Below are 72,089 nucleotides of genomic sequence, written 5' to 3'. Positions count from 1 at the left end.
GCGGAGCTAGTTGGCATAAAAACTTGTACTACTGTAGTAGGCTTTGGCTTCGTGTCTCTCTTGGCCACAATAATACGTTCACTATGCTGTTTGTAGTAGCTTACCCGCACTCCTATTTTTTTATTCATTATTAAACCTATTCCTGCATTACCCCTATTTGATTTTGTATTTATAACCCTGTATTCACCTGACCAAAAGTCTTGTTCCTCCTGTCACCGAACTTCACTAATTCGCACTATATCTAACTTTAACCTATCCATTTCCTTTTTTAAAATTTCAAACTTACCTGCCCGATTAAGGGATCTGACATCCCACACTCCAATCCGTAGAACGCCAGTTTTCTTTCTCCTGATAACGACGTCCTCTTGAGTCGTCCCCACCCGGAGATCCGAATGGGTGACTATATTACCTCCGGAATATTTTACCCAAGAGGACACCTTCATCATTTAACCATACAGGAAAGCTGCATGCCCTCGGGAAAAATTAAGGCTGTAGTTTCCCCTAGCTTTCAGCCGTTCGCAGAACCAGCACAGCAAGGCGGTTTTGGTTATTGTTACAAGGCCAGATCAGTCAGTCGTCCAGACTGTTGTCCCTGCAACTACTGAAAAGGCTGCTGCCCCTCTTCAGGAACCATATGTTTGTCTCGCCTTTCAACAGATACCTCTCCATTGTGGTTGCACCTACGGTACGGCTATCTGTATCGCTGAGGCACGCAAGCCTCCCCACCAAAGGCAAGGTCCATGGTTCATGGGGGGAGGGGGGGGGGGGGAATTAAAACTGTGTGCTGAACCGAGACTCAAACCTGGGACCTTTGCCTTACGTGGGCAAGTGCTGTACCATCTGAGCTACCCAAACAATATAAATATTAAAAATAATTTTACACAAAAAGAATCTGTCATAATGAACACAAGCATAGTATGTACAGCACAATAAATTGCAATTATTTTGTGAGAAATGGTATGGTGCTATACACAAATCCTCGCCAAAATGAGTTCACAAGAAAGTCTTAAGTTTCACTGGATGACAAAATAATTCTAAACAACAAAAAGATCACTTATTTTAAGAACTGAATAAATGCTCAGGAATTGATTGAGACTTGAAATTAAAGCTTACTATAAGCATTGGCAAATAACACTGTAAAAAAATTATTTACTTCTCGTGAAAGAACAGACAAACAAACTACAAATCATGACTCATTTACAACCAGTAGAAAAGTAATGTAGCACAAGTAGAAATAATAAGGTAACACATTTAAATTGTTTGCACAAAAATGTATGAAAAACTGTAACTGCATAGTTTGTCACATATGGTAGCAAATATTTTGTTTCTGCAACATTCCAGTAAGAATCCTTTTCATCTGTTATCTTTACTTTTTGGTTTGTATGGCTTCAGTGAGACATCATTTTATTGCCGTGGGTATCTCTTCAGCATCATAACCACTTCTACACATTTCCTTACTAATACCTGATGCCTCCAATTCTTCTATGAAACAAACAATATACTTTTCTTCCTCATTAGTATACTTATATGGGATTTGTTATATTCAATAATACCACAGACATCATCAATATCACCACACACATTACCAACATTATCATTCTACATCTACATGACTACTCTGCAATTCACATTTAAGTGCTTGGCAGAGGGTTCATCGAACCACAATCATACTATCTCTCTACCATTCCACTCCCGAACAGCGCGCAGGAAAAACAAACACCTAAACCTTTCTGTTCGAGCTCTGATTTCTCTTATTTTATTTTGATGATCATTCCTACCCATGTAGGTTGGGCTCAACAAAATATTTTCGCATTCGGAAGAGAAAGTTGGTGACTGAAATTTCTTAAATAGATCTCGCCGCGACGCGAAACGTCATTAAAGCAATGACTTCCATCCCAACTCGCGTATCACATCTGCCACACACACTCTCCCCTATTACGTGATAATACAAAATGAGCTGCCCTTTTTTGCACCCTTCGATGTCCTCCATCAATCCCACCTGGTAAGGATCCCACACTGCGCAGCAATATTCTAACAGAGGACGAATGAGTGTAGTGTAAGCTGTCTCTTTAGTGGACTTCTTGCATCTTCTAAGTGTCCTGCGAATGAAACGCAACCTTTGGCTCGCCTTCCCCACAATATTATCTATGTGGTCTTTCCTAATTTTAACACCCAGGTACTTAGTTGAATTGACAGCCTTGAGAACTGTACTACTTATCGAGTAATCGAATTCCAGCGGATTTCTTTCGGAACTCATGTGGATCACATCACACTTTTCGTTATTTAGCGTCGACTTCCACCTGCCACACCATACAGTAGTCTTTTCTAAATTGCTTTGCAACTGATACTGGTCTTTGGATGACCTTACTAGACGGTAAATTACAGAATCATCTGCGAACAACCTAAGAGAACTGCTCAGATTGCCACCCAGGTCATTTATATAGATCAGGAACAGCAGAGGTCCCAGGACGCTTCCCTGTGGAACACCTGATATCACTTCAATTTTACTTGATGATTTGCTGTCTATTGCTATGAACTGCGACTTTTCTGACACGAATCCAGTTGCACAACTGAGACGATACCCCATAGGCCCGCAGCTTGATTAGAAGTTGCTTGTGAGGAACAGTGTCAAAAGCTTTCCAGAAATCTAGAAATATGGAATCAACTCGAGATCCCCTGTCGATTGCGGCCATTACTTCATGCGAATAAAGAGCTAGCTGCATTTCACAAGAACAATGTTTTCTGAAACCATGCTGATTACGTATCAATAGATCGTTCCCTTCAAGGTGATTCATAATGTTTGAATACTTCATCGCTGTTTAAATACCAAGTTTTCACTTAAGTTGCTGTTCATTAATACAATATTCACCTTTTTCTTACTTGGTTCATCAATTAGTTTCTGAATTACAAAATCATCACAAAACTAAGTTATTTCAGTATTTAACAAATGTCAAGTCTCCACCCAGATACAGAATTCTATTAAATTAATTTCTTCTGTATCCTCTTTTCCAATTTCTGTGTGCTACTTTACCTTTTTTATATTTTGTCTTACCTGGTGAACATATTTCTTTCTCAACAGGTATCATATTGACAGGATAGTACACATCTTTAAGATAGCTGCTGACTGCTTCACTTTTGCTTGTCTATGTGAGTAAGTTTTGGTCCATTTGTTATGTTTCATGAGCCCCTAACTTGATGATCGACAATGGGGCCCAAGCTAGTTTTCTATTTCCTGAATTAATACCCCATCCTGTTTCCTTGTGTTTATATTTTCATCTCCATTCTAATTTCTGGTCCGGCTATTGCCATGTTGCTCTCCAAACTGAAAATTGTTACCATTTACTCTAATATGTTCACACTGATTATAATTGCCACCATTGTGATTACTGAGTTCCCTCCTGTTATGATAATTACTATGCCAATTTTGGTTAAACTACCTCTTTTAAAACATCTGCCTATTGTAGTTGTATTTCCCTGTTTTTTTCCTAAACTCTATCTAATTTATGTATATATTTCAAAAACTGGTCTATTATGTCATCTGGCCCATAGACTAGGTTCCAGTGTACCTCAACTGGTAACCATCTTTTAAAAGCATCAGTCCGGGTGAGTTCATCAAAATGGTTTGCAAAACTGTTATATGCTAATATGTCCTTCCCTGTAATTTGGTCCTCTGAAAAATTCACTGTTTATTCTAGTTTGTTCAGTCTCTGACCAAAATTTATCTAAAAATTCTACCTCAAAATCTATATAGGTTGGATCACCATTGGTAAACTGATTAGCCCAACTTAATGCTTGACCAACCAGAAACTTCTTAACAAACTTGATTTTAATATCAGTCATATTAGACACAGAGTTCCCTCTCAGGGTTTCCACAAGTTCTGGAAATCAGAGAATACCAGGGAATTTCAAACATGTCAAGGAAATCAGCGAAGTGTCAAGGAAGTCTCGTTTTTATCTCATAGATGAAATTGTTTATCTTCCGAGATGTCATTCATCATTACAGGCTGAGTGCAACTGAATACATGCACTGCTTCCTACTCCCTCATTCTTACTGCTTCTCACCTTGCTACCATTCCTCTCAGCTTGCAGTCAGTGCTGTCACCACTTCTTGCCACTAGCCTAGCAGCTGTCAATGAGAGGTAGGGAGGTGTGAGGAGTGGTTTGTTTGGATCTGATTCTCGGAGACTGGATGTAGTGGCCAGAGATGGTGGTTATGTTTGCATGAATTGTTTGAATAATTCTGTGAATGTGTGTGTGCTCTCGTTTTCTGGCAAAGGCTATGGCCAGAAATTTAGTTGTGAGAGTGTGATTGTCTTTTCTATGTGCCTTTCTGTGGCTGAGCCACTATCTTCATGGTGAGTTGCAATCTATCCTTATTAGTATTGATTCCCAGAGTATTTGTACAAGTTATCCGCTGCTTGGATTGATCACTGTGGTCTCATTACATCAACATGGTGTCTGTGACATGTGAACAGCTGGCCACACGAGTGGACTTAAATGATGGACCAAAACTGTAGGCCATTTCTGTGGGTATCTCTAACAGATCAGACCTGCCGATCTGATGCCCTCGATTTCCCATTAATATGCAGGCCGTGCCCGTCGCATCTAGTCTCACCAATGTGCCTGCCAGATGGGTCTTGTTGTGTGTGGCATGATGCGGCAGATTTTTGTCGTGGTCCCAAGGCTGCGATGCACCTCAGCAGGCCAGAGGCCACAGGTGATGGATTTCGGTCTAAAAGTTCAATTTCTTTCATTTTAGACTCAACAGACCATCTAACCTCTCAATTTTTTGACTGATATCATTTAGCTGAGCTGTATTTTTACTGATACAGTCAAATAGTGCTCCAGTTGAATGACCAAATTCTGTGAGCTGTTTCTTATTTTCTTGTTTATGATTTTCAAGTTGATTATTGGCTTTTGCAAACTGACCCTTATCATTACTCATTTTTATTATCAATGACACCATGGTACTTTTTTTTACAACCAGTTTGACCAACTAGGATCATATTAACAACTTCAGTTCCTCTTCTTCCTTTGTTGTTGTTTCCTATTTTTACAGTATTCTCTCATTTTCTCCCCATGAAATCTCTTCCTTTCTTCTGTCCATGTTGTTCCCGATATGTTCTTTCTTCTGCTTTGAAAGCCTTCCAAGTCTAGTATTTTACTTTTTAAAATGATTTCTTTCCACTGGTACTTATTATCATCATCTTATTTTAATCCACCAGTTTGTTTTTCCTGTTTACAGGTTCATCACTAAGGTTTTCCTGTTCTTGTTTCACTACAGTATCTAAGTCTCCCGTATCTGTATTACGCCCTACTGTTCCAGATTTTTCAATTATTGTCATTGTTAATACCTGTACGACAAAACAGTTCACCAAAAAACAAAAAATTAAAGAAAATATTTCCGGTGCTTACTTTGTTGTTGTATGTCAATGTTGTTAATTGTTCGCTCCACGTTTTATTTTTCATCCTTTTCTTCTTCTTGTTTACGAACTCCTTTTTGCTGCTGTTATTGATGTTTCGTAGATTTGGTTCATATCTGGCTGATCATTCACATGAAATTTTCACATCATCTTTTAATCTGCAACAAGAAAAATAGTTGTGCGCGTGTGCGCGCGCACGCGGTCTTCAGTCCTGAGACTGGTTTGATGCAGCTCTCCATGCTGCTCTATCCTGTGGAAGCTTCTTCATCTCCCAGTACCTACTGCAACCTACATCCTTCTGAATCTGCTTAGTGTATTCATCTCTTGCCCTCCAATACTAAATTGGTGATCCCTTGATGTCTCAGAACATGTCCTACCAACCGATCCCGTCTTCTAGTCAAGTTGTGCCACAAACTGCTCTTCTCCCCAATCCTATTCAGTACCGCCTCGTTAGTTATGTGATCTACCCATCTAATCTTCAGCATTCTTCTGTCGCACCACATTTCGAAAGCTTCTATTCTCTTCTTGCCCAAACTATTTATCGTCCATGTTTCGTTTCCGTACATGGCTACACTCCATACAAATACTTTCAGTCCAACACAGTATTCATATTTCACTTTCAGAACATCCCAGATGATGTCACCATATTCTGACTGTCACTACACTCTTGTTGCCCAAAGTTGATTTATTAATTTTTGAAGTTAGTAATTTGTATGGCCGATCACATTTTCACAGCATTTGCCACGGTGAGATTGTGACACACTGCAGTGAGAGATAGTGACTGTTGAATTTAAATAACCAGTTTTATTACAATAATACTCATCTTTTTTGTTGTTCCTCTTTGCTGTGAGTTGAAGGCTCAATATCTATTTCCGTTCCTGCATTTAACCTTTTTTTTTACAATCGTGCAGATGATGACTGTGTTGCTTCTATGAAAATTACGTGAAAACTGGTGAACTTTCTGGGGAATATATATTTTCAATCATTTCAGTCCACAATACAAATCAATAAAACACACACAACTTGTTCTCCATCTTTGTACAGCCAACTAACTGAACAAGGAATGAAGCATTACTTCTAACAATATGTAGCGTAGGCAATGCAATCATGTAGTGATCTATTTATGCTAAATAAAACATAAATAATGGTTTATCTTTTTAGAAGTCCATAATCATCGTTCTAATTACATTAAATGTTTATAGAACTATCAGTCATATTGCCTCTTTAATGACCTTGATGTTAGTGGGATTTTAAATCCTAATCTTCCTTCCTTCCTTTTTGTCAAATTGCACTAGTCTCCCCTAAATCGTGTAGAGTATGAAGTTACTTCCCATGCTTGAATGTCCCTTTATATACTGAGGTGATAAGTTGCAAGATTCCTTCTAGTACTGTGTCAGACCACAAGTCGTTGGAAGTCCCCCGCAGAAATATCAAGACGTGCTGCCTTTACAGCCATTCATAATTGTGAACTACGCAGGATTTTATTACTTGAAAGGCTCTTCAGCACCTTAAAATCAACTCAGGATGTTTCTGTGATCCAACTGTTTGCCATGTTCAGAAGAATGCTGCTTCTGCTGATGAGACCCACTAAGAACTGACGCCAGGGTGCAAATCGACATCCTATATATTTCGGCAATCCAACTGTTCTCCATCTTCAGGATAATGCTGCTTCTACTGATGAGTCGATTTGCAGGACAGAGACTTTAAAGTAATAAGGTGGTTCATATTTGGGACTATCATTATTATAAGTGGGACCAGGCAAGAGTTCCCACAGAGCAGAGGGCCTCTAAATTCCAGAGCAATTATGAACACAACAGTAATGATTTTATCAGCAGATGTGGAATTTAAACACACATTACAAAACTAGGCTTCCATGGTTTGGACTTACAAAAAACACGTTTTTCCTCCTTAATATTACACAGGCATGTTTTGGTATCTGGCATTTTATTTTGGCCTTGCCTTATTTCTGTAAATTTGTTTCACAAGTTAATGAGATTTCTTATTGTATTATTTTAAGCCTAACTTGTAACATCTATTCAGCCCATATTTTTTGCTGCTCTTGTAATTAATTTTACCTCTTCAGAACTTTTGTATGACAATTTAAATGTTCAATTCCATATAAATTATGGCCTGACCTGAGTTAATTTTCATACTTAAAGTTTATTGTCGATGGCACAATTGACCGTTTACAGTTGCAGGAAGATGATATTTTGCATATTGTCAAAATTTCCATCTTTGTTATTAACTATTAGGTGCACAAATATTCGTGCAAATAATTATTTCAAGAAAAAATTACATAAGTTAAATCTGAAAAGCAATTTCAGTTGAAACACTCAAAATAAAACTAAGTTGACTACTTCCTGTTCTAGGAGGTACTGGAGCTATGTTTGTAATGCTTACAACGTTTTTGAATGCCAAGCACCTCAGAGTTGCTTTAATATTAGAAGAGTGCGGCTTCAGTAGCTATCAAGGCTGATACATTAACTATCAGAGGATTTAAATTCTTTGTCTTGTGAAAAACAATTGAACGACAGTGAAGCCTAACATTGTCAGAAAGGAGATGGCACAAAAAAATTTTTATGCCTAGGCCACAATTTCCCTATCATAATTAAAGTATGATGAGTAGTTTCAGTTGCTATCTGCAACCATCTTCAGATCATTAAAATATGAAGAAGTGAATATGCATTGGTAGTGTCATTAGCAGTAGTCATGCAATAACATGCATTTGTAAAAACAAAGATGATAACAGTACATAGTTTAAAAACATCACTGTGAGCAAGCCAGATTGTAGACTGTAATCTTGCAGGATGACAGTAATTAAGGAAAATGTACACTGCATAGTAAAAGATTTACATAAAGCTCATTATTTGCGTTAGTATAGCAGGTATTATTGTGCGAATAGTATGTGTAGGGGTTCCAAAAACTGTCAGCTGCTCCATAGCCTGGTTTAAAAAATAATGGTACTGCAAGGCATATGAAGTACTCATCCTTATAAAATATCCACAGGTTCAAGAGTAATAGTAAAACGAAGCAAATCCACGAACCTGACAAGACACATCAAAGCTAAGTTTATTCAAGCAAATAATTTGGCCACCCAGATGGCATGACATGAATCTCACTGAACATGTATCAGACATAATTGAGAGGTTGGTGGGTGCACAAAATCCTGCATAGGCAATACTTTCACAATTACGAATGGCTGTAAAGGCAGCGTGGCTTGATATTTCTGTGGGGGACTTCCAACAACTTGAGTCCATGCCATGTTGTGTTGCTGCAACACACTGGGCAAGAGGTGGTCTGACACAGTACTAGATGGAATCTCGTGACTTATCACCTCAGTATACTTCATACTCTAGGCATAGTAAGCATGGCTGCAGTGGTGATGATTATTTTCCTCTGATTTCCTGTGATCTTAACCAGCCAGTTACAGAGATACCCACTAGTTTAACATAGAATGTGAACCATAGAATGCCAAATATCAAATAAGCAGAAAACTCCTGGGAGTGATGTGAGATCAAATCTTGGACCTCTGAGCTGAAATTCTGACATTTAAGCGCCAAGCCACCAATTCTCATACTTCCTTCTAGTCTATAGCACAAGAATCTTTTGGTAGTTATGACATATTCACATGCATGGAACAGAAACATATTAGACACAATGCTACACACATCTCACTAAAATTTGCATTAGGCACACTACTTTCAACTCTCATTCCATAGTCCACTTGATCTCATGGTGCGTCTCATCCGTAAAGCTACTTTCAGTTATTATCAGTTGATGCCACACTTCATATAGGAACCATACATTGCAGGACACTTAGAAATGAAGGTAAACTATTAGAACTGGAAATAGAATGAAGCAGTATCAAGTGTAGAAGTAAAGGAAGAATATAAGATAGAGCTTCAGTCAGGAAATCTCTATATTAAGAGTTACAGACAACAGCTGATACTAAGGAGTGATTTTATCATTCACAAAAATCTGCCATAGTTTGAAGTGCTCATTGAAAAAACTGGAGTTGACGTAGTACTAGGTACAGAAAGCAAACTTAAACCCAAAACTGACAGCAATGACATTTTTAGGGTAAAACTGAATGACTATCAAAAGAAGAGGCTAATAGGAAATTGAGATTGTGTATTCCATGCATCAGACAAGAAACTCTAATCCACTGCAATAGAAATTGAAGCTGCGTATGAGATTGCTTGACCAAGACTCAGTATCAACAGTGAATATAAATTTACAGTAGGATACTTCTTTCAACCACAAGACTCACCTCAGATGTAACTAAAAACTGTCAGGTAAACTTCAGCTCAATAATAAATACATATATCAAAAAAGTTTTGCATCACCTTGGTACCAAGAGTTCCAGAACCTGTACAAAAAATTGAAATAGAGATCAACGTAAACATAATTTCCGCCCTTTTTATTGTTAATGAAAACCTCACATTGCATGTCCTCTTGCATTGGTGCATACCTGTATTTGTCATGGCATACTATCAACAAGTTCCTCAAGGCACTGTTGGTCCACTCCTCAATGGCGATTCGGCATAGATCCCTCAGAGTGGTTGCAGTGTCTCATCGTCCATAAACAGCTCTTTTCAATCTATCCCAGGCATGTTTGATAGGGTTGATATCTGGAGAACATGTTGGCCACTCTAGTTGAGCAATGTTATTATCTTGAAGGAATTCATTCACTAGATGTGCACGATGGGGGTGCGAATTGTTGTCCATGAAGACAAATGCCTCGCCAATATGGTTGTGCTATCAGAGGATGGCATTCAAATATTGTACAGTCGTTATGGTGCCTCCCATGACCACCAGTGCTGTACATCGGCCCCACACATAATGTCACCCCAAAACAGCAGGGAATCTCCACATTGCTTCATTCGTTGGACAGTGCGTCTAAGGCGTTCAGCCTCGCCAGGTTGCCTGCAAATACGACTCCGACGATTGTCTGGTGCGACGCTCATCGGTGAAGAGACCATGTAGCCAATCCTGAGTGGTCCATTCAGCATGTTGTTGAGCCCATCTGTACCACTCTGCAGTAATACCCCGTGGGTGGCCTGAGTGAGGCATGTCATCGACTGTTCCTGTCTCTGTATCTCCTCCATGTCCAAACATCGCTTTGGTTCACTCTGAGATGCCTGGACACTTCCCTTATTGAGAGCCCTTCCTGGCACAAAGTAAAAATTTGGATGCAATTGAGCCGCGGCATTGACAGTAAAGGCATGGTTGAACTACAGACAACACGAGCCGTGTACCTCCTTCCTGGTGGAATGACTACCCCCCCGCCCCCCGGTCTAATGGGAGCTGCTCATTTGTGGTTGTTTACATCTTTGGGTGGGTTTAGTAACATCTCTGAACAGCCAAAGGGACTGTGTCTGTGATACAATATCCACAATCAACATCTATCTTCAGGAGTTCTGAGAACCAGGGTGATTCAAAACTTTTTTTTGATGTGTGTATATTCCCCATTGATACTGTCATCATTGGAGGAATTCTCAAGGCACCCTGTAAAACACTAAAGACGCTACTAAATGCTTCCTGTGAAATGATAGTTTGGAAACCCACTTTTGAATACAATGTATTAAATCAGCTGGTGACAAATAGACTTGATCTCTTCAAGATTCTGTTGGAACTGACATTAGTGACCATGGGACAGATGTAATAACTAAGTACAAAGTGCAGCTGAAACAAGTAGAAAGATTTACATGTTGAGTTAAGTAGATAAAAAGACATTAGTGTCATATCACAACGCAGAAGTAACAAACATTTGACTCTCAGCAGGAGTGTGTACTAAGTACTGGATGTATATGTACAAAGTATAACAGTTCATAATGAGAGGGGCCATTAGTGTGTAAGTTTGAACACCTGACTGAAATATGCCTCCCAAGTCTTTTTCTTTATCCAAAGTCAAATAGTTGATTGCTGGGAGCTTTGAGTAAATTTTAAATAACTTCATGCAATACCACGGAAACAGATTTTCATTTTATACGTATATTGGGTAAATTTCAATAACTTCATGCAATACCATTGTAACAGATTTTCATTTTACATGTATTTATTTTCACACTCCAGTCTTACAGTGAACTGCCCTTACAAGGAACCCCTTGAGTGTGAGATTTAGTAAGGCTCATTTGAAAGTTTTGTGTTGACAATTACTATGGGAAAAATATTAGCTGCTAATTTCTTACCATGAGCATCAAGAGGGCAACAGAAAATGTCTGGGAGCTGCAGAAATCAACTTTCAATGGAAGGTATGTATTACATTTCACAAAATGGATATCGTTGACATTCAAGAAATGTTCAAAAACTGTTAACTTGCACCACAAACACCAAATGAAAAATCAGAGGTTGACACCTCTAAGATTGAAGGCAACCTCCTTGGGAGATACAAACCATGCAGGCCATTGAGGTAGGTATCCACTATTAAGGAATGCATATAGAATTATATTGGTGTAATAAGGTGATGAGAACTGATGAAATGTGATGACATGTAACCAAATTCTAAACATTCTGTCATGGAGCTTATTGTGAAACTGGCCATCCTTAAAGGTATAGCTGCAGATTCTGTGATATCTTATATAGGCACAGAAAAAAACAAACATCCACAGGAGGATTTTTCCAGTGGTTCCAGGTGGTATGAAATGCAATGTCATATGGTATGAATTGCAATGTTGCACACTTTTCAGGAGGTATAGTTTGCTCTAAAAGAGTATGATTTTCATAACTAGATCAGGAACCAAGTAAAAACAATTTATTCTGGCCAGTTATTGGCCAAATGCAGTTCTCATACCATAGTTGTAATTCTCTTACACTAATTGTCCCACTATTGCTTGCTGTGAAAAAAATATTTTACTCCATTGCAAGATTACGCACATGAGGAAGAATCGTAGGGGGCAGAGTATCTCCAACCTCTTGCAGCATAATTTACCAACCAGATTAACTGTCGGCATAATTGTACACAAATGTGTTAAGGCATTGATGTTAGTTGATCTTGATACAACTGTTGTGGCACCTCTAATTTCCATGGTTTTTTTCATATACATTTCCTCTTCAAACCCCAACTGGCTGGAGTTGAAAACAAATTCCTTGCTAAATGATAAGTTTATGTATAAATTGTTGGGCCAATACCACAGTTTGCTGTGCATTGTCAAATTGAGGCTTTGTTTGAAACTTTGTAATCTTACATCTTCCAGTTCTGTAGAATTTTTTAAAGTTATGCAACCATCCACAGTTCCCCTTGAAATCACTGTAACCTATGTTGTGTGCAGTTTGATGTGGGTAATGTAGTAGATCACTATCACACATATCCTGCAAATTGTATTGAGCATCCCTGAAATGCTCAAACACCAGTTTTTGTAAAAAGTGTGCCTTGTCCTTCCTTGAATATCCTAGTTTTTTTTTCTAGTGCTGCAGCAGATGATCTTCACTGTACATGCTTATGTTTAAAAGTACATGCTCCTTGGACAGTGATTGTCCTTTACTATGTTTCTCTGCAGACACAATTACTGGCACCCTGTCCAAAAGAATGATGAACTACACAGCTCGCTCAACAGCTGTTTCAGTATCATTTTCACTTTTTAAGCACATATCATCAGTATTGTACTTCTCACGTGCATTGTCCACAAAGCCAGGTGTATATGATACACACACTCCACTGACTCATCTTGTAGGAATACAAATATTTCATCTGCCACTTCTCTCTGTCTGTGAAATTCATGGAGTTTCTTCCTGATAAAATGCCAATTTCACCAATTGTTGTTGTAGATATAATGCAATGTTTGCTGCATTTATTGTTCCATTGCTCTATTTTGTATCAATATCACTATCACCATAGCACTGTTGTGAGCTACTCATCGACTAATCAGTTTAACTACACTCAATAGTGACATGCTGTGCTCACCGTTGGATAACTCCAGTCCCACCCACCGCCTGTTGCCATTAGCAGCCAATACTGTGGTAGCATGGTAGACAATATGTGGACCGTTTAATGTTGTAATCATCATTGGTATTTGGCAACCTTGCACTCAAGGGGTTCATCATTAGCATCACACTTGTAGCACCACTGGTCAGTAAGTTACATAGACATCAATGAGTCTAACATAAGTTAACTATAACCTGATGATGTTCATTGAATGAAATCAATTGTGACATAATAACTGCACTTTAATATAGCTGTCATGATTCTTAGTAATATTAACAGCTGTGGAGCTAAAGATGATCAAGATAATTAAACAAATGTAAACACTGTGTTTCATGACTGACTAAGAAAATTTGTCAGTCTCTACAAAAATAAATATTGGTACATTAGATGACATGCATAGCATGTATTTACCAATCACATACATTCTGTACACTCTATTATAGTATATCATGTGCTATATTTATTTAAACAACGTAAAATCCAGGCTGGAACAACTAGAATATTATGAAAAGGATAGATTGTTACCATTCAGAAGAAGGCCTTCTGGCTAAAAGCTTGTGTGTTTAGTAGTCTTTTTGTTGTGTCTGTCCGCTACTTATCTTCTCTGCTATATGGTGAGCAGCAATATTGTCACTATATTCAATAATTATTATTCTTATGTGTACATGGACCCTGTCACATCACTAAGATATTTGAAGTGTTGAACTCGTTTGATGTGTCCGTATTGTATGTTCAGTTCCAGAATGTTGAATTTAGTGCAAATGAACTTGGTCTTCTCAAATGAAATTTTTTGTCCAGTTTTCTCAGCGCATACCTTGAGGACTTCAATCTGTTTGATCACTGTATTTTTGCAGGCCGCTAGTATAGCTAGGTTGTCTGCGAAAGGTAAACGACTGACCTTGATGTCATCATTCTTTCGTCCAAGTTCAATGGCTTTCCAGTGTCCCTGGGTTTTCAGTTCTTTCTCCCATTCTTGGATGACTTTATCCAGAACTAGGTTGAAGAGCAGTGGTGACAATCCATCACCTTGTCACACACCGGTCTTTATCTCATCTAATTTAGTCAAAATTTAATTTATAATCCTTAGATAAATGCCCAACACCAAACCAAGATTTCCTTAATGTAAACTGAATGAGATAAAAAAAATGGTTAATAAAAATTTGATGTCCACATGTAATTCACACACTCATCTTCATCTTTTCACAATTTTACATTTTCACCATTTTACTTCTGCAGTGTGCACCATGCACTCAAAATCTTCACTATCATACACTCTGGCAGCCTCACTTGGAGCAACATGTCTGTCCAAGACACCTATAATGATAAAAAGGCGAAAGCAGCAGCAGGATCATTCTTATTTAACAAGAAGGTACACATAATTTATATATGTGCTTCCTGGTTTATGGATATAAAGATATTTTATCCTGTCCTTCTTTTTTGAAGGAAATCTTTTCTACTGGTTAGCCAGTTAACTTATAGGGATTCTTTTAGGCTCTACAGAGATAAAGACTAAATAACCACTTGATTTATTTCTGAAAACTGATGTCTTTTCAGTGCCTTAATTCCATGTGGTAATTTACTGCACAAAATACACCCAACACTTATGTGATCTAAAATGGTTAAGACAACCACTCAGAATAAGCAGGAGATTGAGGTTTGAGTCCCGGTCTGGCATATATTTTCATACTTCAACAATAGGTAGTATTTCTATACCTAATACAGTTTATGTCAAGAAATTCACAATTAGAGAATAAATGTCATTGATCTTTCATTTGCCCTTAGGCTCTGGAATAATAAAAACTTGTGGTGTCTCAGTTGCCAGAAAAATTTCTAACCTATCAAGTTTCTTTGACAGATACTGAACATATTGGTGTAAAATATGTATTGTGCAATTATCTATGCTACTTTTCTCCCCACCTGTGATGACTTCTTTTGGTGGACTGACTGCAGTTTTGTGCACAAACTTTCAAACTCAAGCTCTAGAAAAGTCCAACATGATATCTGGAAACTTACCTGATAAAAGTATGATCATCCACTAAAATTATACATTTTTGGAAACCCAAATATTAGGGCTACATAACATCCTTCTGTTGAAAAGATTGTATTTCAAGATTCAATTATTCTCAAATTTTTTAAATTGTGCAGTTTACAGAAAAGATAAGAGTTTTTGAGTAAGGTATGTCAGTTATAGAATAAATAACTCTTACCAGGATTGAATTTTCAAGTGAAAATCCTAAATTTTGAATATACCTTTAAATAAAATGTTTTACCTGAACTTCATATTAATAAAATCGATACTATATAAATTATGCTCTGAACAGTAAGGTTTTGAAGCATACAGCTAGGATAAAGATTATGATATTTCAGATATTCCCAGTGTGTGCATAACATGTGGAAAAGAAAACAGAAAAGAAAAACCTGACTGACCACCAAGTCACCCTCTGTTAGTGGTGTCACTGGATGCTGTATGAAAGGGCATGTGTTCAGCACACCACTATCCCAGTCAGTGTAGTGTTTCCTGTCCTGGAACTGCTACAGCTCCGTCAAGTAGCTCCTCAGGTGACCTCATAAGGCTGAGTGCATCCTGTTCCAGTCCCCCCCATTAGGGAAAAATCCTTGACAGTACACCTACACCTACACCTACACCTACACCTACATCTGTACTCTTCAAATCACCTTGAGGTGCATGGCAGAGGGTATCTCCCATTGCACCAGTTGTTAGGGTTTCTTCCTCACGTACAGAGTGTGGAAAGAATGATTGAATGCCTCTGTGCATGCAGTAATTATTCTAATCCTAACCCCATACTCCCTCTATGAGCAATCTGTAAGGGTTTGTAATATATTTCTAGAGTAATCATTTAAAGCTGGCTCTTGAAACTTTGTTAATTGACTTTCTCAGGACAGTTGATGCCTGTCTCTGTGACACTCTCCCACTGATTAAACAAACCTGTGACAATTCGTGCTGCCCTTCTCTGTATACACTAGTATCCCCTGTTAGCCCATCTACTATCCTTCTTATAGATGGGTGTGACCTGTGTCTTTTTCCAAGAACTGTGCACAGTTTTTTGTTCGAGGGATCTACAGTAGATTTTAATTACAAGAGGAGCTAACTAAGTCACAAATTCAGTAAAGGATCTGATAGGGATTCCATCGGGTCCTGGAGCTTTTTTCAATTTTAATGATTTCAGCTGTTACTCAACACCTCTGACACAAGTACTTATTTTATTCATTTTTTCAGTGGTATGGGGATTAATTTGGGACAATTCTCCTGGGTTTTACTTTGTAAAGGAATGTTGGAAAATGGTGTTCAGTATTTCAGCTTTTGCTTTGTTACTCTCAATTTCAGTTCCTGTCTATTAACTGGGGAATGGACACTAACATTGGTGCCATTAACAGCCATTACATATGACTAGAATTTCTTTGGATTTTGTAAAATATCATTTGACAATATTCCATCATTGAAGGCATCACACATTGCTCTCTTGACAGCTAAATGTGTTTCCTTCAGCGTTTCTCTATCTGTGGCAACAAGCCAAAGCTGTTATTCAGGAAATTTTAGATAATAAGACTATTTACCCTTCTTCTAGTTGTTCGTCACCCATTCATTTGGTGCCCAAGAAAGATGACAATTTCCGCCTCTGCGGTGATTATCGGGCACTTAACACCAGAATAATTCTCGATAATTATCCCATCCCAAATATTCAAGACTTTGCTTTCCAACTGCATGGGGTATGAATTTTCAGTGTAATTGACTGTCACAAGGTGTATCACCAACTGCCAATGGCACTGGAGGACGTTGGAAAAAAAGGCTATCATCAACCCATTCAGGTTGTTCAAGTATTTGTTTATGCCATTTGGACTTAAAAATGCTGCAAAGATGAGGCAACGGTTCATTGGCTCGTTGGTTGGAAAACTGGACTTTGCATATGCCTACCTGGACAACTTGTTAATTGTTTCTTCCTCCCTCGAGAAACATGGACTCCATTTAAATACAGTGTTCCAACTATTAAAAGCAAACGGTGTCACAGTGAATGATGCTAAGTCGCAACTCTGCTGCACTAATGTCACTTTTCTGGGCCACGGGGTTTCTGCCGATGGGGGCTAATGTGGCTACCGTCAACCAAGTCGCGTGTAATATCTTTGTCTTGCCAAGCTCTTTGCGGCAGTCTGGGGCTGTGTGCAAAAGATTACACACGTGGAGAGATCAAGATGGTATTTAACTGTATATGTGTGCTTCCAAGTAATAAACTAGTGTTTATTACATGTGGTATAGTGTGCATCATTGGATTTGACAGTCCAACACTAAAATCCATAAGTCCTACGCTTTATTTTACACCTATTATGGAGTAATCTCTATTTCTTTAGAAGTTTCTTTATAGTGACTGTATACCATGGAGGTTCCCTCCCATTATGAACTGTTCTACTGGGTACGTATCTGTCCAGTGCATGGTGCATGCACTATTCTTTTAAACTTAAGCCATAGTTACTATTCATACTCCTGCCCTGTGATGGAAGTTTCAAGTTCCTCATTGAGACATGACACTTCTGCAATTTTTATCCAGTTTACTGAACATTTATGTGTTTCTGATCATTTTAGTTGTCCTTTGTACCTTGGTAATCGTTGCTGCCCAAACCGTATCATGGTCACTGATACCAGTTTTGATGTGGACATCCTCGAAGAGGTCAGGACTGTTTATTGGCATTAGGTCCAATATATTTCCTTCATAAATGGGATTCCTAACTATCTGTCGTAGGTAGTCTTCAGAAAAAGTATTTAGTAACGTTTTATAGGATGTCTTATCACACCCACCACTAACAAAACTCTTAAGTTTTCCCAATTAATCGTATGATTAAAGTCTTCACCAATGATTACTATATGATTGGGAAACTTAAGTACAAGTGAACTGAGGTTTTCTCTAAAGTTTTTGGCTACATCAGGAGATGAGTCTGGTGGGTGATAGAAGGGTCCAATAATCATTTTATGCCCACCTCTGCTATTGAGTCTTGTGCAAATAATCTCACAAGTAGCTTCAATTTTTATCTTGGTGCAGCTGAGTTTATTGTCTCCTGTGACAAATACACCACATCTATTTCCCATTTGCCTATCCTTTGGAAATGCATTTAAATTTTCACTGAAAATATCATTGCTGTCAATTTCAGGTTTCAACCAGCTTTCTGTACTTAGTTTTATGTGAGCTTCATTGCTTTTCCTGAACACTTCAAACTCTGGCACTTTGTTGCGAATGCCTATGGGATGCTTTTCTTTTGATCTTAACACTGATACTTCTGGGTTTCCTACAGCTATTGTCATCTGGATTGGGTGGAGAGTTATCTAATCTAAAAAACTTTTGTGTGCATGCTATACACAGTCAGTTACTTGAGTAGCAGCCTCTGATGTGTAGTGCACACCTGACACATGTATGGGGACACTACAGTTCTCAACCCTATGGCACAAGTCCAGCAAGTCACAGCCTAGCTTATCACAGAACTTTTGAAGTCTCTGGTTGAGTCTTTCCACAGGACCCGGAACCAAAGGGCCACGATCAGTTCTGGGGACAATGGTGAAAATTTAAGCCTTCATTAAAACTCCATGCACAAGGCTGGTCTTCTCAACCTGCTCTGCCAGTTGCTGTAATGACCCAAGAATGACCTCAGAGCCCAGATAACATGCATCATTTGTTCCAATGTGTGCTAAAATCTGCAGCTGGTTGCACTCTGTTCCCACAATGGCTGCTGCATTATCCTCTTCAACATGTTGAATGAGGCCCCCAGGCATACACACTGAGTGCACCTGGTGTCCTCTCCTATTCCTTGCTGCCATTTCCCTAAGGGATACAATCATTGGCTGTACATTTGAACTGCCGACGATTAATAGAACCCTACCCTTTTGCCTTCTCCTGATACTGGACAAAACAGGTCTTCTCAAAACAAGAGAAGTGAGCCCCACTGGCTCAGTTTCAATTTCAGTGAAAGACAGCATCTCCGACTTGTTGATTAAGAGGATCAGTGAAACTCCCTAAGTCATCCCTGGCCCCTGTCCACCCTGTACAGGGTGCCTAGATCTTCCATTGATACGCCACTCGCAGTCAAGTAGATGAGTAATGTCAGATCCTGTACTTTCTGCGGAGGCGACAGGCCCCACAGGAGAGGATAATACTGGTGATAGCTGTACCAGAGGTACTCTCGGGAGCTCTTTAAACATGCCAATTCACAGAAGCTGCCAATCACTTGACAATAGTCAGAGTGATTTCAGTTGCTAATAAACATCAAGCAACTCATCCCATATTTGAGAACATCATTCACAGAGGGGCTGCATTTTGGCTGATGCAATGTATTACAAGGCAGTGAACAAACAGAATCACGAATTGAGCCCAGGTCCCCCTCATGGCAGTCAATCATGCTGACCAGTCAGCCATGGAGGTAGAAGTTTAGGTAAGGAGTGATATTGTATAGTAAGTGAAGTTATTCCATCTTGGTATATTCCATATGGTGTACAGCACCTGTAAAGAAACTTCTAAAGACTCTGCTACGCACAGTAGGTCTGATGCGTAGCACAGTGTTACTGATAGAGTGATGATAAAGGAATGTGTTTGGCAGTCAAAAGGGCAGTCCGTGAAGACTTCAATGACAACCATACCAGAATCTTATTGAAAGACCTCTCACAAAATCCAAAGAGGATTATACCAAATAATTGGAACAATACTGTGATCCACAAGAAAGGCAGCACAGAATGTGTAAAGAATTATATACTCATTAGTCTTTTCATGGTATATGAGATTTTATAAAATTCCTCACTAATCACCTAGAAAAAACTTTAGACGCTAACAGAGTAAAGAACAAGCAGGGTTTATAATTGTGTGTATCACAGTGGACAGCACAGACTGTCAGCATAATTATAGAAAGGAGCAATGAATATCAGTCATCTCTTTTTATTCGTTTTATAGACTAGCAGCTCTTGAGATACCAAATCAGATTCTTGAGGAGCACAGATTCAATTTAGTTAAATCAATGGTTGATTGTGGAAAGCAGTTCATTTTAGATTATTCAAAATATACACTCCGATAATGCTGAACTGTGAAATTGCATCATATAAATACTAATTTGAGATTATTTCACTGTGATCTAGGATCAGCTTCAACTAGCATAAATTTGTGGATGAGTTCAAGCTCAATTGCAGTGACTGTCCACAACCCAGTGACACTACAATGTATGGATTTGATTTTGCACAAAAACAAGTCAAAAAGACGTAAATAATAAAGAAGTTGTTGATTCCACAGTGCTATAATTTGAATTCTTTAAAAAAAATCTAGAAGATTAGGTTAAGGAAAATATCAGAAATTTGAATACCGAGGGTAGATGTTCTTGGAGATGACCCATAATTCATTTGCAAATATTTAAAGGCATTTCATAGGCACTTAGCAACAGAGTGAGAAAGGGAAATTTGAATTATTTGCAGTGAACATTTAGGAACACAGTGTTTGACAGCAGTTAATAATGATTAAATTTTAGTTATAAAAATACTGTCAAGGGTTTATAGCACTAACTGCACAATACGTGTTAAATTTTTTACTGCCAAATGCCCACCTGTGCTTAAATTATTAGGATAACTGCATGCACATTGGTGAATAGAAATAGTAAGCAACTGTAAGTCAACCATAAAACTCATTTATGCTACAATAACTAAATATTATCATAAAGTACTGTCCTGGAGGTTCTGTGTGTGTGGGGTGGCTGATGGTCTTGTGATCAATCTCCAGTCAGCATTTTTTTTTCTTTTTTTTTTCATTTTTCACTTTTTTTCATGTGTGGCAATGTTTGTTAATGTAAAGAAAGCCAAGTTGCACCATGGTTCAGAGTCCATGTAAAATTTAGATTCCACATATATGGGTGGCTAAATGTGTTGAATGATCTGTGGAAGGCAAGGGTAAGACACCTCAGAAATGACTAAGGTGGTCAAACTAACCTCTGGGTTGATGACTCAACTGGAGCATACAGTGGTACTCTCTTCATTGATTTTTTTCTCTAGTGTTGAATAATTATGGAAATTATTGGAATTTTCATCATCACAGAAAGTGGCATAAGTCCACAGCCAACAAAGTGGAGTGAGTGTGTATTCATCATGCTCAGAAATCAGATGAAAAATTGATGTGATGTCATGGTTGGTCACAGTTTGTGTTCATAGTGGAATCAGCCATTGTGCCTATTGGTCAACACCAGGTGGTTGTAAATTATCAGCTTCCAAATGATGTGTTCTCTATTATGGCAATGGTTATAAAGTTATTTATGACAGCGTTTTGAAACCATACTGACTGAATATGCCACATGCTGTTTTTCTACTACTGGAGGCCACTCTTTTGGGCAGCAGAGCATTAAGTTGTGACAATTTTATTGTTCCTTTGTGATTGCCTTATGAATCTTTTTTCAATGATTTCTGACTGTGGGGGGGGGGGGCGGGAGTGGGGGGCTGTGGCTGGGGCATGGGGGTGTGGGGGGGGGGGGTGAGAGAGAGAGAGAGAGAGAGAGAGAGAGAGAGAGAGAGAGAGAGAGAGAGAGAGAGAGAGAGAGAAAGATCTGAACTGAGAGTTGTGCACTTTTCTGTCCCAAGCAGACACATACTTACCCCTTTGCTCTTCATTTTATATACAGACTGCATGCCAAACACAGTTAAGTGTGGAAATACTTACACATATGACACAATTTTGCTATTCAAAGGTAATGATACAAAAAAATCTGGAAATGCAAGCCAACATGGAAAAAATACTGCTACCCAAAGGTTTGCTGAATTAAATTTGTATAATAATACTGCTAAAATGCTTTCTTAACTTTCAGACTAAAAAATCAACACAATGAAGGTACCAACAATTGTGTTGAGTGCATAGCAGAAAATTCCTCAAACAAAATTCCTTGCAGTAATAATTGCTGAAAATGTAAATTAGAATAAGCATATTCGAACGGTATCAGAAGTGAGTGATCGTTCAACTCAAAAATTAGTCTACTTTGCTTATTTTCATTCACTTATGTCATATGGTATTATGTTCTGGGGTAACTCTACCCATTCTGAGAGGATGTTTTTGGCTGAGAAACGGGCGGCTCGGGCAATAAGTGGTGTAAGTTCACGATCCTCTTGTCGATCCCTGTTCATGAGTCTGGGTGTTATGACATTGGCCTCTCAATATATATACTCCTTACTGTCATTTCTTGTTAACAATATTAGCTTATTCCCAAGAATAAGCAGCTTTAACTCGGTTAATACTTGGCAGAAATCAAACCTGCATTTGGATCAGACTTCCTTAACTCTCGTGCAAAAAGGTGTGCAGTATACTGCTGCATCCATTTTCAATAAGCTACCACTTGAATTCAAAAATCTTTGCAGTAATCTATGTGCTTTCAAATCGAAACTGAATAGTTTCCCCATGGGTCACTCCTTCTATTGTGTCGAGGAGTTGCTTGAAAAATTAAGCTGATTCTTATTGTATTGTTGAGTGATGTATACATATATATGATGTGAGCAAAACTGTAATTTAATACGGTATAGGCCCAGAATATTGATGTGCATAATTATAATACAGTAGGTAGTAGTTGTCACACTTATATATACTTTCCTATGCTTATGATACGAATTTAAGTTAATCCATACGGTATACATTGTCTATGGATCCAGTAGCATTACAATCCAAATTCTCACTCAGCTTTAAAGAAGAAGTATGGAGAAGTCAAGAAGAGGCCTATATCCAGCAGTGGATAAGAAATGGTTGATGGTGGTGGTGATCTAGCCAAAACTCTGAATTGAGCATGTTCTCAGTGGCAGCATGGAGTATGTTCATGAGTATTTCAGTCATTCTTGCTGCTGCTAATATTTATTGACTCCTATTACATGTTGACAAACTTTATAATGATAATGAGTTTTGTCACTCATTAGGGAAACACTTGATAACTAAATGAAGGGAACTTTAGATGCATAATCATCCATAAAATAAAGTAAACTTACAGTAAAAAGGAGAAAGGAGTATATGTAGGCAGGATGAAATTGTATGGTGATTACAGTAAAAAGGAGAAGGTGAATACAAAGTGAAACTACTTGCAAAAACAGAACGAGAAAGTAAGATGACAGAAAAGATTTCAAAATGCAACAGTGACAATAACAAATGTAATTGTTGGGTTCAAATTGATGATATGAATATAATAGAGGGAAACACTCCACATTGGCAAAATATATCTAAAAACAAAGATTATGTAATTTACCAGACGAAAGCATTGGTATGTTGATAGATACACAAATAAACACTAACACACACACAAAATTCAATCTTTCGCAACCAATGGTTGCTTCATCAGGAAAGAGGGAAGGAGAGGGAAAGACTAAAGGATGTGGGTTTTAAGGGAGAGGGTAAGGAGTCATTCCAATCCCGGGAGTGGAAAGACTTACCTTAGGGGGAAAAAAAGGACAGGTATACACGCACGCATGCACGCACGCGCGCGCACGCACACAATCTTTCCAGCAATCCTCAACCTCCTCTCATTGCACACAGACCCAGTCTCTCCCATCTACTCAATCTCCCAGCTCCACTCCCCCCAAAACCTCAAAATTCTAATCATCACAATCTGGAACCACAACACCCCAATTCAGTAGTTAACCTTTCCTCCAAACCTCTCTCCCAATCCGAAACCTCTGTCCTATCCAAAGGCCTCACCTTCAGCCCAACTCCTAGATTCAACCAAACAGCCTCGTCCAAGATTTACTGTCCTACACTCGTACACTCTGCTGGAAATATCACTTTGCCACAAACAAAAATAATCCTAATCCTACTCCTAATGATCCAACTCCCCAAGACACTATCCAAATTGAACCCTGCCTGGAACACTTCCGTCCTCCATCACAGTGGGACCCACCTCCTCTTCCTCAAAATCACCCTCACCAAACCATGAATTTCTCACTTCCAGCCTTGCCTCTCAATCCTTCTTAAAAAAACCTTAATCCTACTCTCAACATCGCCACTGCTGAAGCCCAGGCTATCCGTGATCTGAAGGCTGACCAATCCATCGTCATTCTTCCGGTGGATAAGGGTTCCACGACCGTGGTACTTGATCGTCGGGAGTATGTGGCTGAGGGACTGCGTCAGCTTTCAGACAACACTACATACAAAGTTTGCCAAGGTAATCCCATTCCTGATGTCCAGGCAGAGCTTCAAGGAATCCTCAGAACCTTAGGCCCCCTACAAAACCTTTCACCTGACTCCATCAACCTCCTGACACCACCGACACCCCGCACCCCTACCTTCTACCTACTTCCTAAAATTCACAAACCCAATCATCCCGGCCGCCCCATTGTAGCTGGTTACCAAGCCCCCACAGAACGTATCTCTGCCTACGTAGATCAACACCTTCAACCCATTACATGCAGTCTCCCATCCTTCATCAGAGACACCAACCACTTTCTCGAACGCCTGGAATCCTTACCCAATATGTTACCCCCGGAAACCATCCTTGTAACCATTGATGCCACTTCCTTATACACAAATATTCCGCACATCCAGGGCCTCATTGCGATGGAGCACTCACTTTCACGCCGGTCACCTGCCACCCTACTTAAAACCTCTTTCCTCATTACCTCAGCCAGCTTCATCCTGACTCACAACTTCTTCACTTTCGAAGGCCAGACATACCAACAATTAAAGGGAACAGCCATGGGTACCAGGATGGCCCTCTCGTACGCCATCCTATTTATGGGTCACTTAGAGGAAGACTTCTTGGTTACCCAGGCCTGCCAACCCAAAGTTTGGTACAGATTTATTGATGACATCTTCATGATCTGGACTCACAGTGAAGAAGAACTCCAGAATTTCCTCTCCAACCTCAACTCCTTTGGTTCCATCAGATTCACCTGGTCCTACTCCAAATCCCATGCCACTTTCCTTGACGTTGACCTCCATCTGTCCAATGGCCAGCTTCACACATCCGTCCACATCAAACCCACCAATAAGCAACAGTACCTCCATTATAACAGCTGCAACCCATTCCATATCAAACGGTCCCTTCCCTACAGCCTAGGTTTTCGTGGCAAACGAATCTGCTCCAGTCCGGAATCCCCGAACCATTACACCAACAACCTGAAAACAGCTTTCGCATCCCGCAACTACCCTCCTGACCTGGTACAGAAGCAAATAACCAGAGCCACTTCCTCATCCCCTCAAACCCAGAACCTCCCACAGAAGAACCCCAAAAGTGCCCCACTTGTGACAGGATACTTTCCGGGACTGGATCAGACTCTGAATGTGGCTCTCCAGCAGGGATACGACTTCCTCAAATCCTACCCTGAAATGAGATCCATCCTTCATGAAATCCTCTCCACTCCACCAAGAGTGTCTTTCCGCCGTCCATCTAACCTTCGCAACCTCTTGGCTCATCCCTATGAAATCCCCAAACCACATTCCCTACCCTCTGGTTCAAGATTTATGTCTGAAATTTATAAAATAGACACTACTAACAATGTATGGTCACAGGTTTTGATGAAGGAAATAACTACTTTTTAATAAGAATTGTTTACGTTTTGTATATTAATATCATTATGTATGTTCATCTTCTGTAACTAACTTCATTACAAATTAGTTGTGGATGGAAAAAGTGATAGTACTTAAGTGACTTACAGCATAAATTGTTATAAATCAGATAAAAATTATTACATTATATTTCATGTCTTGATGGCAAATTTATAAGTATTTAACACAAATGAATAAGTGTATCCATGACAGTGATCATTTGTGTAGTGAGAGAAAAAATAGGTAGGATATAAACTGTATGTGGTAAGTTACTTCAATATAATACCTCTTGGTCTGCCACATTATGGTACAAGTTCAATCTTGGAAATCACTCGCATACCCTTTAGCCATTTCTTGAGCTTTTGCATGTTGTTGAACATGTGTGTATCACTTTATCAGACTTCTTTCTGTGCTAAAGTTAAACCTGTGAAGTCTTCAAAGTTATTGGTTTGGTTATTTTCTGAAAGCTCAGTGAAGAACTCTGCAAACTGTTTGTGCCCTTTATATGGGCTGTGTTCTGTTAGTGGCTTATTCAGACAGTACCATAGATCCACAGAAACCTGCAGCAAATAAAATCATGAGCCTGTACAAGAAACATCACTGCTTTAGGGGCTATTCCAAAAATTCTGAGTACCGGCTTTCACAGAGGTTACTACATCTACATCCACATCCACATCCACATCTACATCTACATCTACATCTACATAAATACTTTGCAAGCCACCTTATGGTGCCTGGCGGAGGGTGCCCTGTACAATTACTAGTCATTTTCTCCTGTTCCACTCACAAACAAAATGATTGTCTATAGGCTCCGTACAAGTCCTCATCTCTAATCTTATTTTTGTGACCCTTATGCAAAATGTGCTTTGGTGGCAGTAGAATCATTCTGCAGTCAGCCTCAAATGCCAGTTCTCTAAATTTTCTCAATAGTGTTCCTCAAAAAGGAACACCTTTCCTCCAGTGATTCTGATTTGAGACCGCAAAGCATCTCTGTAGTACTTATGTATTGCCTAAACCTACCAATAACAAATCTACCAGCCCACCTCTGAATTTATTCAACGTCTGTCTCTAATCGAACCTGGTGCAGATCCCAAACACTTAGACAGTCCTCAAAAATGAGTCGAAGTAGTATCCTCTCTGGTCTCCTTTACAAATGAACCACACTTTCCTAAAATTTTTCCAATAAACTTAGTCGACTACTTGCCTTCCCTCAGATGCTCATTCCATTTCATAATGCTTTGCAACATTAAGGGGCTCCGGAAAGGCTCAAAATCATGAAAAGTTCAATTTTTTACTTTTTTGCGTTTTCTGAATCTGCAGACTATTACCTTTTAATAGATATATAATTTATTCAATTCTGAAGACTACAACTATTTTTAAATTTTTTTTTTAAATGTGTTCTACATGGGCGTGACCCACTGTGGCACTGTTAAACTGCTGTCAAATGGTGTTATTATTAACGTCCGTGTTCATCAGGTACGTTTTAGTGATGTGAGATCAAGTATGTGTTGTGGCTAACCTGTGATGGTTCAATATATATCACTGGTGTGATTGTCGATTTTTTCATGTTTATTTACCCTGTCGTTATCTCGAAAATATTCGTAATTAATTCTGTTTCTTGAGTCTCTGTTTTGTTGAAGTATAATAATGAGTAAAAGTAAAGTTATTAGAAATCCTCTGAAGGCTTTTAAGAAAAGGAGAAATGTTGGAAAGCCAAAGGTATGTGTTATTACTGTAAACAATAAAGACGATGAAAATCCCCAACATAGCTTGTGTCCCAAAGAAGAAGACAGTTGGTGTAAATATAACAAAGGATTGCTAACTGGTGAAGTGTACACTCATAAGCATAGTCTGCCTCATGCAATAATGGAGGTGATAAAACCTATTTTCAGAGACTTAGCAGCACCTGAACTGTTGAAAAAGTGTATTCACGGAAAAACTCAAAACCCCAATGAAAGCGTAAATAGTGTTATATGGTCGAGAATCCCCAAGACTGAATTTGTTGGAATAGAAACACTTCACTTTGGTGTGTATGATGCTGTTGCGACTTTCAATGATGGCAACATTGTAAGGTGCAAGGTATTTAGAAATATGGGAATGAAGATAGGTTCTAACATGGTACGAGCGATGCTTGCTTTAGACAAGGAACACCTTCGGGCTGCAGACAGGGCTGTAAAGAGTCTAGAAATACAAGCAAGAGTAAACAGGAGGAGGAACAAGAGGAAGCTGGAGGAGGAGTTTGCAGAGGATGAAGATAATCCATCCTATGGACCTGGAATGCACTAAAAAGTTAATCCAATCTTTGTCGCTCGATTCGCAAAACTTTTATTTTCTCATACTAATTACATGTTTTCTAAGGATCTTCCAAACATATTTGTTTCAAACTTTCAGTAAATGTTACACAGTACCTTCTGCATAATTTAACACAGCCTTTTTCCAAAAAACTGTATATTTTTAAATATATAAATAAAAAATTGCAAAAAAATGTTGTGAATTTTCATTACAATTGAAAAAAAAATCATCTTTAATAACTGAACTAAAATTTTGTAAAATCCCTGTGTTAAGTTGTAGCCCATATTCCAATAAATAATCTGTAAAAAGTTCAACTTCCTACCTCAAATACTTTGTGAGGAAAGATGTAATTTATAAGCGTTATTTTAACATTGCAAGTATAGGGCGTTCCGGAGCCCCTTAAGCCCTAGATATACAGGGTGATTAAAAAAAAGTTTACAAACTAACATGGCACATTAGCCATATAACAAGGCTCACATAAGAACTGGAGGTGCAAATAACACAAGAGGGCACTATGGTCATGAAAGGCATTGCTCTACACACACGGCTGGAGTGTACGGAGACCATCACCGTTCATGCTGTGGAAGTGCTGGGAGTAACATGGCTATCTACATGTAACATGAAATGTCATAGATGTACTTGATTTATGATCGTGCCAGATGCAATGGACAAGAGGCCATGCAAATACATCATGTGAAAGATCCTGATAGAATGGTAGTGTGCCACACATTACTCATCACCCTGCATTGTCACTTGAGCAAAACTGGCTCATTCCACGTGCATGAACTAGTTGCTGGTTTCCAACAAACAACATGGACAGTTGTGGCGGAAGAAAGCATTCTCAAAAGTGTGCAGCATACACTGTCAAGTGCACAAGGTACGTCCTGCATTACTGACATCCCCAAACTCTCTTTCTGGCACATTCTGCATGACAAAGGACTGCATCTGTTTCATTTACCATGTGTCCACATGTTGCAACTTGGGGCTACAACAAGTGCATGGAATTTGTGTGGTGATTTCTGCAGCAATCTGCACAGATCAAAGCTTCACTGATGAGGTTGCTTCTCACTTGAGGGCATGCCAAACTGTCTAAACCTGCATATGTGGATGGATGTGAACTCGCATGCTACTCATATGCATGCTTCACAATGCAAATTAGCCTTAACATGCAGCCGGGCATCATCAGTGATTGTTTAATTGGTCCATACATTCTCCCAGATCAACTTTATGGTTGCATGTATCGTGTGTTCCAGTGAGAGATTCTGCTGGGCATGCTGAATGATGTTCCATTCCTGTTCATTGTCACATTCAGTTTCAGCATGATGAAGCCCTTGCAGGTTTCAGTTGACAAGTGAGGGCACATCTGCAGGCAATCTTTCCTGGCCACTGGATTGTTCGTAGTTGGCCAGTTGCGTGGTGGTAGGCAGAATTCTTGTTACAGCTGGATGTCTTTGAGATATGCCACCTATGTTTGAGAGGGTGATCCACTCACTGCAGTATCAATGTCAGGCATGTCTCTATGCATCTGGAGAAAACTTTGAGCCCCTCCTGTAGTGGACATTTATTTGTAGCAAGTGACTAAACAACTGCAACACCATTTAGTAGCCGCAGATAGACGTTGCAACCCCTGGTTCCTATGTGATCACTGATCCTTATTGTATGCCTGATGTGCTATGTCAGTTTCTAAATGTTTTTTTTTTTTTTTCCCCACCCTGTATAATCAATCTGACTGTGTCAAGTATTACTCTACTAATGCTGTATTCGAACATTATGGGTTTTATTACCTAGTCATCTGCATTGGCTTACAGTTTTCTACATTTGAAACTAATTGCTATTCATCACACCGACTAGGAATTTTGTAAGTCATCTTGTCTCCTCGTACAGTCACTCGACGATGACACCTTCCTTTACACCACGGCATCACCAGCAAAGAGCCTCAGACTGCTGCTTACCCTGTCAGCCACATCATTTATGTATAGAGAAAATAAAAGCAATCCTATCACATATTCTTGGGGAACTACTGATGACACCCTAATCTCCAATGAACACTTGCCATTGAGGACAACAAACTGGGTTCTCTTACTTAAAAAGTCTTTGAGCACTCACATATCTGGGAACCTATTCTTTATGCTTGTACCTTATTTAACAATCAACAGTGTGGCACCATGTCAAATGCTTAACAGAAATCTAGGGATATAGAATATGCCTGTTGCCCTTCATCCATCGTTCTCAGGATATCGGGTGGAAAAAGGACAACCTGAGTGCTAAGACATATGACCTATTACACTTTCCTGTAGTTGTTCTTTGCTTATACATTGCACTAAATTCAGATTACTCTACGAAAACACAGAATAGTACAGCCATCTTGTTTGTTTTGTGCAGCGTGGTGAATACACAATATAAATGTATATTGATTAAAGCTCTAACTTTAGGCATATGATGGCCAACTTTGTAAATAAAAATGTATAAAAGTTGACATTTCACTTTTCATTCAGTAATGTGCTAGAGCATCATATCTAGGGGCATTTCTTAATTGGAAAAGATTGTTTCTTGCACAGAACCAGGTACTAAGGTGTCTACTCTGGAACCTCTTTCAAACTGTTCTTTAAACTAACCATAAGAAAAGCAGGTGATGCTGATACCAGATAGCAAGGGTGCCCACACCCAGGGTAAGAGGGACCTGTGACCCCCTCCCAGCCCCAGATCTCAAGGAGAGGAAAACATATTGTGTAGTCAGTTTTTTCTTTCAAGAAAATGATTTAACATTTGATATTATGCAGATTTGTAACAGGGATGGAACTGGAACTTTTTTACAGCTACGTACAAATTGCCATTCATCTTCCAAAATATTAAAAATACTCTATACCCTTAGTTCTAGATCCCCCCCCGCCCGCACCCCCCTCCCTTCCCCCCCCCCCCCGCAAGAAACCATCGTATGGGCACTATTGTTGGGTACAAAATGCTGATCACTGGTGACAATGATTGTATGACATTGATGGTGAAGAGTCACCCCCCCCCCCCCCCCCACACACACACAGGGAAGTTCAGCCACTGAGATGCAAGTCATTTCAGCTGACGCCCCATTGGGCGACTTGTGTGTCGATGATGATGACATTCCAACACATAGTCCCAGAGCTGAGAAAATATCTGACCTGGTTGGGAATCGAACCTGGGCCAGCTGCATGGCAGACAGACAAGCTGACCTCTCAGCTAAGGGGGTCGACACCAAACACTTTTTGGTGGCCTCAAGAGAACAGATGTAACAATCATTTATTACCTTATGAAGTTTATTCTCAAGAACCAATAGCAATTCAAAAACAACAGTAACATTCATAAATGTGATTGTAGAAAGAGAAATGACTACTTAGACAGTTTCTTCACTCAGACTTGGTGGGGCACTTTTCCATTGATATAATAAGTACAATAAATGATTAGTGGTAAATTATCTTCAAACGTTAACCTGAAATTACAACTCCAACTCCTTACCCTCCTAATGCAAGGAAAAGATAGATAGATAGATAGATAGAGAGAGAGAGAGAGAGAGAGAGAGAGAGAGAGTGTGTGTGTGTGTGTGTGTGTGTGTGTGTGTGTGTGTGTGTGTGTTTTTTTTAAAAAAAGTCAGTCCATAAATTTAAGTAAACGCTATCAGCAATACAACAAAAATCAGCTTAATTTTTCAAGGAACTCCTCGACAGAATAGCAGTAGTGACCCATGAGGAAACTCTTCAGTTTCGATTTGAATGCGCATGGATTACTGCTAAGATTTTTGAATTTGAGTGGCAGCTTATTGAAAATGGATGCAGCAGTATATTGCACACCTTTTTGCACAAGAGTTACGGAAATCCGATCCAGATGCAGGTTTGATGTCTGCTGAGTATTAACCGAGTGAAAGCTGCTTATTCTTGGAAATAAACTAATATTAACAAGAAATGACAGTGAGAGATATACGTATTGAGAGACCAATGTCAAAATACCCAGACTCGTGAATAGAGATCGACAAGAGGTTCGTGAACTAACACCACTTATTGCCTGACCCGCCCATTTCTAAGCCAAAAATATCCTTTTACAATGAGAAGAGTTACCCCAAAATACACTCCTGGAAATTGAAATAAGAACACCGTGAATTCATTGTCCCAGGAAGGGGAAACTTTATTGACACATTCCTGGGGTCAGATACATCACATGATCACACTGACAGAACCACAGGCACATAGACACAGGCAACAGAGCATGCACAATGTCGGCACTAGTACAGTGTATATCCACCTTTCGCAGCAATGCAGGCTTCTATTCTCCCATGGAGACGATCGTAGAGATGCTGGATGTAGTCTTGTGGAACGGCTTGCCATGCCATTTCCACCTGGCGCCTCAGTTGGACCAGCGTTCGAGCTGGACGTGCAGACCGCGTGAGACGACGCTTCATCCAGTCCCAAACATGCTCAATGGGGGACAGATCCGGAGATCTTGCTGGCCAGGGTAGTTGACTTACACCTTCTAGAGCACGTTGGGTGGCACGGGATACATGCGGACGTGCATTGTCCTGTTGGAACTGCAAGTTCCCTTGCCGGTCTAGGAATGGTAGAACGATGGGTTCGATGACGGTTTGGATGTACCGTCCACTATTCAGTGTCCCCTCGACGATCACCAGTGGTGTACGGCCAGTGTAGGAGATCGCTCCCCACACCATGATGCCGGGTGTTGGCCCTGTGTGCCTCGGTCGTATGCAGTCCTGATTGTGGCGCTCACCTGCACGGCGCCAAACACGCATATGACCATCATTGGCACCAAGGCAGAAGCGACTCTCATCGCTGAAGACGGCACGTCTCCATTCGTCCCTCCATTCACGCCTGTCGCGACACCACTGGAGGCGGGCTGCACGATGTTGGGGCGTGAGCGGAAGATGGCCTAACGGTGTGCGGGACCGTAGCCCAGCTTCATGGAGACGGTTGCGAATGGTCCTCGCCGATACCCCAGGAGCAACAGTGTCCCTAATTTGCTGGGAAGTGGCGGTGCGGTCCCCTACGGCACTGCGTAGGATCCTATGGTCTTGGCGTGCATCCGTGCGTCACTGCGGTCCGGTCCCAGGTCGACGGGCACGTGCACCTTCCGCCGACCACTGGCGACAACATCGATGTACTGTGGAGACCTCACGCCCCACGTGTTGAGCAATTCGGCGGTACGTCCACCCGGCCTCCCGCATGCCCACTATACGCCCTCGCTCAAAGTCCGTAAACTGCACATACGGTTCACGTCCACGCTGTCGCGGCATGCTACCAGTGTTAAAGACTGCGATGGAGCTCCGTATGCCACGGCAAACTGGCTGACACTGACGGCGGCGGTGCACAAATGCTGCGCAGCTAGCGCCATTCGACAGCCAACACCGCGGTTCCTGGTGTGTCCGCTGTGCCGTGCGTGTGATCATTGCTTGTACAGCCTTCTCGCAGTGTCCGGAGCAAGTATGGTGGGTCTGACACACCGGTGTCAATGTGTTCTTTTTTCCATTTCCAGGAGTGTATAATACCATATGACAATAGCAAATGAAAATAAGAAAAGTAGACTAATTTTCGTGTCGAACGATCACTCACTTCTGATACCGTTCGAATAGTGAAAATGGCAGTATTAAGTCTTTGAACAAGATCCTGAATGTGAGCCTTCCACGACACCTAGAAATTTGAACTGTTCAGTTTCACTAATCATATGCCCATTCTGTAAAATTAAAACATCAGGTTTTGTTGAATTGTGTGTTAGAAACTGTAAAAACTGAGTCTTACTGTGCTTTAGCGTTAGTTTATTTTCTACAAGCCATGAACTTAAGTCATGAACTGCACTATTTGAAACCAAGCCAATGTTGCACACAACATCCTTTACTACCAAGCTAGTGTCATCAGCAAACAGAAATATTTTAGAGTTACCCGTAATACTAGAGGGCATATTATTTATGTAAATAAGGAATGGGAGTGGCCCCAACACTGATCCCTGGGGCACTCGCCACTTGACAGTACCCCACTCAGACCCCACAACACAGCCATTATCAACATTGTGAATGATAACCTTTTGTTTCCTGTTGCTAAAGTAAGAGTTGAACCAATTGTGAGCTACTCCCCGTATTCCGTAATGGTCCAACTTCTGGAGCAATATTTTGTGATCAACACAATCAAATGTCTTAGTTAAATCAAAAAATATGCCAAGTGTTCGAAACCTTTTGTTTAACCCCTCCAGTACCTCACAGAGAAAAGAGAATATAGCATTTGCAGTTATTAAATGACTTCTAAAGCCGAACTGTACATTTGATAGCAAATCATGTGATATAAAATGATCAATTATCCTTACATACATAGCCTTTTCAATAACTTTTGCAAACACTGATGGCATAGAAATAGGACTCAAATTATCTACATTACCCCTTTCTCCATTTTTATAAAGCGGCTTTACTACTGAGTACTTTAATCGTTCAGGAAACTGACCATTCCTAAAGGAAAAATTACAAATATGGTTAAATACAGGGCTAACATGTGCAGCAAAGTACTTTAATATTCTACTAGACACTCCATCATAACCATGAGAGTCCTTAGTCTTCAGTGATTTAATTATTGACTCAATCTCCCTCTTGTCTGTATCACAGAGGAGTATTTCAGACATCAATCTCGGAAAGGCATTTGCCAAGAAAGTTATATGGTTTCCTGTAGAAACTAAATTTTTATTTAATTCACCAGCAATGCTCAGAAAATGATTGTTAAATACTGTACATATATCTGATTTATCAGCAAGAGAAGTATTTTTACTGTGAACTGACTTTATATCATCGTCCATGTGCTGCTGACCATATGGTTTTAATTTTATCCTGTGAATTAGCTATTCTATTTGCATACCACATACTCTTTGCCTTCCTGATAACATTTTTAAGCACCTTACAATACTGTTTGTAATGGGCTAGTGTAGCTTGATTGTGACTACTTCTAACATTTTGATATAATTCCTGCTTTGTTGTACATGATATCCTTATCCTACTAGTCAGCCACCTGGGCTGCCCATTACTGCTAGTACCCAATTTAGAATGTTCTAATGGAAATCAACTCTCAAAGAGCATGAGAAATGTGTTAAGGAAAGCATTGTATTTTATCATTTATGTTATCGGCACTATAAACATCCTGCCACTCTTGTTCTTTGACAAGGTTTAAAAAACTCTCTATTGCTGTTGAATTAACTTTCCTACATAGTTTGTACTTAAACATGACATTGGTTTGAGTACAAAAGCCTTTTAGTGTTAAAATTTGTGCATCATGGTCTGAAAGGCCATTCACGCTTTAACTAACAGAATGCCCATCTAGTTATGAAGAATGAATAAAAATATTGTCTATGGCTGTGCTACTGTTCCCCTACACCCTAGTTGGATAAACACAGTTTTCATCAGATCATGTGAATTTAAGAGATCTACCAACATCCTTTTTCTTGCACCATCATATACAAAATTTGTATTGAAGTCACCACATGTAACTAGTTTCTGGTACTTCCTACAAAGTGAGTCAAGAACCCTCTCTAGCTTGAGCAGAAATGCTCTGAAGTTGGAGTTAGGGGACCTATAAACAACAACAATTAGAAGTTTAGTTTCACTAATTTCAACTACCGCTACACAACATTCAAATATCTGCTCAGTGCAGTGTCATGATACGTCTATGGACTCAAATGGAATACTGTTTTTTACATTCAGAGCCACTCCCCACCCCACCCCACAAGGAACTCCTTGAGAAACAGCCAGCTAATCTGTAGCCTGGTAAAGGAAGCCTCTGAATTGTTGGATTACTTAAGTGGTGCTCTGATATACCAATAATTTCATAGTCAACATCTATAGGCAATTCAGTGTGTGTGTGTGTGTGTGTGTGTGTGTGTGAGAGAGAGAGAGAGAGAGAGAGAGAGAGAGAGAGAGACCAAACATAATTAAATATAGGTCAATTTATTACCAGAGTGCACTTTAATTTTAAATTGACTCATTCCACATCACAAGGGGAGATCACAATTGTGATCCATGGAATGCACACACATCAAAAAAAGTTTTGCATCACCTAGGTTCTGAGAATTCTGTAACCTGTACTGAAAATTGGAATACAGATCTACATAAACATCATTTCTGACCTTTTTATTGCTCATGAAAACCACACATTGCATATTGTACCACCGTATAGTGCGACCTTCAGAGGTGGTGGTCCAGATTGCTGTACACATTAGTACCTCTAATACCCAGTAGCACATCCTCTCGCATTGATGAATGCCTGTACTCGTCATGGCATACTATCCACAAGTTCGTCAAGGCACTGCTGGTCCAGATTGTCCCACTCCTCAACAGCGATTGAGCGTAGATCCCTCGTTGTTTGCAAAAGTCTTTTTGGGTTCTTACCATTCAAATGAGAATCACTGATCATTTTTAGAAATTATGTGGTTTTAAGCAGTGCATAAAGATCCAAACAGTGTTCAGAATTAAACTTATGGCAAATGTTTAACGCAACTTTAGTGCATATTGACCACTTATAAACATACTTGATGGTTCAGTTTGCTTTCTCTGCAATACGTTATGTTGTTTTCTCAGTGACAGTAAAGTTGCCGTCATCAGAAAAGAGGTTTTTTCCCGAGGTCTTAATACTACTGGGACAGTCATTGACCATTGATACATCTCAGGAACAGAACTGGCTCGCGGTTCTGGCGCTCAGTCCGGAACCGCGAGACTGCTACGGTCGCAGGTTCGAATCCTGCCTCGGGCATGGATGTGTGTGATGTCCTTAGGTTAGTTAGGTTTAAGTAGTTCTAAGTTCTAGGGGACTGATGACCACAGATGTTAAGTCCCATAGTGCTCAGAGCCATTTGAACCATTTTGAACACAACTGGCCATATTATTCTACCCTGAAGAACTCCTGCGACTAGTAAGTCTGATGCCATAAGACATCAGGGTGAATCTTTAACTATTCAAAACATTTTGTCTTGTAATAAATGTCCTTTGTTAAGTATTGTCTATGTTATCCTTCTCTATACTTTATCGTATCTGTTCAAGTTACTTAGATGTATTAAGTGACATGACATGGAAAAAGGAGATATATGGATCACAAGTGAACAAAAATATGGGATAAAGAGAGAAAACTAAGTGAACAGTACATATCAAATAAACGAGGATATCATTTATTTCAAATCTGCATACCAGACGTTTTTGAAATTTAACAATTCATTATTTGCGTTCACCAATGTTGGACTAACTAATGATTGATCAAAAAACAAAACTTCTTCATTCATCCAGGAACGTCTGTATATGCCGAAAACTTTGGTCTCTTCATAAATGCACAGGAACCAGAACTGCAGCGTTAAGCTTGCCAGCCAGCACCTGTAAGAAAGAGGAATATGTGGAATGTTTCGTAAACACTAAATAACTGCGAAAGTGGGCAGTCGAAACTCTGCTACTGCAGTAATTATGATACTGTTATCTTGACTGCTGCACACAACATAAAACGGTATATGTGGTGGAATTCGATATATTTATGCGTAACGTAAAATTTATACAGGTTGTACATAAAATCCGGGAATACTTTCAGTTATTTATTGCACAAGAATCAAACATTTTACAGATATCATACATATGTCATTTTGAAGAGAAACCGTAATTTGGTAATTTGCCGATAGTCAGCGCTAGTCGCAAACGTGGCAAGTCAGGTGCGGAGTGAGATTTTTGTGCTGGAGTTCCACAAAAACCAGTGTGCTACAGCTGTTCAACGGATGTTTAGAACCACGTACAGTAAGAAGCCACCAGTAAGGAAGGCCATTTACCACTGGCACAACAAATTCGTTGCAACGCGTTGCTTGTGCCTGACAAAGAGAAGCGGACGTCCCAGTGTGAGTGAAGTGAATGTAGAGCGCGTACGAGAGACATTCATAAAGAGTCCAAAGAAATTGGTACATTGTACATCCCGTGAACTCGAAAAGGCTCCAGTGACAGTGTGGAAAGTCCTGCGACAGAAGCTGTGTATGAAACCACTCAAATTGGAGTACCTGAACACGGAGCTGCGGTATCGATGGATCGGCAGTACTATAGAAGGGGACAGCTGTTTCATGAAATGGACTCCCCGATCACCAGACCTCACTCGGTGTGACTTTTTTTCTGTGGGGACACATTAAAGATCTGGTATATGTACTGTCTCTACCACATGATGTAACAGAGCTGCGGGAGAGAATACGTGAAGTGACTGCCACAGTCACGATGCCATGCTGGGACGGGTATGGCAAGAATTCGATAACCGTCGTAACCTCTGCCAGGTCACTCATGGTTCGGATATCGAATGTTTGTAACAAATAATTGAAACTGTTCCCGGACTTTATGTACACCCCGTATAATTTAAAAATAAATATAATTTAACAGTTTGGTTTATTACTGAAACTGTTATATTATTGGAAGACTGTGGACGAAACTGTATGATATTCCTCCAAGAAATTATCCCAAGAATTCCGGCTTATCGTAATTCCACAAAGATCACTATTGTTAACAATGGCTGAACAGATGCTATTACCACAGTCTAACATAACAGTCGCGACACTCACTGCTGTAAAAGTTGTTGCCGTTTGACAGATGGAGCGACACTAGCGCTCGGAGCGGCAGGTAAGGTGAACGTCAGACGCGTCGTAAGCATAATGTTTGTTTGCATCCATTTCGTACGTAATTTCCGAATTATTCGAGTTAGTTTCTTGCCTCCAAGAGTTTGTGTAGTATCAGAAGGCATAAACGTTTCTAAAAATGATTCTAATATAAGCACAAGTATGGACAAAAACCATGAATAGAGTGGCAAACTATAACACATTCGTGAAGAAACACTTGTGACATTGGACAGAATTACAGCTTACCACGTTGATATCAAAAGAATATAAACATACAGATTCACATGTAAGAAGCACACACAAGTACCTCTACATGCAAAAGCGATGGACAGCTCGTTTATCGTTCTGTAGGCGTGCTGTGTTTGTCATTGTCACTTGTTGCCACGACCTTCATCTTTATATTATTCTAAGTGGGACAAGCAACTGACAAACAGTGGGAGAAATATGCTGAAAACATAATGAACTGATTACATTACATTTCACGAAAAACCAAATATTTGAATAATTTTCAAACAATCTGTCTGTATTCACTTTCCTTGTCCCATAATAGTTTCGCTCGAAGTCTAGCGATCTGCAATTCTGACACTTTACATGCTTTTGTAAGACACGAACAGCTGCACTTAATCTAACCACTTCATCGTCAAAGCAGGTCTTGTGTTAATGATTCTCACGAATCTGGCACCAATACATAGAGAGTTGAACTGGCTGCTTTTGTGTCATAGGACTGTTTTACAGCTTTAGATTGACTGTCGTATCTTTGTGGCAGTTTCTTCTTCATCGTCAGTTGATGTGGCTTATTTGGAATGTCAAACAGTGTGGGTCCTGCATTCCACACGAGTTTGTTATTGTCTGCGTACATGAACTGGTTTTGTTCGAAATGTAGCGAACAAAACCTAATATTATTATACAGGTAAACCGGGTCTTTGTTCATAAGGTCTTCTCGTCTGCTATTAACTAGCCATTTTTTTGCTCCTAAAACGGAACATTCATGATTTATACACATACATTTGCAAATGAATCCTGACGATACAGTTTAGTAACATAATGGTATATACCTCTCAGGATCCTTAGGAAACCTAAAAAAGACAGCTTTGGTGTCTTCTTCCTATTGCTGCTGCAATATATTGCGCTACAAACGCTCCCGATGGTAAAAACCATTGTATAAATCAAAATAAACAATCACTATTCGATTTCGCGATCGCGCCGAACTCACAGTTCAACCTACCGGCCGCTTGGAGCGCTGCTGGCGCTGAAGGCAACAAAATCGAGGCGAAGTGTCGCGACTGTTATATTAGACTGTGCTATTACTGTATTTAAGGGGACCAGTACCCCTCAGTGGTTATACTTTATTCCTCTTTTTTCTAACAAATTTTATTTACTGCCTGGAGATAAATGCTACACTTCCTGTCAAGATGTAGAGTCTAAAACGTAAGGAATGACGGCAGTGTATTTATAAGACTAAATCTATGCAGTATGTCATGGTTTTAGCTTCTCTTTGACTTCATTCCTCAGTGTACAGATGTATACACATATTCACCACTCATTATGCTTGATGAACGGAAGTTCTTAATAAAGCTTTACTTTTCAAACATTTGATGTTAAGGATATGATTAATATAATACTACACATATTAACATCAGTCATGTAAAACTTCCATATCCAGTTTTCTGGTATCATATACTTAGTTCTTAATGCCAACGATACTGAATTTTGTTATACATTGCATAGCGACTTCTTTTATACATTCACTGTAACGAACTAATTGTTTAATAATTTGAAGTCTTGGATAAAATTGCAGTGGAAAAAAAGCCCTCTCCTAATGTGTATAAGCAGAATTTAAGGAAACTCAGGATGAGTACATCTCTTAGCGTAGAACACACTTTTGACTTCAGTTTTATTCGAAAGATAAAAGTAAATAACTCACAAGCAAACTATTGATTATGCTATAGTCAATAATTTCTTGCTATGTTCAAGTAAAAGATTCTGCTTACCGCTTTGAGTTGTAGTTGTATCTGCGCCAAAATATCTTGTGCCTGAATGAGAGTAAGCTGCTTCCGGGCGACCAACTGAAAAAGAATTTTAAAGTCCCATTTGATGCTATTTACGCACAAACATAATTAACACTGTTTATAAATATAGAGTATCCCTGTGTATACGTCTGTGAAAACCTGTCGGCTTTTCAGGCGTGTCGCAGGTTTGAAGTCCATGACATTCGACGAGTGTCATATACATACATTTTTTGGAAACCCTTGGGCTCTTCATCATAATTATTACCATATTCAAGTTCTAGTGGAATTTTATTTCAACCAGAAAAGAAAACAGAGAATGTCCATCATCTTCCATTTTCTTTTTCCTCAATAATGTTACGCAACATATTGTCAACAAAACACGGAACTTACTAAACGAACACAATGATTAAAAAATAGAAACAAAGAAAAACCGCTCCTAAAGGCTCTCACCCGCCGAATCACGAAGCAGAAACATACACTCACTTTTTATTCTACAGCACATTTGGTTAATTCTGGTCTGTTTCCAGTAGTGCATATGTGATTTTGAACCATAGTTGAGTAGATTAGATTAGATTAATACTAGTTCCATGGATCATGAATACGATATTTCGTAATGATGTGGAACGAGTCGAATTTTCCAATACATGACATAATTAGGTTAATTTGACAACATATATAAGTTAATATAACAACTTTATTTTATTGTGTTTTTTTTTGTTTTTATTTATTTTTTTTAATTTTATTTTATTTTTTTTCTTAATTTATATCTAAAAATTCCTCTATGGAGTAGAAGGAGTTGTCATTCAGAAATTCTTTTAATTTCTTCTTAAATACTTGTTGGTTATCTGTCAGACTTTTGATACTATTTGGTAAGTGACCAAAGACTTTAGTGCCAGTATAATTCACCCCTTTCTGTGCCAAAGTTAGATTTAATCTTGAATAGTGAAGATCATCCTTTCTCCTAGTATTGTAGTTATGCACACTGCTATTACTTTTGAATTGGGTTTGGTTGTTAATAACAAATTTCATAAGAGAGTATATATACTGAGAAGCTACTGTGAATATCCCTAGATCCTTAAATAAATGTCTGCAGGATGATCTTGGGTGGACTCCAGCTATTATTCTGATTACACGCTTTTGTGCAATAAATACTTTATTCCTCCGTGATGAATTACCCCAAAATATGATGCCATATGAAAGCAATGAGTGAAAATAGGCGTAGTAAGCTAATTTACTAAGATGTTTATCACCAAAATTTGCAATGACCCTTATTGCATAAGTAGCTGAACTCAAACGTTCCAGCAGATCATCAATGTGTTTCTTCCAATTTAATCTCTCATCAATGGACACACCTAAAAATTTGCAATATTCTACCTTAGCTATATGTTTCTGATTAAGGTCTATATTTATTAATGGCGTCATACCATTCACTGTACGGAACTGTATGTACTGTGTCTTATCAAAATTCAGTGAGAGTCCGTTTACAAGGAACCACTTAGTAATTTTCTGAAAGACAGTATTGACAATTTCATCAGTTAATTCTTGTTTGTCAGGTGTGATTACTATACTTGTATCATCAGCAAAGAGAACTAACTTTGCCTCTTCATGAATATAGAATGGCAAGTCATTAATATATAATAAGAACAACAAAGGACCCAAGACTGACCCTTGTGGAACCCCATTCTTGATAGTTCCCCAGTTTGAGGAATGTGCTGATCTTTGCATGTTACGAGAACTACTTATTTCAACTTTCTGCACTCTTCCAGTTAGGTACGAATTAAACCATTTGTGCACTGTCCCACTCATGCCACAATACTTGAGCTTGTCTAGCAGAATTTCATGATTTACACAATCAAAAGCCTTTGAGAGATCACAAAAAATCCCAATGGGTGGTGTTCGGTTATTCAGATCATTCAAAATTTGACTGGTGAAAGCATATATGGCATTTTCTGTTGAAAAACCTTTCTGGAAACCGAACTGACATTTTGTTAGTACTTCATTTTTACAGATATGTGAAGCTACTCTTGAATACATTACTTTCTCAAAAATTTTGGATAAAGCTGTTAGAAGGGAGATTGGACGGTAATTGTTGACATCAGATCTATCCCCCTTTTTATGCAAAGGTATAACAATAGCATATTTCAGTCTATCAGGGAAAATGCCCTGTTCCAGAGAGCTATTACACAGGTGGCTGAGAATCTTACTTATCTGTTGAGAACAAGCTTTTAGTATTTTGCTGGAAATGTCATCAATTCCATGTGAGTTTTTGCTTTTAAGCAAGTTTATTATTTTCCTAATTTCAGAGGGAGAAGTGGGTGAGATTTCAATTGTATCAAATTGCATAGGTATGGCCTCTTCCATTAACAGCCTAGCATCTTCTAATGAACACCTGGATCCTACTATATCCACAACATTTAGAAAATGATTATTAAAAATATTTTCAACTTCTGACTTTTTGTTCGTAAAGTTTTCATTCAATTTGATGGTAATACTGTCTTCCTCTGCTCTTGGTTGACCTGCTTCTCTTTTAATAATATTCCAAATTGTTTTAATTTTATTATCAGAGTTGCTGATTTCAGACATGATACACATACTCCTGGATTTTTTAATAACTTTTCTTAATATAACACAGTAGTTTTTATAATTTTTGATAGTTTCTGGGTCACTACTCTTTCTTGCTGTCAGATACATTTCCCTTTTCCGGTTACAAGATATTTTTATACCCTTAGTAAGCCATGGTTTGTTACAAGGTTTCTTACGAGTATATTTAACTATTTTCTTGGGGAAGCAGTTTTCAAATGCATTTACAAAAATGTCATGAAATAAATTATATTTTAAATTGGCATCAGGTTCACGGTACACCTCATCCCAGTCTAACTGCTGTAGGCTTTCCCTGAAATTTGCAATTGTTAAATCGTTGACTGGACGTACTACTTTGGAGGACTGTTTAGTATTGCTGAATGGAGCTATGTCATATATTGTAACTAGCTGTGCACCATGATCAGAAAGACCATTCTCAACAGGCTGAGCATTTATCTGGTTAAACTTATCTTGGTCTATAAAGAAGTTATCTATCAGTGAGCTGCTATCCTTTACCATCCGAGTAGGAAAATCAATAACGGGTGTCAAATTGAAAGAACCGAGTAATACTTCAAGGTCATTTTTCCTATTACCCTCTTTCAGAGAATCTACATTGAAGTCCCCACAAATAATAATTTGCTTCCCCCTGTCTGACAGATAGCACAACAAGGAGTCCAAATTTTTCAGAAATAGATGAAAATTTCCTGATGGGGACCTATATACAGTTACAATTATAAATGTGCCTTTATTTAATTTAAGCTCACAGGCACATGCTTCTATATGTTTCTCTACACAAAACTTTTTTGTTTCTATACTTTTTGCACAATGATAACTTTTGACATATATGGCAACTCCTCCTTTCTCCATATTTTCTCTCATTACATGTGCAGAGAGCTTATATCCACTTACATTTACCTTATCCATATCAGTAACAATGTGATGCTCAGACAGGCATAGTATATCTATTTCATTCTCAGCTTCTAAATCTTCTAAACAAACCAGAAGCTCATCTACTTTATTCTTTAAACTCCCAATATTTTGATGAAATATACTTACATTATTTTTAATTATACTTTTATGAGAACCTTTCCTTATTCTAACATTTGCAGTACTCTCCTGTCTGAGTTTCTCATTGTGCTTAGGCCTAGTTCCTATACCAGTGGTCACACGGTGTTCAGAGAGGCAGATTATGTCAACTGGGTTGGGTGACTTTAATTCATCAATGCAATTACCTAGGACTGAGATACAACTTGGTGGAGATAAAATTTCTGGTGATTGGTGAAAATTTATAATTGATAGCTGTGATTGGTGATCCTATGTGCTAGAATTGTTCTGTTTAATTTCTTTCCTAAACTGAAGATTTGTTTCAATCCTGACCTCTCGTAGAACTTGACATCTTTCTGTCTTACCTATCCTAAAAAAGGTGCTGCTCCAACACCTGTAACCACTGGTATTTTACCATTCATGGCAGTGCCTCCCCCCCTTAAATTTCCTGCTATTACCCCAGCCAGTTTCCCCTTCCCTTTCCTGTTGAGATGTAGGCCGTGCCTGGTATAGTCCCACCTACTGAGATAATCAACAGGAACCACACCAATATGAGCCCCCGCACCCGACCCAAGCAGCCGTTCCAACTCCAAATTAACTCTCCCAACAGAAGAGTTCAAATGAGGCCGGTCATGGCGTCTCAGGACAGATACAAATTCAACATTGGTGTGTCTCGATGCCGACGCAATCTTTACCAGATCACACTCTATACTGTACCCAGGATCTCTGTCGATGCTGTTCCCTGGCCCTCCCACAATAACCACGGTGTCTTCCCTGGTAAATCCTTTACAGAGTGAACCTAAATCCTCTGTCACCTGATCCAGACTAGCACTTGGTTTGAAAAAATTTGTGACCTGGTATTCTGGTCCTAATTCCTCCTGCAGAAGTTGGCCTACACCTCTGGCATGAGAACTGCCTAACAACAAAACTTTCTTCCTTTTCGATGACTTTCCTACATTCTTTTTCAATTTCCTATTGAAAGTTTGTTGTGTCCTGTCTACACCTACCTCTGCTTGAGGCTCATCAGTTTCTAACTGAAGCAACAGGTCAAACTGATTTTTGACATTCACCACAAAACTGTCAGACTTAGTTCTAGGCCTGTTCCTTCTGCTACCTGTTGCCACTTCCCACCTCTCTTTGCCCTTCTCCCTCCTTAACCTGTCCAGATCTTCCCTAGCCTGATCTAGCTCAGCCTGAAGGGCAGCAATTTTCCCCTCCTGTTCCACTATCTTCCTATCTCTGCTGCAAATCCTACATAACCACTGATGAGCCTGATCCACTTTCCCAACACCCACGCCACTGCAATCCCCCCAGTGAAAAAAACTACTACATCCATCACACCAAACCCCCGGAACTAACAATTCTACGGCAAGTCAGGCACTTCTCACTCATGGCAAAAATAATACTTTAGCTAGAATAAATCAATTAAATTACCGAAAATCAAAAAAGACGTTACAAGAATTAAGCCTATTCACAAATGTATATAAGCAAGTTTCTGATTTAAAATTCCGCTGTTTTTCTGAGATCTGTATTAAAACAATGAAGGTATACGCTATTTATTATATATTTCACTCGATTGAATGAAAAAAAGGACAATTAAACGAGGTACTTTAACTTTGATTCTCCAAAAACGTTACGAGAATTAGGCCTATAAACAAATGTATATAGGCAAGTTTCTGATATAAAGTTACGCTGTTTTTCTGAAATCTGTATTAAAACAATGAAGTTATACGCTATTTACGGTAGTTTACTTATTTGTTACCGAGAAACTAGTTTATGTAATTAAATACACTTTTAATTTACAGCACATTTGCAAACCAATGTGCTGTCGTATGAAAAGTGAATACGTGTACATTAATATGTTTACTTATACTGTGCTTCAGAATCATGTATCCACTACTGGAAATAAACCAGAAATCAACTAAAACTGGAAAAAAAAAAACCCATGCGTATTGTCATGCGCCTGAAGATGAACTCCCAGAGTTTGAAATGCATCGTGTATTGAAATAAAATCACGATTGTGACTTTTAGTAGTTGTTCTTCATGTTACGAAAGGTGCAAATCTGTATATTGGTACTCTATTATTTATGCGCACCAAAGAAAATTATTTATGTGTCAGTTTCGATCGACTGTCATTGTTATTTATACGAGTATTTCAATTCTTTAGTCATTTAACAATCATTTGTCCATAGAGATGGTAAAATCGAATTGCGAGGAAAAACAGTACTTTCAGTCACCTAAAATTATCCGTCCATATCTCTAATGTTACAGAATTTAACCTTATTCTTGGGGGGAGAGAGAGCAATCAATATCCGAGTCGCAAAAAGAATGGAACCTTACATCTTGCTTCAGGGGAAAGCAATACGTAGAAATTCAATTTCCATTACCTCCACAGCCGTGTTTCGTTTCTTTGATTGCCATAGAAAGGGAATATCCACTATTATGGTAAGAGTTAACCACGCCTATTTTCCTACCCATCTGCTGAGTATTCATTTGTCGGAGTCTCCCAATTGCGACTGCGACAGTAATTTGTCGGGAGATGTTAACTGCATTACGTTCGCTTACTCAGAGCATACTGAAAAGCGTTTCCTCATAAAAATGTGCAGTGTTCTTTTAAGGGGTGTTTTTACATCGAAAGTTCAGTCGTGACTGTATAATGTTAGTGTGTTTTATTTATTTATTTGGATAAAATAATTTTGGGTATTGGGCTGCGTCTTTGTAAATTACTAAAACAACTAAATTGGCGAATTTTCTACCGACTTGCTGCGGTCGTTTTCAAGGCGTTTGTTAATATCTATTTGTCGCGGAAGTTTCCCTGGTGGTCTGGCGGATAAGAGCAGTAGACTCCCAGTCTGAGCGTCCGGGGTTCAGTTCCGGGTGGGAAGATGGAATTTCCTCGTAACATTAAGTACAGAACGACCCCAAATCCACTCGGCCTGCTATCAGGTGAGTACCGAGCTTTCCCGAGGGTAAAACGCGACTAAGGCGATGAGCTCGTCACCCTCCCCTCCTAGTGCCACGGCGAAGGCAAGGCTGCACTCTATCAGCAGTCAGGATAGAAGCCCGTTCACGGATTGAGCGCGAAAGATGCGGAAAAAGCCACAGCTTATGAAAAGAATCTGAGAACTTTGAAACTCTGCGCGGAGTCAGCAATAAAATCTTACCGCAACTGGCCCTTGTGTTGCGAGGAGAGTCCAGTGGTTGGACAAAATTTTTGCCTTTCTTTTTGTTCATTGTTGGTTCACTGACTGAACTGTTGTACACGTAATGTGAAATGTATGCCTAGTTGGTCCCTCAAATTTCACTAAACTCTCATTGCACTTCTTACTGTCCGCAACAAAGAAAACCAAGTGAGTGAAATATTTTTCAGTACAAGTTCCAACTATTGGACAGTAAACTGGTAATATACAGATCATAGCATTAGCTTTGTTTACCATATAAATAGTCGGAAAGGTGAGATGTTCAATTTGTAAATATATTCTTGACCGCATGATAGAGACCTCGTTGGGTGATGGGGGAGAGGGGATGGTAGTGCGTTTGGGGCTGATTATTTTTGTTTGCATTTTGAAAGAACTAAAACCGAAACGTAGATTCCTAAACGCGGATAATGTATTTGTTTCTGACCTGTTATCCCTATTGCAACTGCAAAAATGAAGATTACCTGTTTTCTTCGAATTTTAGGTTTAGCAAGCAAGATATAGCTGAAAAGAAGGACGTTTCGAAGACTTCGGAACTACAATGCTGATAGTTTCATGCAATTAGAAACTGGCCATTCACTCAGCATTTGTCATCAATTTAGGGAAAAGTTTGTTTTAGCGAGTGTTTACGTTATTTGGAAAATTAAGAAGTGGAAATTCGTATTCTAAGACTATTTCCGTTGAACGAAAGCACATACGAGGGTTATTCGGAAAATAAGGAACGGTCGGTCGTGGAAAGGAAACCATAGTGAAAATCCGATGAAGCTTTTCACAGATATGTTGGGCAGTGTCTCCAGCATGCCTGTAGATAGCGTGACGTCGCTCTTCTCAGTTCCGAGTGCACAAGGACCGCGTAAAGTTGCGGAGACGATAGTGTCTCCTGCCAAGGATGGGTGCCTGCTGAGAGATTTCGCCTGATTTCATACAGCCTCACATAACGTAAATGCCAAGCAGTTCCCTCTTCACGGCAGTTCTAGGCCGCTCACTATAGGGGTAATGAGGACGATCCTGCATTGTTTTCGATAGGAAGTGTTTGATTACTCACCATACAGCCCAGACTTGGCTCCCTGTGGTTTTCATCTTTGCTCAAACGAAGTGTCAGGAAGTCGTTTCTGATAGTATTTGTATGGAGTGTAGCCATGTATGGAAGTGAAACATGGACGATAAATAGTTTAGACAAGAAGAGAATAGAAGCTTTCGAAATGTGGTGCTACAGAAAAATGTTGAAGATTAGGTGGGTAGATCACATAACTAATGAGTAGGTATTGAATAGGAATGGGGAGAAGTTTGTGGCACAACTTGACTAGAAGAAGGGATCGGTTGGTAGGACATGTCCTGAGGCATCAAGGGATCACAAATTTAGCATTGGAGGGCAGTGTGGAGGGTAAAAATCGTAGAGGGAGACAAAGAGATGAATACACTAAGCAGATTCAGAAGGATATAGGTTGCAGTAGGTACTGGGAGATGAAGGAGCTTGCACAGGATAGATTAGCATGGAGAGCTGCATCAAACCAGTCTCTGGACTGAAGACCACAACAACAACAAGTTCATTTTACGGTGTTTCTTAAAACAACTCTCCATAATGGCATCTCGTATAAAAGTTAATCGCACAAAAAAAAAACTTCTTCCCGCTTCATTACGTAAAACATAGACAGTGTTATAGCACTTTCAGAATCCAAAGGCGCTGCTACGCTCTGAAAGGATACATAAAACTACGAGAACGTCTCCACGTAACAAGCAGGAAGAATTCCTACGCGACGACTCACTAGGTGAGTTCAAGGACGAACTGGCTTAATTATCGTAAAACTCGGGTGGGGAAGCGTGGGCAGTTTTACTGTACGCCCCTTATACCACCATCTACGGTCGCACCGGCTAAACTGAGTCATTCCTGGAGGTTTAGTACTAGTTGGAGGGGGGGGGGGGTTCTTGCAAGCTGTCATTTATTGTGTCGTGACTGTATATAATAGCCAACGGCCTTGCCGCAGTGGTAACACCAGTCCCCGTCAGATCACCGAAGTTTAGCGTTGTCGCTCTGCAGAGCGCTGTTGGCAAATGGGGAGCAGTCAGCCCTTGTGAGGCAAACTCAGGAGCTACTTGATTGAGAAGTAGCGGCTCCGATCGCGGAAACTGATATAGGGTCGGGAGAGCGGTGTGCTAACCACATGCCCCTCCATATTCGCATCCAGTGACGCCTAAGGGCTCAGGATGACACGGCGGCCGGTCGGTGCCGTTGGGCCTTCGTGGCATGTCCGGGAGGAGTTAAGTCTTTTTAGTTTTAAACAGTGTATAATAAATCATGGTCTGACCATGTACCTACTATATTTCCGGACCCCAACGCGATTAGATGAAAAGAGTCATAGCCAACGGGATACTCTACCTGTGCTGCTAGAACATGTGCCTTTACAAGTACGACACAACATATGGTTTATGCACGATGGAGCTCCTGCACATTTCAGTCGAAGTGTTCGTACGCTTCTCAACAACAGATTCGGTGACCGATGGATTGGTAGAGGCGGACCAATTCCATGGCCTCCACGCTCTCCTGACCTCAACCCTCTTGACTTTCATTTATGGGGGCATTTGGAAGCTCTTGCCTACGCAACCCCGGTACAAAATGTAGAGACTCTTCGTGCTCGTATTGTGGACGGCTGTGATACAATACGCCATTCTCCAGGGCTGCATCAGCGCATCAGGGATTCCATGCGACGGAGGGTGGTTGCATGTATCCTCGCTAACGCAGGACATTTTCAACATTTCCTGTAACAAAGTGTTTGAAGTCACGCTGGTACGTTCTGTTGCTGTGTGTTTCCATTCCATGATTAATGTGATTTGAAGAAAAGTAATAAAATGAGCTCTAACACGGAAAGTAAGAGTTTCCGGACACATGTCCACATAACATATTTTCTTTCTTTGTGTGTGAGGAATGTTTCCCTGAAAGTTTGGCCGTACCGTTTTGTAACACCCTGTGTAATACATAGTGGATGGTACTTCGTATGGATATTATTGGTTTTCTGACCTAATTCATTCGTATATGGAGTGAGGGAAAAATAGGTCTGTATGCTTAATTTCTGTTATCCTCATGACCCCTACGAGAAGTTGCATGGGGGCTTAATAAAAATATTAATGCAAATAATTTTAATTTTTTTTTTTTGCTTTAGTAGCTGTCTGTCCGATTACGAAGTCTCGTAACGGTTGGCCCTGACTGTTATTGTTACGCAATCTGACTGCTTAGAACAATAACAAAGAATGAAATGGAAATTTTCATTAACACAGTTAATTAATTAAGCCCCCAGCAACTATAAAACCAACGCAACAACAAGCACAAGAGTAACTGTTCTGTGTGTGGGAGTGTGACTCAACGTACGCATCTGGCACGGTTCTTCTTCAACAACACAACAATTTTTAAATAACATTATACTGAATTGATTAAAGAAAATACAAATACCATAATTACTCAAGAGAACCACAATTACACTCTAATCCAAGAACCCAAGCCAGATGCTTTGTTGACTGAACCTGTAATGACACATTATTTAAAACATGGAAATAATGAAAAATAAATCAAGTTTCGTTACCTTCATATATTGACCAAAATCACTCTCATAATTACAATATATCTCCACACCGCCTCGCTATTACCACATCTGAACAAGAACCTTTCAGTATCACATCTCAGCAAGCACTCCCTACTAGCACATCTGAACACCAACTGACTACTACGAGCTCTCCCCAAGCAGTGACCTCTAGCACATCTCAATAATGACAGCCCGTGGAGGCGGCGGAACAATGCTCTCTAGCGATCTCTGGCGCTGTGGCTCAGTGTAGCCACCTTTCATATGCCCTTCCTCCACGGCTAGAATTTGATGGTATTTTTGCCAGCATTGGTGGTGAAAATACCACCAAATTCGTCAAAAAAATACAGACAAAAATAAAAGATAATATTAATACGTAAATATCATATAACTAGATAAAATTTTGGCTTTGCACTGACCTTTCAATAACCTATTATATAGAATACAGTAAGCAATACAAATTCTTTCATACATGTGACTTTACATAACAGTTTATACAAGTATTATGTGGTTAAACAGTTCAATCAATAGCGTCAGCAATGACGAATATGTGCAGGTAAGAGTCTCATAACTTTCCACAAACAGTAATACACAATAAATCAGTTTATACAAATATTCACATAAACGCTTTCCATAGCCCAAGAATAAGCAGTTGACAGTTCCAGCAGTAGCACCCAGCAATGGTCAACAGGTGCAAATACCACAAGTAACATTTTTTCAATAGAAACAGTCCATCAGTGGCACCCAGTACTGTTGAATAGGTGCAGACACCAACAAGTAACACCATTTCAGTAGAAGCAGTCCATTAGTGGCACCAGCAATGTTGATCAGGTGCACACAGCGACAGGTGACTTCATTTCAGTAGAAGCAATCCATCAGTGGCACCCAGCAATGTTGAGCAGGTGCAGACATCAACAGGTGACATCTTTTCAGTAGAAGCAGTCCATCAGTGGCACCCAGCAATGTTGAGCAGGTGCAGACACCAACAAGTAACACCATTTCAGTAGAAGCAGTCCATTAGTGGCACCCAGCAATGTTGATCAGGTGCACACAGCAACAGGTGACTTCATTTCAGTAGAAGCAGTCCATCAGTGGTACCCCGCAATGTTGAGCAGGTGCAGACATCAACAAGTAACACCATTTCAGTAGAAGCAGTCCATCAGTGGTACCCAGCAATGTTGAGCAGGTACACACAGCAACAGGTGACATCTTTTCAGTAGAAACAGTCCATCAGTGGTACCCAGCAATGTTGAGCAGGTACACACAGCAACAAGTCACATTTCTCAGCAGAAGCAGTTCAATAAAATACACTGTCACTGATCACACTGTTCATCAGAGTTTATAAGCAGAAATTAAACATGTCCTAGTGGCACCAATATTGTAGAAAAGGTACAAGTAACAGTCCATAATTTTTTTTTTACAATCACTGATCACACAGTTCATCAGCAGAAATTAGACATGTCCTTGTGGCACCAATCATGTAGAAAAAGTGCAAGTAACAGTCCATACTATTCACCGTAACTACTGAGACAGTTCAGTCATGAACAATAGTTTGAATGCACATACAATTTCTTTAACAAAATATAATCAATGCTCTTACACTAAACATACAAATCATAATAAACACACAAATGATATCAGTTAATTGTCACATTAACTATTACAGTACACAATAACAGTTAACCTATAATATTTATGGGTGTCAGTGCAAGCCACTACCAACAAATAAAATAATATTTAGGAGATAGGTGGGTAGGATTAGGAAAGGAAAACACACAAAACACATCCACTCATCTTTCATCCTCATTAAGTGCTACTGTGTAATTGAATAGTGTTAACTGTGTAAATGTAACTCTGTCCAAGATTTGATGTTCATCATGTGTACCAAGTAGTAGTGGCAGCAATGTATAACAGTCAATAATAGTTAGTCAACGTCATAGTCATCATGTCAAGACCAATGTTTGCCAAGCCAGATCAAATTGTACTGTTGCTGAACAACTGTCAGTGAGCCAAGATATGCAAATACTTCCTCTCTTCAAAAAAAAATGTATACTGCTTATTGATTTAACAAAGTGTGTGTGTAGGCAATCTTCTTTCTACTTGAGTGTTCTAGTCTGCCATCTTCATCCTCCTTGTTCCATATGGACCAACAAAAAAAAAAAAATATGCTCCTCACTTACTTTACCTCTTATCCACCAAACTCCAATAATCATCACTTAATCTTAATACTTCAATAATACGTCGATACATATAAACCTCAGCACCAATATCATTTCACTTCCATAACAACTCTTTCCTCTAGTCAGTCTCCTCGAACAAGTACAGATAAAATCCTAGTGCAACTTCAATTCAGCATCCCATACAATCCGAAGACACATTGTCCACACACAACCTCTGTGTATTCCATCTGACCCAAATTTTCTACTCATTATAAATTATAAGATACATTTTGGTTCCTTGTCCATCATTAAATAAAAGAAATGCATACATGACCTCTAACAGACTTAGTTCGAATAACTCTCAGTAATTAAGTACGATTACGGAGTGTGAATAATCATAATATTTCACAGTGTGTACTCCACTTCAAGAATCATAGCAGAAGCAAACATGTGGAGTATTTTTTGTGTCAAGTGTCACTTCCTATTTCAATTGCTCACGAAAATGCAGTGTAATACTGTCAATGGTCTAAACCTAGTTTTGGTCTGTCATGTCGTTAGCTTCCTTCCTATTAGCATAAATTTATACAGCTTCCATAAAACCTCAGCTCATGTGACTTCTATGACTTTCTTGTACTAATGTCGTTCGTCGAATTACTGCAGTTCATTTTCTTATCTTAAAAATATAAGGCACTGAGCGTATGCAAAACAAGCAATAGCGAGTAAATATACCAGTAGAGAACAGAATGTCAACAAGTGGATGCAGCACAATTCTTACAACGAGGCTCTGCCAAGCGAACAATCTATAATTAATACAATAGTGTGACCTAAACTCTATGTTTGTACACAGTATATCAGCATTTCTATATACTAGATTGAAGAGTAGTTATGACAACAAAACAGAAATGTGTAAATATGCAATCCATACGCACAGCAGCAAACATGCCTTACACAATAAACAGGTCATTAGAATCACATCGCCATAAGCAAATAAATCTTCATATGTAATCTTAATAAGTAAACATGAAGGCGCAAGCAGATAAATCACAAAGTATAACTTACATATCTAACCACATCAGCACAATTAATCAGGTGACAATTATAATTTAAATAACTAAGCACAGCAGGCACATAATAAAAAAAATATGACGTCAGTGAAAAAGCATAGCAGCCAAGCGATGCATAATATACGCAAGTAATAACACTGTTCATTAATCAATAATTGTCAAAATCAGTAAATGTACACAAGCACGTCGCTTCACAAGTAATTTCATAGAACATAAAATTTAGCACAAAGTATGAGTCACGTAATCGCGAGCAGCAAATTACGTCTAAAGTACGTACCTAAGTGAAATTATGTTACCTGAAAAATAAACTCAATTAATAGTTACCCTTTTTAGTTTATTAGTTTCATCTTCGAAATGACCTTCTTCCTGAAAATTTTCTCCAAAGCAAGTCGTCTTAACGTCGGACACGCACAGAATTTACCTGAAGGTCTTAAATACTTTATACAACCGTATCCTGAAAAATACTGAACGTTAATAACATAATTTATGAAGTCCTTATAGCTTTATACAGAATTTAGTCGGAGAAATTAGACTGTGTATTTGTTTACGTCTGTCAGTGCATTCGCACTGAGCGCTCGATCAGCTGTAGGCGCGTGACGTAGGAAGGTAATTGTTTGCGGTCAACGACTGCCTTGTGCGGCGCGCAGACTGACTGTTGCTTTGAGTATGTGCCGCCGCCAAACACAGCGCGGTATCCTTGTACTCTCTCCATGTTTACGTAAACTGTTGGTTTCTCACAAGTATGTCATTCCACAAAAATTTTTACGTTAGATATGTGATGTATTCCCTTAGAGCGTCGAGATTTAAGAGTTTCTACTTCAACAGTGTTATCATGTATAATTTTACGAACTCTATATGGACCGTTATAAAGCAGAAAACATTTGCGACACAAGCCTTTTCCTTTATGAGACAAACGGTGGGACTTAATTAACACCTTCTGGCCAACTGACAAGATTTTTAAACGACCAGGACGTTTCGCTGATTTCTCTCTTCTAGCAGCCGCCGATGCAATATTTTGTAGAGCCAGGTTGACAACTTCAGAATGCCGCAGTTTCCGTGAAGGCGGAAAAGGAACGATTTCAGAAATGCGATTTGTCGGTGCTTTATTCTTTAATATCAGTGTAGGCGGTAAAGAAGTTGAATCATTAGGAAGTTCATTCAGAATGTTTTGAAAAAGATGAAGATACTGATCCCACGTTCTGTGATTCTGATGACAATAAAGACGACACAATTTATTGATTTCCTTCATCCATCTCTCTGAAGCGTTAGACTGAGGGTGAAAAAGTGAAATGAAAATTGGTTTAATCTTACGACGCCGTAGAGTACGAAGCCAAATTTTAGAGCGAAACTGTGATCCATTATCTGATATAACCTTATCAACATGACCAACTTCTTTAAGAAAATGTTTGATGAAAGCATTAGATACTGAACGAGCTGTTGCTTTGCGTAAAGGTGTAAAACACACATATTTTGATGTCAATTCCACTGCTACGAAAATGTACGCAAAACCATTAGTAGAACGAACCACTGGACCGAACAAATCGACTGCAGCCATGTCCTTTAATTTCGCTGGAATGATAGGAAACAACGGTGCTCTGTGAGAAACTGTTGGCGGCTTAGCCTTTTGACATAATTTGCATTTGGCAAGAACAGATCGAATACGTTTTTCCATATTACTGAAGTAGCAATTTTCTCGTAATTTATGAAAGCATTTTCTGGGACCAAAGTGCGCATAACTGAAATGTGTGTACCAAATCAATTTATTGACCCACTCATCAGGAATACAAACTAACCAAACAGAGTTGTCGACCGATTTTCGTTTGAAAAGAATATCATTGCGAACTAAATAATACTGTCTGATCGCTACGCTTTCCTTTCTCCTCCACTTCTCCTTAATGTCCTTCCAGATTGGATCCTTATTTTGCTCCTTAGCGATGTCCTGGAGCGAAGACGAAATAAAGTTCTCAAACGCAACACCTTGAATGTACATCAAACAATAATGGTTTTCTTTGCCGTCCTCTTCGGCACTTTGTTTCAAACCCATAGGTGCACGTGATAAAGCATCAGCAACAATATTTGAAGATCCCTGTATGTAAACAATACTAAAATCAAATTCCTGTAGGTACAACGCCCATCGTGACAATCTGCCATGAGTTAATTTTGTCGACATAAGAAATTCCAGAGCTCGATGATCGGTGTAAACCTTAGTATGTCTGCCAAACAAAAATGTGCGAAATTTTGTGAAGGCCCATACAACAGCCAAAGCTTCAAGTTCCGTAATCGAATAATTCTTCTCTGATTTAGAGAGAACACGGCTTCCAAAGGCAACAGTTTTCTGTACTACAACGCCGTTTTCTTCTATCTCTTGAAATAAATGTGCACCTAGGCCTTTGTATGATGAGTCCGTCGCCAAACAAAAATCTTTAGATAAATCCGGATGTGAAAGAAGTGGGGCAGCAACTAAAGCATCACGAAGTTGTTCAAATTCTGACTGAGCTTCCTCATCCCAACACCAATTAGAATTTTTTCCAGATAATTCACATAAACGAGGTGTGGCCAAATTGTCCAATCTAACAAAGCGTCTAAGAAAATTACAGACACCAAGGAAACTACGAACATCACGTTTTGTGGTAGGAACAGCATAATTATGAATAGCGTCTAGTTTCTCTGGATCAGGGAGAATACCTTCTGTAGAAATAATGTGACCGAGAAATTTCACCTGAGAACGACCAAATTCAGATTTTTCCAAGTTCACTGTCATGCCAACTCGTGCAAAAATACGTAATAATGAATCCAAAATTTTGTTATGCTCACTCCAAGAACGTTTAGCAATAAGAATGTCGTCAACATAAGAAGTAATATTGTCACGAAGATAAACAGGTAAAATTTCATTTAAGCTACGAATGAATGCTGCTGAAGATACAGTAAGTCCAAACGGTAATTTCCGAAACTGGTAACAGTTACCAAAGGCTAAAAAAGCAGTATATTTTCTACAATCCGGGTGGAGTTCTATTTGCCAAAAACTTGCGCGCATATCAATCGTGGATAAAACTTTAATTCCATGGAAATGTTGAAGAAGTTCATCTAAATTTTGTGGACGGTCAGTTTCAGGAATAATAATATTATTTATCTGTCTGGAATCCAGAACCAAACGAATTGACCCATCCTTTTTAAGAACAACGTGTAATGGGCTGGTATAAGGACTGACTGCTGGCTCAACAATGCCCTGATCTAACATGTATTGAAGTTCATTCTTAACCTTGTCTCTGTAAGCCAAAGGAATAGCGTACGTTTTTCCGCGAAATGGTGTGTGTTCTTTTACTTTAAATAAATATTGTAAGCCTTGTATAGTTCCTGTGTGATGACTAAACACTGTAGCATGTGAAGTCAAAATATGGTGCAGCTCTTCTCTTGCAACGTCATCTGGCACTTCAGCTTTCTTAACCTTTTCATTAATTAATTCTTCGCTATTAATTACATCATCCATCGCGTCCCTGTATCTATTGTCATTGTCATGAATAAACACACTGTCGTCATAATGCTCAACAAAAGCATCAGAAGTAAGAAACCTTAAACATTTTGTATCTGATTCAGATCTTGCTAAACACTCGAAAAATTTCAAACATTTCAGCATTCCGGCAACAGTCAAATTCACACTTCCTTCTTTAAAGTTCAAAATTGCCTTATGTGCGTTAAGAAACTCCATACCTAAAATAATCTGTGTACTGAGTAATGGAACAATAATAAAATTAGCAGAAAATTCGTATCCTTGACAAATGAAATTTAGGTTGGTCTGTTGTTTAACTTCCACACCTTTTCCAGAAATCGCTCCTCGAATTGTAGTTTTAGAAATAGGTAACACGGGACAGGCAATAGTTCTTTCACATATACGAAAAACTGATTCACTAATGACGTTCAATGGGCTCCCAGAATCTAAAACTGCAGTGAACTTATTCTTACCCACACATACTTCAATAACAGGATGTAAAAATGCGTCTACATTAGTTTCCTTTTCGTCTAACAAAATGTCTCTCATGTCTTCCAGTCGTACGTAGTGTAAAGTCGAAGTGTCATTACTTTCTGAACCGTCTATATTGCTGCCAGAAGCCGAAGCTGCTAGTCATTGTCGATTGTTTGCGTCACGTCTTTGATTATTCGCGTCATTTCGCGGATCAATTTCTACTAATTGCACTTGTCTCTCTGAAGTTCTGTCACGTGGAGGATGCCAATTAGGTCCTTCCTGTCTGTTAGATGCAAATTCTTGGTTGTGTCTGTTATTAAAATTTCTGTTTTCCTGTCTGTCTGCATAACTACTTCTTGTGCAATTTCGACTGTCACTTCTGAAATTATTGTTGTATCTACTACCCTGGTTATTTCTGTAGTAAGAATTTCTGTTACTGTATGAATAATTTCTATCTTGATGATACCGATTACTGTTTCCGTATGGTTGATCATTCCGGTAGGAATTACCGTTATTATAATTGTCTGTGTAATTTCTGTTAGAACGTCTGTTATTGTCATAAGGCTGGTATCTATTGTCCTGTCTGTTACGTCTGTCATTCTCAAAGTTACCCAAATAACGTCCGTTCCGATCACTATCCCTTTTCTCTGAAAATGTATTGTAATTACTGCTACTGAAAAAATTACAAGAAGTCCCGTCGTCGTTGTCATACTCAAGTTCTTGTAGCAAAGTCTTAAAAGTCTCAATGTCGTCTTTACATCTTCCGGCTAAAGCAATTTGTCTTATGGATTGTGGCAGCTTAGTTAAACAAATGCGAATTAATTCAGTCGGACTGTAAGGGTTGGAAAGGAACTGATTCTTTCGAATCATGTCTTCAAAATATTCTGCTGGCGTGCGGAATTCAGACTGTTTGAAATTACGCTGCATAATAAGACTGTGTTTGACTCTGTCTTGCGTGTTTTCGGACCAATATGCCGATAGAAATGCATGATAAAAATCATTCAGATTATTACAATCTCTAATAAGTGCACGCATCCGCGTCGCCGGTTCGTTTTCTAAATATCCACACATAAATTCCAGTTTGTGACTTAGTGGCCAATTTGGTGGGAGTGCATACATAAATTGATCTAACCATGCACATGGATGTATGTCATTTTTAGAATTGCGGAAGATCTTAAATTTCCGAACAGTCAAAAAGTGTTTATAGTCAAAGTTTTCGCCTCGTGGCGACAAAGACCTACCGCGTCTGTCCCAGTTTGAATGTCGATTATTGTCAAGTTCGCGCGCCTGGCGCTCTCTTGTTGTGTCCCGTAAATGAAATAAATTACTTTCTTCAATTCCCTCTGCTATCTGTGATTCTAAATTTCTTCTGCTGTCTTTTCCTACGATTTCGCCTTCAATTTGTTTGACTTGCTTTCGTAATGCCTCAACTTCCCTTTTAACGCGTTCATTAAATTTTCCCTGATTTTCAACATGCTTATTTATGTTCTGGTACTCTTCGGTTTCTGCAAATGGTAATGGAGCTGTATCATCTGAATCTCTATCCCCATTTAAACTAAGACTTGTCAATTTATCTGAAATCTCCTCAACTCTTTCCGATAAATCACCTATTTGTTCTTTCTGTCTATTTACGTCTTCCGTAAGTGTCGCGACTCGGGTTTCAGTATTAACACATTTGGTAGTTAACTGTTCATATTGTTGTGTTAGTTTATTTATTCTGTCATTTGGTACGGATTCCTCGATTCTCTCAAATATTTCTTCCTTATCGTGTGCACGTTGTAAATTTAACTCTGAAAATTTCTGTACTATCACGCGATCTCTCTCCTCCTGTTCTCTATCCTGTTCCCTTTGTCTAATCTCTACTGCAATTAATCTATTATTGTGAGCATTCAAAATCGGTTGTACTTCTTCTCTGATTTCTTTCTTTAATTCATCTTTCATATTTTTGAAACATGTCCCTATTCGTGAATCTAACCGTGTTTCCATTGTTTCCATCTCTGTTTTAATTGTGCCTATTTGTGATCCCAACTGTGATCCCAGTGAGTCTAACCGTGTTTCCATTGTTCCCCTATCTGTTTTTAATTCAGATCGTAACTGTGATCCCAGTGAGTCTAACCGTGTTTCCATTGTTCCCATCTGTGTTTTAATTGTTCCTATTTGTGATCCCAAATTTAATATTGCACCCATCAACTGCTCCATATTAGCTTGTTCGCAATTCCTTTCGCCCCTAACATTTCCCGCAAAACCAGTTTCATTCGTCATAGCTGTAAAGCTATCTGTGTTTGATGCTATTCCAGAATTTTCTATCGTTAATCTCGTATTCTGTGAATTTTCTGATTGAGAAAAATTTTGAAATGGTTCCGGACTACTTTCCCGACTTATTAAATTGATTTCCACTTCATTATTCAACATACTGTTCTCCTGTGTTGGCGAGTTCGCCATGTCAACAATTTCGTCATTCTCACTATTCATCATTTTTGCCTTTTTCATTGATCGCGTAATCATTTACAAAATATACAAAACTCGTCACTATATTAAAATTACACACAATGACTCTTTATCTCCAACAATACCCTTCACACGAAATGCTTCCCTCAAACACGATTAACGAACAATTGAAATAATTGCATTAAATTGTCAAACGCGTATACAAGGCAATAAAAATTAAATTTTGAAAAATACCATTAGAAGAATGCTAATTACCAAATCTACACATGCAATATAGACTACAATTACTAACTACAAATTACTACAACAATCCTACTGTCTACTATTTCTACAATCAGAAGAATTCCAAGGGACGATCCGAAGCAGTGGACGCCACGTGCATGGGGGCTTAATAAAAATATTAATGCAAATAATTTTAATTTTTTTTTTTTTGCTTTAGTAGCTGTCTGTCCGATTACGAAGTCTCGTAACGGTTGGCCCTGACTGTTATTGTTACGCAATCTGACTGCTTAGAACAATAACAAAGAATGAAATGGAAATTTTCATTAACACAGTTAATTAATTAAGCCCCCAGCAACTATAAAACCAACGCAACAACAAGCACAAGAGTAACTGTTCTGTGTGTGGGAGTGTGACTCAACGTACGCATCTGGCACGGTTCTTCTTCAACAACACAACAATTTTTAAATAACATTATACTGAATTGATTAAAGAAAATACAAATACCATAATTACTCAAGAGAACCACAATTACACTCTAATCCAAGAACCCAAGCCAGATGCTTTGTTGACTGAACCTGTAATGACACATTATTTAAAACATGGAAATAATGAAAAATAAATCAAGTTTCGTTACCTTCATATATTGACCAAAATCACTCTCATAATTACAATATATCTCCACACCGCCTCGCTATTACCACATCTGAACAAGAACCTTTCAGTATCACATCTCAGCAAGCACTCCCTACTAGCACATCTGAACACCAACTGACTACTACGAGCTCTCCCCAAGCAGTGACCTCTAGCACATCTCAATAATGACAGCCCGTGGAGGCGGCGGAACAATGCTCTCTAGCGATCTCTGGCGCTGTGGCTCAGTGTAGCCACCTTTCAAAGTATACGATGGCGGCAGCATAATGGTCGAATACAGATTTTCTAAATGCATGAAATAGTATTTCACAGAACAATGCCAGGTTTTTTCGAAGGATTCCAGTTTAATCCCCCGAGAATTCCTGCTAATATTTCATATGGGCGATACCGACTTCTTGTGATTCAAGGGATGTTGGGAATCACATTCCCAATACGTAAGCAGCATTTGATGGTGGTGAACTACATACAGAAAGAAAGCTACAGCTACGTCCAACAACACAGTTGTCGAAATGTTTCGTGTCTTACCTGATTCAGAATAGTCACGCACTGGTTGAGCCTAGTGTTGACGAATTCCACAGTGAGCGTTCCCTGAGGGTAGATGACGTCGTACAGCGGCGCTTTGAGGGGAGGGCAGACTTGGAAGATGTTGAGGAAGAAGTCGAGGCCGGTGAGCAGCAGGACCCTGGGCAACTCGAGGAGGCTGATGGCCGTCTGGGCCACGCCTTCGACGACGACCCCTACGGTGCCGACGACACCTCCGAGCAAGCCGCCGAGGGCCTCCGGCTTGGCGGAGCAGCTGCTCACCAGCAGCGCCAGAACGCAGCAGACCAGGACACTTCGGTTTGCCATGGCGGAGGATGGTTGTGGTACGTCGCCGGCGTGCGTGCCGTTTTATAGCGATTCGTCCGTCAGCGCGCGTCTTTAGGCTCTCGGACAACGCGGCGAGGCCTTAACGTGCTCGCCGTTGCATCCCCCGTGAGAGATATTTTTCCGTAGAACCGTTTACCACCGGATAATAACACAGCTGATGTTATTTGTTGCGCCTCTCCCGACTTCAGATACACAACACTCGAAAAACTTACTTCATTCGAAAGATCCACTGCTCCGTGTCATTTTAATGTCAAAAACTTGAAAGATGTTTTGGACCATCAGATGTCATAATTACATGCGTTAATATACTAAGATGGTATCTGTTCTTTCGGACATGTTCGAAAGATCATATACCATCGGTGACCATGCAGCTCGTTAGAATGAAATTACAATGAAATGAACACCATTAGCTGCTTACAGACGTTGACATACGTCAACGGGGACAGATGAAAATGTGTGCCCAGACCGGGACTCGCACCCGGGATCTCATGCTTACATGGCAGACGCTCTATCCATCTGAGCCACCGAGGAGACGGAAGATAGCGCGACTGCCGGGATTTATTTCTGGCACGCCTCCCGCGAAACTCACATTCTCAACGTATTGTCCCGCACTACATTTCGTAGTGCCCCCGCCCAACGAGCTACATGGTCACCGATGGTATCTGTTCTTTCGAACATGTCCGAAAGAACAGATACCATCTTAGAATATATATAGTTCAGGCTCACCGGCCACTTGACCATCTTCTTCTTCTGTGCGAATGCACAAACAGTGCCCGAACTCTTACGGGAATCGGCAACACGCCAAGAGTAATAATGGGCGGGGGCACTACGAATGTAGTGCGGGACAATACGTTGAGAATGTGGGCTTCGCGGGAAGCGTGTCAGAGATAAACCCCTGCAGTCGCGCTATCCTCTGTGTCCTCGGTGGCTCAGATGGATATAGCGCCTGCCATGTAAGCAGGCGATCCCGGGTTCGAGTCCCGGTCGGGGCACACATTTTCATCTGTCCCCGTTGACGCATGTCAACGCCTGTAAGCAGCTAAGGGCGCTCATTTCATTGTAATTACATGCGTTAAGTTGATTTCATTAACTTACGGTCTTTCAATCGTAAATCACTTCTTAGTTGTACGAGCTTACAGTATATACAATGCATGTTTTCTGCAAAAAATACCGAGCAACAAATTTTTACTTTGTTTCAACCACTTTCGAGAACGAACCCACAAAATATTACACGTCAGATCCCGTTTGACGTTGCTCCGTAAATGCGTATGTCAGACAGTGAATGAAATACGTACGTTCAAATGGCTCTGAGCACTATGGGACTTAACTTCTGAGGTCATTAGTCCCCTAGAACTTAGAACTTCTTAAACCTAACAAACCTAAAGACATCACACACATCCATGCCGGAGGCAGGATTCGAACCTGCGACCGTAGCGGTCGCACGGTTCCAGACTGTAGCGCCTAGAACCACCCGGCCAACCCCGGCCGGCGAAATACGTACTTACTTATGTTATTCCTTTTCATTTCTATACGTTTATAGCTGTCACATCATCTTACAATGCTATGTGCGGCAAATGTCTTTAATTGGGTTTCACTTGCCCGTGCGAACAGCTCGTTCATATTTACTGAAGTACTCAATAATTGCATGCAATATTTGTTGAATATAATTCTTAATTCAAAATGTTGGTGTGATGTTACTGTGTTGTCTCGTAAATTTTACATAGGTAGAGTAGTTGCTTGCCAAGCAATAAAATGCGATTCAGTGCTTAGTGTTGTTGATGGCAGTTCAAGTGGATCACCCCTTGAGACATGCACCTTGCGACAGTACTTCACTTGCAACAGCGTCATCCAGCTGGAACTTTGTCCCACTAAGTTCAACTATCTGCCACCTAAGATCAATGTTGTCCTGCTGTACTATCATAAAATATGTTCCTAAAATCATGCACTAACCTCCACTGAAACAGAGAACGACTTCTACGCACTGTTTGAAAAGCTGTGCCCAAACCTGAAAATCGGTTATTTGTGAGCCCCCACTCTCTCGAACGCACATTATAGCGTGGAGGGATCGATTGCCTCTAACCCAGTAGGTCCATACTTGCTACCAACACACGTGCCCCAGTGACAAAAACTTCCGCTCTTTGCCTTTGACTATTCCCACTGCACTACTTTCCGCCTCTGCATCCATATTTGTTGCATCGAAATTTATCGAGAATTCAGTGCGTCGGCCCTGGGGTTCCAGGTTGTGCTTATTCAACCCTGTCCGTTCTTACCATTCTTGCAGTCGCGTTGGTGATGCCCAACCACACCATGTCTACTACACTGAGGTTGGCGATATTGACTCTGCGTGTGTCCCTTCCAGGTACATCTATAACACATCACGTTTGCTGAAAATATTCCCTTGCTATCTCGCATTCAAGTTGCTTCATCAGTTTTTTCAACTTCTGTGGCTAATCTGACCGCAGAGTACAAACCCTTTTGTAAGAGGTCCATGATTAAGGGATTTGTTGCTAGCGCACTCGAGCAGATGTAATTTCGATGGATTGCTCACGCGGTTCCTGCGATATGTAAGCTTTAAGAGAATCTCAGACCAGAGAGCAGTGTTGGCTGCAGTAGGAACTGTGTAGCAGTTGTAGTAGTAGTAACGATCAGTCGTGTGTATCGAGTTGGCAGGGCCGGTCGTGTGGAGCGATGGCGGTGCCTGAGCAATCTAGTGTAAGGTAAAAGTTGGCTCGCGCATATGTAATGTTATTATATCAGGTCCCATGTAAAGTGTTTTAAAAACTCTCTTAATAATAATCTTTCTTATAAAAATTGAACTTTTGACAATCATTGATCTCAGTTTAAAGAATTTACTAATTTCTCCAATCCATGGTCATCCAGATTATTGTAATGAAAATCAGTTGTTTCTTTTTATACATGAGAAATCTATCGGCTAGCATTTCAATGAGCTGTGCCAGAAAAATTTCTTATAGGAGCAGATATATACGCGTTATCCGGCGACCTTATTGAGGTAAGAATTTTCATTTTATTCAGAATGATCTTTCAGGGCCATGACGCAGCGCTGCTGACGTCCAAAATTTACCAGTTTAAATTCACAGTCATTATTGAAAGGTTATAAGTGAGCGACAATTTTATTGAGAAGTTAGTCACATTGTATTACTGGTAGGTTACGGAATTTATCTGTTGGTAGGTTACACAGAATGTGAATGATATAATTATATTTTTTACTGTTGGGTGGTTAATATACTTATATTTTTTACTGTTGGGAGGTTACTCTATATATATTTTTATTGTGGGGAGGTTTTCTTTGTGCATTTCTGAGAAGTAGTCATATATCTGCTCTTATTTACTTAATGTTAGATGTAGTTTGCATCTGGCGCAACGCATTTACTAATTTCTCACTCTTTCTTTCACAGATCATCGGCAATTTATTGCTCTTTGTTGTTACTGTATTTGTTCCATTTTTGCTTTGTCTTTGTTTGATTTTGTGCTTAACTTTGATTTGTGAAAATGCCGCGAAAAACTGCTAACAGTACATCGCGATGTGCAATGAGTGAAAAAGCCGACTCGAATAATTTGACTGATAATACTAGCGACACTCAGTGTCATAGTGACAATCCTCTAATTACAGATAATCAGTGCGTGGCGATCACTAGTAATGATTTTATTTCAGATGATGAACAAACACATTCAGTTATGTCCACACTTGATTTAACGGCAGTTGATGACGCGACACGTTCCGTTACAATGAACGCTGTCCAGTTTGACAAACATGATTGGCAAAATTTATACAGCGAACAGACAAATGTTTCTAACGAAGGTAAACAATATACTCAAAATATGTCAGATAAATAATGTGTCAGATAAATACAAAATCAAATAGGGGTAATGCAGGAGTAGGTTTAATAATGAATAAAAAAATAGGAGTGCGGGTTAGCTACTACAAACAGGTGTTGACAGATGTGAAAATTACCGAACTATCAGTTTACTAAGTCACAGCTGCAAAATACTAACGCAAATTCTTTACAGACGAATGGAAAAACTGGTAGAAGCGGACCTCGGGGAAGATCAGTTTGGATTCCGTAGAAATGTTGAAACACGTGAGGCAATACTAACCTTACGACTTATCTTAGAAGAAAGATTAAGATAAGGCAAACCTACGATTCTAGCATTTGTAGACTTAGAGAAAGCTTTTGACAACGTTAACTGGAATACTCTCTTTCAAATTCTGAAGGTGGCAGGGGTAAAATACAAGGAGCGAAAGGGTATTTACAATTTGTACAGAAACCAGATGGCAGTTATAAGAGTCGAGGGGCATGAAAGGGAAGCAGTGGTTGGGAAAGGAGTGAGACAGGGTTGTAGCCTCTCCCCGATGTTATTCAATCTGTATATTGAGCAAGCAGTAAAGGAAACAAAAGAAAAATTCGGAGTAGGTATTAAAATTCATGGAGAAGAAGTAAAAACTTTGAGGTTCGCCGATGACATTGTAATTCCGTCAGAGATAGCAAAGGACTTGGAAGAGCAGTTGAACGGAATGGATGGTGTCTTGAAGGGAGGATATAAGATGAACATCAACAAAAGCAAAACGAGGATAATGGAATGTAGTCGAATTAAGTCGGGTGATGTTGAGGGTATTAGATTAGGAAATGAGACACTTAAAGTAGTAAAGGAGTTTTGCTATTTGGGGAGCAAAATAACTGATGATGGTAGAAGTATAGAGGATATAAAATGTAGACAGGCAATGGCAAGGAAATCTTTTCTGAAGAAGAGAAATTTGTTAACATCGAGTATAGATTGAAGTGTCAGGAAGTCGTTTCTGAAAGTATTTGTATGGAGTGTAGCCATGTATGGAAGTGAAACATGGACGATAACCAGTTTGGACAAGAAGAGAATAGAAGCTTTCGAAATGTGGTGCTACAGAAGAATGCTGAAGATAAGGTGGGTAGATCACGTAACTAATGAGGAGGTATTGAATAGGAATGGGGAGAAGAGAAGTTTGTGGCACAACTTGACTAGAAGAAGGGATCGGTTGGTAGGACATGTCCTGAGGCATCAAGGGATCACAAATTTAGCATTGGAGGGCAGCGTGGAGGGTAAAAATCGTAGAGGGAGACCAAGAGATGAATACACTAAGCAGATTCAGAAGGATGCAAGTTGCAGTAGGTACTGGGAGGTGAAGAAGCTTGCACAGGATAGACTAGCATGGAGAGCTGCATCAAACCAGTCTCAGGACTGAGGACCACAACAACAACATGTCAGATTTGTTTGATTTCGGTGTAGTGACCAACAGTGCACATCCAATTGGCAAACCTTTTCAAGAATCAGAGAATAATCAAATGGTTACACAAAACGTGAGAAATGCAGCTACACCATCACACAGCACAGAGAATAGAGTGGGTAATATTGGCATGGATCAAGTTATGGCATTATTGCTACAACTTAATGAAAATCTCAAACAACAACTTAATTAATCGAACAAACAACTTAATGAAAATCTCAAACAGTCGAATTAAAAACAAGACAACAATTTCAAACAACTTATTGAACATCTTAAACAGTTGAATGAAAAACACGACAATCTTAATGAACAGAACAAACAACTTAGTGAACAGATTACAGCCGTTGCCGTGCATTGTCATGATACTAAAGAACAATTACGTGAGGAAATTAAGGCCTGTGCTAGGAACAGTAGTGAAGAAATTAGATCTGTTGCACAAGAATTAATTAATACACATGCAGCTATAACGACATTACTTAGAGATGAAATTAGTGCAGTCGCTAAACAATGTTCTGAAAGCGCAACACAGTTACGCGACGAGTTTACATTAATGTCAGCAGAACTTTCACGCACACTGGATGGGAAAGTCGACAAGAAATTTGAACGACAAAATAGCCAAATTGACGAACGTTTGAATCACCACCTACAAAATAGTGAATCGCGTTCCCGTAAATTCAAACAGGAACAGAACAAAGTAAAGAAACAAGTCATGGAAACAATTACTGCACAGAGACAGGAAGATAAGCGTGCATTGTTTACGAAAGCAAAAACATACGTAGACAACAACATTGCTACAGTATCAGACGAAATCAAACAGTTTAAAACCAAACTGCATGATGAAATCTCCGATCTTAAAACAAAAACAGACACACATACAATTGACTTTCAGACAATGACCAGCAGGCTTGAAAAGTTGGAATTAATACAGGATCCCGATGCCATTAAAGCAGACGTTAAGAAATTGAACAAAACCACACGTAAAACGCAAAAACAAATCTATGCCTGTGACACTAAAAATGACGATCAGGTAAAAGCACTGGTTGGAAAATTTAATGAATTGGCCAATGACACCAAATCAGACGATACGTCACCAGTTCCGTTCAATCAAACACCCGAATTCCAAAACATATCAATGAGATAGGTACATCCAATAATACATTACGTAGAAAATTGTCATCTTTACAGCAAGAAGTGACAGAGATGAAAAATGTTTCAGTCTCTAACACGATACAGCATACACCACATTCCGAACATTTGTCACGCTCTCAGAGCCAGTATAATTAGGTAATTTACAGAGAGTACGTGACATAGATTCCGAACAGTCACAGACAAACAGATTATCATACAATCCTGAACCTATTCAGACATACAGAGACGATAATTTTGATTGTAAGCACTTTCTATCGGTGAGAAAATTTAAGGTATTCAAGAATGACAGAACACAGATACACTCTTTGGACTGGATACAACGATTTGCTTTTGAATTTTCACCAGCTTGGCCTGTAACGCAGAAGCTAAAATTTATTTGCAGCGTGCAAGAGACCTCAGGGGATTCATTACACTTCGATGAATATGTGCCGTAGCGTGCACAGGGCCGCGAGCCGTAGTAGTGCTATTTCATCTTCAGTTTTCTGCACTGCTGCCTTCTCTTTTGCTATCCTTTATATCTATCAAAACAGCTCTTCAACTATCGATCTATCTAGGATTAGGAATGAGTAAAGAAAACCTGATAGGACAAGTTTTACCTGAAAGTGACGGTTTTCATTATACACTCGCGAAATAAAAAGAAATACCAGCATAATTTTAATAACAGACAAAATTTTAATCATCAGTATGTACAAAATTTACAGCAATCGCAGACACATTTTGACAACAAAAGAGGGTTTTCTCCGCAACAGCATCAAAACCAGCCGCTTAGCATACCTAACCAACAATGTAGTCTGCAACGTCAACCAAGCTTTAATGTTTCGCCGCCTACACGTATAGCGTCGGCTCCACCAAATAGTAAAGCACGGCAACAAGGAAATCCCTACGTACAGAAAACACATCATTTCCATTCCTATCGCAATGCGCCGTATAGCAGTGATTACCATGACAGACGTAAAACTAATGAGCACAATTTTCAGCGTACATTTAATAACAGTCGGTCTTATGAGCAGCAGAATCATCCGCAACAACAGATTATCATGAATGAACCAGACAGTCGATATCATCTCGAACTTAATACGTCAGGAAGAAATAACAGAACAGTACAAATAGTCGAAATGCCACAGCATCCTCCCACAAATAACAGCACGTCAGAAAGAATTTGACTAGCTACAGTACAGATTGAATCTTCCAGCAACGTAGGCAATACTTTTGACACACAGAATCTTGTTCACGAAAATGTTATTACTTTTGACAACATCCGAGACACACTTTTGCATGAAATACCAGTTATACAAAAAAAAAACATTTCTCACCCTATTATTGAATTATAGATTGGATCATACACATTTTCAGCAGTAATCGATTCTGGATCACCTATGTCAGTTATAAATGAGGAAAGCTTCAACGAATGTAACAAAGAGAATACTTATCCTACGTTACCATTAGGCAAAACTAAAGCAAAAGGAGCAGTCTCTGGTAAAGGAGTAGATGTAAAATTACAGACACACTTAAGATTTTGTATTGCCGGTCATACGTTCCTCTCAAATTTTTGGATTGGTCCCTTATTGACAACAGACGTTATTTTAGGTATGAACTTTCTGATGCAACATGACGCAATTATTGACTTTCAAAATTCGTATTTAATGTTAAAGGATGAAAATGTACAACTGGCATTAGAATTTCAGCACGCTTTATCTGCAGATGAACAGGCAATTAATGGAACAGAGGTCATTTCTACATTGCGTTACACAAACTGTCATTCCACATTGTTCACAGATACGTACGTACACAACTACAATACACGAGACGAAGCCGACTATGTTGTTATGCAAATGATTTCTGAGAAAGTGAAACAGAGCAGTGCAAATACTGATGACGAACGTACTCAACTACGCAAAATTCTTTTACAGCAAGCTCCAGTTTTTGAAAACATCCCTGGTACTATGTTCGGTTTTATGTATGAATTTCAAGTTAAACAGCATGACACATTTAAAGTTAAACATTATCCTATAACGAAAATTCGTACACAAAATATTGTAGCAGACGCTTTATCCCGTTCTCTCAGCAACAATCAGCAAGACATCGCAACCAACTTCTGCCAAGCAAATTCTAGCGTCATGTATATTCAACGAGTTGCATTTGAAAATTTCATTTCGTCGTCATTACGAGACATAGCACAAGAGCAGAACAAAGACAACATATGGAAAGAAATTAAACACCTTTGGCAAGATAGGAATAACGTTACCATTAGAAACCATTATACTGTACGCAAGAACATTCGGTTTCGCCGCTCTCATCCTGACAACAACAACTGGTTATTATGTATTCCTGACGAACTTGTTAACATTGAGTTGGTATACTCATTTAAGTTACGCACATTATGGAGCCAGAAAATGTTTTCTTATACTGAGACAGAACTGTTATTTTGCCAACATGGAGAAGCGTATTCGACGAGTTTTAGCGCCATGTAAAATCTACCAGAAAGCTAAATCAGACACGACTTCACATATTCCTCCGTTATATCCCATTGTACCGGTTAAATTGAGACACAGGGCCGCTGTAGAAATTTTTGGTCCGATTCACAGATCTAGTAGAGGTTTTTGTTACATCTTTGTCGCTGTTGAACTCACTTCAAAATTTGTTACCTTCACTCCGTTACGCAAAGCTACTGCTAAATCTATTTCGAATGCATTTGTCAAACATATTTTATTTCATGTAGGGCATGTATTGAAAGTAATTTCCGACAGTGGACCACAATTTCGATCTGCGATATGGACACGTATGTTACGAGCTAGAAACATTTCTCCGATCTACATATCCAGGTATCACGCTTCTTCGAACCCTTCTCAACGACTGATGAAAGAAATTGGTAACCTATGTAGAATATACTGCCATAAAATCATTGATTGGAACACACACATACTCTCATTCCAGGATGTAATTAACTCCATACCAAATGAATCTACTGTGCTATCTCCGACTGTTATAATGAAAAGTGTTGAACCACCTAACAAAATTAAAGAATTAGTATCTTTTTCTACATCTCGTCGGCCACGCCTCCATGAAATAATTGACATTGCGCTC

The sequence above is a fragment of the Schistocerca nitens genome, chromosome 4, assembly GCF_023898315.1.
Source record: "Schistocerca nitens isolate TAMUIC-IGC-003100 chromosome 4, iqSchNite1.1, whole genome shotgun sequence".
NCBI lineage: Eukaryota > Metazoa > Arthropoda > Insecta > Orthoptera > Acrididae > Schistocerca > Schistocerca nitens.
Note: the sequence above shows the minus strand (reverse complement) of the source record.